This window comes from Pteronotus mesoamericanus, unplaced genomic scaffold, assembly GCF_021234165.1.
Source record: "Pteronotus mesoamericanus isolate MK-2021 breed Mesoamerican mustached bat unplaced genomic scaffold, CSHL_Meso_final scaffold_651, whole genome shotgun sequence".
In the NCBI taxonomy this organism is placed as follows: domain Eukaryota; kingdom Metazoa; phylum Chordata; class Mammalia; order Chiroptera; family Mormoopidae; genus Pteronotus; species Pteronotus mesoamericanus.
Window position 1 is genome coordinate 47,225,769 of NW_026555325.1, and position 72,089 is coordinate 47,297,857.

Here is a 72,089-nt window from a genome sequence, read left to right on the forward strand (position 1 = left end):
TCTTTCCAATTTTTTCATTATTGCAATCAATGCTGCTGTGAATATTCTTGTGCATATCTCCTTGGACACATGTAAGAAAGTATACCTATGAGTGCAATTTCAGGATCAAAGGGTATGCATGCTTTTAACTTGACTAAATATTGTCAAACTGCTTTTCAAAATGACTGCACGAATTTATACTCTTACCAGAAGTAAATGAGTCCCTATGTTCTTCATCCTAGCCAACACTTTGCATTGTCAGCCTTTAAAAGTTTTGCTGATCTGATGAATATGCATAGATGTACTCTACTTACAAAGAAGATAATAACCATGGCAATTAAAACCTCATGGCATTTCCTTAGTACTTTAACTACGAGGAAAAAACTCTGTGCTAATTCTGTGTCAGATTTTTGGACTTTCCCATTCCCTGCTTAAAGCTAACTAGTTTCCTCTTTCTCTTTCTGACTCTGTGAACACTGAAGGAAAAGCAACTTTGCAACAAAATGTCATTTTTTTCCCATAGGAATTACGGTTTGGAAGAACACCATGTTGGTTGCTTTATGTCACAAAAACATCCCTCTGCTTATAAAAGGGCACAAGAAAGAGAATATAGCTGCATCCATGCAAATCTGTTATCACTAAGCACATACCCTAATGATGGTGGGTCAGTAGCTGAACAACTATCACTCATGGGCTGGGAATGCACTCATTTTAAAAATTCTAGAAAGTCGTTCCTTGCTCCAGAATATCTACCACAGGGACATGTTCCATGCCTTAAATTAACTATGAGAAATTAATGTACTAGGGTCAAATTTTTCATATTTAAGAAATCTCCCAAGGAAACACATCTCAAAAAACACATTTAGTACTTATAAATTATTAGCACCTCATCCGTCATATCTTTTTCAAAAGTGCAAAGGGAATGGGACATGGGACATGCAAACGTTATCACATATAAGATGCAGGCCATCCTCAACTTCCCCTCCCTAATCCAGCACCTTCAGACAGTTTAAACCTTTTGTTCTTAATTTCTTGCTTAAACTTTTTGAGTAACTCCCCAAGAGCCCCAGGGGTGTTCTAGGGCCCTGGTCTAGGGGCTCTTTGTGGTTTCTGATCCCCTAAGGTTAATAGTTTTAAAAATGCAGATTCCTTAGTCCCAGACTAGGCTTTGTCAACCCAAATGTTGGAGTATGATTTAAAAACAACAAAACCAATCCACCCCCCCCCTTTTTTTTTTACAATTGAGAAGTATAACACATATTAAAGAAAGTAGTGAAAACATAAATATGCAGTACAATACTCCTTAGAAAATGAACATCCATATAACCGTAGCTGAGGACAAGAAAGAGTGCCTTGTCAGCACTTTAAAAGCCCTTTCCAATTGCTTCTCTTCCCGCACTGTAACTGTTTTCTGATGTCTAACATTACCAGCTCGATTCTTACATTCCCTGGAGATGGGAACCACAATGACAAGGTAAAAATCCATACTGCTTAGAGTGTAAGTGAGGAAACTGCATAACTTGGTCTTTGCAACCTAAACTTCTACCTCTACCCTCCTCACATTTCATTCTCAAGTCATTTGGAGCCAGTTATGTTTCAGTTTGCAATTATTGCCCTAATTCATTGCTCATCCTTCATGCTGTTTCACTGCCTCTGTACTTGCTGGGGAGTGCCCCTAGTTCTTGTCTTTCTATTAAAGTCATCCTTCAAGACCTACCCAATTATCACTTTCTTCTAAGTGTCATGACTTTCACCCTCTGCCCCCACCCAAGGCAGAACCATTACTCTTTCCATTGTGTAACTAAGAACATCTATCCTCTAATGTGGAACAAATGTTCTTTTACATGTCTATTCTCCTTTCTAAACCAGAAATCAGGGCAGAGGGTACTTTCTTCAAAATCCTCTTGAGTATATAGGCTTAGCCTGTGTCCTTCAGTAGGTGTTTACTTGTGGAACAAACAAATAATCTTCAAGTACGCACGTCTCTGGAGAAGTGGCACAATGCAACATTAACACCTCCAGGAAGATTTGGATCAGATCATGTTCTTCCTTGTCAGGAAACAAACTCAGACATTAGGAGAATGCTGAGTGCCTGAAAGGGAGGTGAAAGCAAGTAAAGGACGTGGGATGAGAAATAAAGGAGGTAGGGAACCAGAGTGTTGCTGCCCAGAGATCTGGGAGCCATGCAGAGAAAGGAACAATGGGACTGCTCCAGGCAGCACTGGGGGACCTGCCTCACTTAAGTTCCTCCCTTCTTTCTTAGATAGGAACCCTAGTTGTCAGACCACTGTGCTGTGCAGGAAGCCTAGACTGTTCCGTCTTCTTCCCATCTTTTCCTGCCTCTAAATAGCCCCGGGCTGCCCATCTACTTCTGAGTGCCCATTCTTGCTTGAGAAATGCCACCTTATAGGAACCTGCCTATTTCTTGACCTTAGCATACAAGGAAGGTGGAGCGTTCAGTTCTTCAAGACTCCTACCCATCCATAGTATGTGTGAGTAGGAGTGGAGGGCGACAACAGGACACACAGAAGGGCCTTGTGTAACGGCTCTGGTGCTCAGAGGATCTGGATCATGAGCATGTGGGCAGCCTGCCACGGGAACCTTCCCAGTAATGTAAATAGTCCTAACTCAAATGAACGTCGACTGTTAGGCAAACTGAGAGGCTGGAAGAACAGGAATGAGAAGAATGACTCAAAATGGATATAATCCAGAAAAGATACTGTAAAACAAAATTAAAATCTATCAAGAAATATTCTGAGAAAGAGGCTCTGCTGTTGGATTAGTCCTGGGGATGGTGATAGGGAGAGCTTTGAGGCTGGAGGTGATCAAGTCCAGCCTGGAGCCCACACTCTTGGGAGGTGCTTGTGTTTGTGAAGTGAACAAAGAGGAGAGCCCTGCAAGCTGCAGTCCTGGAGACAGCAGGCTCCTCTGTCTTCCACTAAAGAATCACAGCAGCCTGCAAAAGGGTCTCCAGCAGCACTGGCCCAGCACTGCATCTGGTAAGTCGTTTTCAGCAGCACAACAGGGGCAGTGAGAAAGTGACATCAGGGGCTGCCCTGCCACCAATTCTATCACTGTTTGGATGTGGAAGCTGAAGGAACTAATGCTGCTATGAATTACAAAGCCTTGGGACTGCCTAAGTCCCTAGAGTAGGGGTATCTTCAAAAAGAAGATACAAGTGGATGTATGCTTGACTGATTAATCAGAAAAATAAATGACTGTAACAGCCAATTACAGCAGTTCAAGCAAACTTTATCTTGTTATCTATCTGACTGGTGGTAGACTCTCAAGATACGTGGGTCATACAAGACTGGTTACATACAAAGGGCTCAATTTATTTGCTGGGTAAGTTCCTGATTTTTGTTGTCCTTTTCAAACACATAGATAAATACAGTACAATTTTGTTTAATTTTTTCATTGTAAACCTCTTTTGAAGCAAGATCTTTGTTAAAAAAGAACATTTAAAAATTTCCCGATTTTCAAAATAATGCATGTTTATTGTTGAATTTTCTAAAATTAAAAAGCATAAAGAAAATAAAATTATCTATAGTATCATCAGCCAGAGATAATCACTGTTATCATTTGGTAAATTTCCTGCCATATGTATTTAGGTAGAGAGATTATAGATTATAGATTGTTCTATTTTGACCAATAATATTATATCATGAGCATTTCCCAGTACTATTAAATATTAATGAAATATATTCCATTATAAGGATGGAATACAACTCAACAAAATCATTATTTTTAATGTTTTGATTTTTTTAATTTTATAAAGTTGTGTTAAATATCCTCTTAAATGTTTATAAACTTAGAATAATATTGCAGAAGTTAAATCTGCTGGATCAAATCATGTAAACACTTTGAAACTTGTAGTTCAATTTGCAGAACTGCCCTTCTAAAGGTTGTTTACCTTTTTTACCAGCACTTTGCGTAACAGGAAAATTTGGGAACTTTTATTCAAGAAACATATTTTATAGTTGGAAAGCACTCTCACTCTGTCAGTATTAGAGACTATTTTTATAGTAGGAGGTGAAGAAATATAGCAATACATTTAAAATGAAGAAATCAAGGTCATTAAAAATTTTGACTACCAGATAATATTGTCAATCCTGGGCCAGTTGATGAATTACTAATGTCTAACTCTGGGCAAGCAGAAAAATATAATTTAAACTGTAAACATGTTATTGGGCAATTAAATGTGAACAGAATCATGTTTGACTTACCTTTGTTTCAATAGTTTTAAATCTCTTATTGTACCATATGAGCATTGTCCTTTCAAAGGGTCTGCTCTTAGAAGGCAGTCAGTGGGACAATTAGCTCAACTCATTATCATACTCAATTTCTTTTTATCTTTATTTCCCCTTAATCCTTAGGATATGTTTATTGATTTTTTTAGAAAGAGGGGAAAGGGGAGAAAGAGAGAGAGAGAGACATTGATGTGAAAAAGAAACATCTATTGGTTGCCTCCTATACATGCCCTGGTGGGGGATCAAACCTGCAACCTAGGTATGTGCCCTGACCAGGGATTGAACCCACAGCCTTTTGGTGTATGAGATGATGTTCCAACCAACTGAGCCATCTACCCATGGTAATTTCTTTATATCTTAACTAGTATGGTGAGAGTACTTGCTAGTTAAGCATGGAAAGAAACGAGTTTTTTGAAACCATTCTGCTTTTCTTTCCTTTTTCTGATATATACCTGTATCTGATACATATACCACTTCTTCCAATCTAACTAAAAGATATATGTATACAGGTTCTCTTCAAGTGAAGAGCAGGTTGACTGCTGTTTCTCTGTCCATTCTTCTTGTAGACCTGTCCCAACCATTACATTCCATTGTTGCCATCTGTCCCAGGTTAAGAGCACACTTCTGTGGCTCAGAGGAATTTATGTGAAGATGATCTCTTCTCTGCCTCTTCTTTTTCTCTCGTCAGGAAAGTCATACACTTGGATACTTTTTCTTTGTGTTTTCACTTTTACCTGAATAGTTACGTCCATTGTCCTCACCTTCTCACAAGTGCAATTATTTCCATCCTTTGCTCTCTCCCCACTTTCTTCCAACTCTTGTCCATTTACTTCAAGAAAGGCTCTCTTCTTTCCATGCTTTCTTCCTATTTCCTCGCTCCTTTCATGAGCTAGAAGAAGCCCCACATCTGGGCTGACAGGTCACACATTTTTGTCAAGGAAACGAACAAAATCTCTATATACCCTCACGTGCAATGCTTAAAAGCTGGTGGGTTCTTTGCCTGCAGAGAGACCCAGAGAAGGAGAAACACTGAGATGAGAAGGGAGAGTGAGCACGGACTTGCTATCATTCTCAGCAAACTGGGTGTAGAAGAGCAAAAGCTAACTGTGGCATCATGAGGAACAAGAAAGCCAAGAATGAAGTGTGCAAATGGAAGATGGTTTGGATAAATTCCATAGACTGTGAGCAGAGTTTTGTTGGTTTTTTTTTACCTACTTCCCAACCTGCCTGTGTAGTAGGCTGAGAATTATAAATGGCCAGTGTCTTAGTACATTCAGGCTGCTGTAACAAAATACCATAGCCTGGGTGGCTTAACAAGAAATATTTCTTTCTCACAGTCTGGAACCTCAGAAGTCCAAGGTCAAGGCACCAGCAGGCGATTCAGTGCCTGGTGAGGAGCTGCTTCCTGGTTCATGGATGGCCATCTTCTCACTGTATCCTCCCATCTTTAAAGGGACAAGAGAGCTCGCTAGGGTCTCTTTTGTAGGGGCACTAATCCCATTCATGAGGGCTTCACCCTCATGATCTAATCACCTCCCAAAGACATATGGATTTCAACATACGAATTTTGGGGGGACGCAAATATCCAGTCTGTAAGAGCCAGGAATGAATGGACAATAGTCAGTGTTGCTGAGATCTGAAAGTGTTACAGAACACTTAATTATACAACTCCTGCACATTGGATGCCAGACAAAAGGGATGAGAGAGGGAGCAGCTGAGTTTTAACCACTGCTGCCAGAGAGAAGGTATAGAGAAGGAAGAAAAACAAGGCTCCAATCCTTAAAAAATGTCCGGAAATTCTCTTTAGAAAGTCTTTCAAAATTTCCATTTACATCCCTCCAGTCTTAAAGCAGAGCTTTAAAAAAATAAAACCAAAATTACTCTTCATTCAATTAAATATTTGGTTGTATTTACTGCCTAATATTTTACTTTCTGCTCTTTATATTAAAAATGTATAGTGTAGATTTACTTATCTGTAGAAGTCAGTAGGATTAGATGACTTCTAATATGCTACCTAGTCTCCCCAAAGTCTATAATACTATCTTTTCACTTGCATTTTATAGGCATTTGTAGCCCATTCTGGGAATCTAATAATCTCATTTCTTTTTCCAACTAGGATTGATATTACAAGTTCAAAGTAACCAACTTATAAATAAACAAACTATTGGAAACTAAACTAGTTGTAGTATGTTGAGTTTCTGCAAAGTATTTGAATTATATTTTGAATGTACGAAGAAGGTTGAGCTAGGTGAACTTCATAATCCTTTACATCCTAAAAATTCTATAGTATCTTATAACAAAATGCAGTGCATAAAGATTTGCTTATTTTTTAGAAGAGCAGGTAGTTTTAAAGACATGGCTCTTGAAATGATAAGTTATCAAATATATTGTTATTTATTTTACCTTTAAGAAAGTTGTTTATAATTTCCCTATATTTTAAAATATTCAAATCTCCATACAGTTAAAAATGTATTTAATCTATAATACACGTCTAAAGGTTTAAATTTCATATTGCAAAATGTGAGAAATTTAAATTATATTTCTGGTGATACGAATATTGCATGACTCAATTAATTGTAGGGCCACCACCACATAGAGCAGAAAATTCATTAAATATAGAATTGTTCCGAGGCAATGATAGAACAGAATAGAATTATATTGTCTTAGATCTTGTAGGTCATAAACCATGTTATTCTTTCTCTCCTCTAAGAACATTTTAAATCTATTGTGAGTTCTTTTGTTTGAATCACTGAAGCATTTTAAAGTAAGAAGTCTTTCTGAAAGTAATAAATTAATGTTCTTTCAGTGAAATTTTCACTCAAATGTCAGAACCGCTACCAACTTTCTACATTACTGTTTTTACTAATTTTTTAGTTCCACAATGTGGAAATTTTTTTTAATCTAAAGAATTCCTTATTTTTTGCAAATGTACTAATAATTGAAGTATTTTTAACAAATATTTAAAAAACACTGTTAAACATATATTTACTGAATTCAAGAGAACTCTGAGTTACTTATAGGATGGAATGAAATATGGAATGGACACCATAATTGTTCTTACAGATGGAATGCTTTCCCTTTGCAAATCACTTTTCCCTGTGTGTGTGTGTGTGTGTGTGTGTGTGTGTGTTGGAAGAACGGAAGCGGTGTTTAGGGAAGGGATGAGTGTCAAAGGGGAGGTGGTGTTTAGTGGTGGGATGGGTGACAAAAGTGTTAAGGAGATAAATGGGAATCTGAGTTGTCTCAGATATAAGTGAATGCCTCAGTTCTCTTTTTTGAGCGGCCATATTGAATAAAGTGTTGTCATACAGACATACAGAATTGGATGCCTAAAAGTTTAAAATTTTTTCCTTCATTTTCCTTTCTCCTACTACCTGCCTCAGCATGAAAGGGCAAGGGAGGCAAAGCAAAGTGGGCCAAAAATTCCATTCTTAATGTAGGAAAAATATACTACTTAAACGTGCCTAGAAAACAAGCAGAGATTGCAGTGTTTAACTGTAGAAATAACCAGTTGCAAGGCAGAAGAAAAAGTATCTGCCCTGACCTGTTTCCTGTTCAGCCTGATGTTCTGTATTGGAGGGAGCTACACAACTCAGGAAGAGGTCTTCCAACTCTGGAAACAATTCTACTGGGAGGTTCAGTTAGTCCAGGTAAAACTACTCATTTTATGACTTGTGAATCACTGATTGCATATTTTTGTGGAAGAAAATTATTTTTCTCTAGTTGTTCAGATCCAACATTGGCAAAACATCAGGATCCTAAAGAAATGGGAGAGAATAATTTTGCAGATTCCACAGTCTTAAAATTTACCGACCTATACTTTCTTAAGAAATTGTTTTTATTTAATAGCAACCTCAGGTAACTTTCTCTTTTGCAGACCAAGGTCCGCAGTTGCAAAATCCTGACAATTAGGCTAAGAAACACTTCAAGCAGTGATTTCTTCAGCTGAAGAATTCGAGGAAGCAAACATGCTTATTCATTTGCAGTATCAACAGAACTACCCCAGACAGAACCTTTCACTAACGTTGGAGAAAGGCTTAATTATACTGAATATATATATGCCATTGTGGCATCACTCATTCCTATAACATGTTTTCGCAGAAAGAAAAGAAAAAGGTTCAGTACTTTAATAAGGTCTTTTTCTTTCAGTGTTATCATCCCATCCATTGCGCCAACATGAAGATGTGGTATGAAGAATTTCCCATCTCAAAGAATGCCTTGTATCCCCATCAGGAAAGTAGGCATACTCTGGGAGACCAGCCAGGATGTGGGCATGGCCTCCTATAAAACTAGATTTTTATATGTAGGCTAAAACGGGATTCTACCTGTACTTGCACTAGTTTCATATTTACTAAATGCTCTCTACCTTTCAAGAACACGTTACTAAAATTCGTGGAATTCTTTCATTTTCTCGTTTTTGCAATGAAAGTAAAAATAAATTCTGTAACAAAACTTTTTTTTTCTTTGGCAACTGTTTAAGTACATTTTTGGAGGTGTTTTAATACTTTCTTTGGTCAGAAAAGTTCACACAAGCCAAACTAAAAAATTCTATAGCGTGACTTGGGAACTGTATTTTAACACATCCCAGAACTGTTCTAGCGCGGTCGGATTTCTACACCATGAAAACAGAAAAATATTAAGCAGTAAAATTAAGAGGCAGGTTTTCGAGAGGGTGGATAAGGTTGGAATTAAGTTACCGGCAAAGACACTAGTCAAAGCTGCACTTCGGGTTTGTCGATTCCCATTCCTCCCCTCCACCCACACCCCCCCCCCCGCCACCGGCTCGCAAAGCCAGGGTTGGGGTGGGGAGGGGGCAACATGGGCGAGGCAGATTCTCTTTGAACCGCGTTTTCCACTCAGCAGCGCGCACCTGCCGCCCCCACCCGAGCGGCCGCAGCCAACTTCCCGCGGGCCGTCTGGGCAAGGGGCACACCTGGCCCACCAGCCTCCAGACTGCGGGGGCGAGCATGGCGGTGAAGCCGGCGCCCAGATTAGTGGGCCGAGCACACTTCATTTTTTAAAAGTCTATCTCCCGGGGGAGATGGATTTGGCCGAGTGTGCTCTTTGAAATACTATATTGGGAACCTCACACATTAATTTTTTTTTTTTAATCGCAAACCTTCCCAGTTCCCTCGGCAGCTGGAAAGCAGGCCTGAGGCGGCGTCCCCTCCCTCCTGCCACCCCCGTTTCCCTCCTTCCCGCACCCTCCCTTCGCCCGGAGCCCGACTCGCGGGAGCCGCCCCCTCCCGGTCGCCCACTTGGTTCCTCCCAGCTGCCGTGTGAATGGGCCGCCCTCCGGATTCCGCGGAGGGGGAGGAGAGAAGAAGCCGTGCCCAGCCCCAGCGGTCGCCCGCCGCCCCCGCCCCGTGGCGGCCCACGCCAGCATCTGCGTCACTCGGCCGCGCGTGGGTGGGAGCCGAAGCGGCGAATGTAGCAAGAGCGGAATCTCCCCATGTGACAGCGTGCAGGGGGTGGAGGCGGCGGAGGCGGGCGGGGGAGGGGGCGGTGCAACGCGCCGGGGGAGGGGAGGAGAGGGAGTACGCGGCGGGGGAGGCGCCGCCGCCTCCGCCCGCGCGCCCGAGAACGGAGGAGCTGCGGCCGCTGCCACCGCGACCGAGCGAGCGCCGTCGGGGCGGGCGGGCGGGAAGAAGCGGCGGGTCGGAACTGGGGGGAGCAGGAGAGCGTGCCCACCACCTTCCCTTCCCCCCTCGATGGGCGCGGGGGCGTCCCGGCCGCCGCTGCAGTCTGTGGAGGGAGAGCCGGGGGCCGTCACTTCGGAGTTGGGGCTGAGCAGCCTTCGGGGGAGAACGCGCCAAGACCGCTGGCCGAGTACGTACCGACTAGCTGTCTGCCTAGTGCAGGACGCGCTTGTGCTCGTGCAGCCGCGGGCGAACTTGGGGCGGCAGAGGTGCCGCGCGGGCACTTGGGGGCGGACGTCCAGGGGAGTGGGCCCCGCGCGGCCGGTCTCGGAGAGGGCGGTATCGGGCTCGTGTGGGCGATTCCCGGAGAAATTCGGGGCGTAGGGACAGCGAGAAGAGGACGAGCAAGGCAGCGGGCCGTGAGGTCCCTCTCCGATAAAGCCGGGGGTGCCGAGTCCCTTCTAAGCCTGCTGGGGTCGTCGCGTGGAGCAATGGTGGGGTTGCGTGGTAGGTGTGTGCGCCTACCTTCCCGTGGGGCAGAATCTTTTTGTTGGTTTGTTTACTTTATGAAAGTGTTACACTTGCGGTCTTAATTTTCGTTCTGGGTATCCTCTCTTTCTCTTCGAATGGAATGTACAGTAGTTTTTAAAAGCGGAAGGACAGTTTTGCTTGGAAGTGGCTTGCAGAAACTTGGCATCGAGGTACAGGAAAGCGAGACACTCATTGTGCTCTCTGAGGCCGAGTGTGGAATTTGCAAGCGCACGTGGGACATACAAGCCTGGGATGCAGAGGTGTATGACCTTATTCGTGGAGAAACATTGCAAGTGCTCTGCAATGTTTATATGGTCTGCAACCCCAGCGTTCACAAGGCGTAAAGATATGAAAGGACACTTGCAGTAAGCCTAAATAAGGTCTCCGGGGAAAGGATAATTGAGTAGGAATATGCATTTGTAGGGTCCGCAGACCAAGTTTTGCAGTTGTTGATCTGGAGGAACCCTTCACTTGCATGTACTTACCTCTCGCTCCATGAGATAATTGGAAGCATACAAAATTTGGGGGTAGCTGTCAATTTAAAATTTCATCCGAAAGAGTTAACCTGTCGCTACCAGTTGGCTTGCTAGCGATGTGCCTGCAAACTTGCAAACTTGAGTGCAAAGATCAGAAGCTGAAAGGGAAATTCTCAGATCATGTTTAAAAATATTTTGGCAGTTTTAATAGGTAATATTAGATTGCATAGGAACAGAGGAACGGAATTTAAAATAGATTAGTCACGTAGGAAATGCTAGGCTGTTTTGTTGGAAAAGTGTGCATGCAGCGAATTACCTTCTTAGATTTTCACTTTTTGAAAATTTCTCCCTGTAAAACATAGCAAATTATGACATGTCACAGTTTATGTGTGGGTTTTAAGGAGAAATATTGGAAGAGAGGATCAGGGGATTTACTTGTTGGAGCCTGATGTCTTCCTGAAGATTTAAAAGCTCCTCCTAATCTAATCTCATCTGATCTAATCTAAATGCCAATAAAGTGCCTTTTAGGTTCAAGGGTTTTCTTTCCTTTCCATTTTTCGGTCTTATTTGATATTTAATGTTGTCCTTCCATTAAGTTTTAAAAAATATGTTGTCCTTATCGTTGTTGACATGCATATAAAGGTTTTCTTGAGAATTTATAGATGTCTGACAACATCAGCTTTCTTTATTCCTGTTTGGGTACTAGATACTGGAAAATTAGGTCTTGAAAGAAAATAATTTCAAGGAACCATTGGAAGGTTTCTTGTTTTAATTTTAATATTTTCAGCATCTTGCACAGAAGTTAATATGCCATCTTGGTAGTAGAAAAATTTTGCTTTCTCTGGCTCTGATTTTCTGTTGTATGTGAATATTAAAAAGAATAATAAACACAGTGAGGCATTGTAGCTTTTTATTTCATTCTGCCTTCTGATTAAAATGACAAAATCCCTAGGAATACTGTAACTGATACAAGGAAATGTGAGCGCATATGTCTAATAAATAATTTGTCATATTTAATAAATACTTTACATCTTGTATTTCAGAATTATTGATAAAGTTAAATAATATCAGTAAATTAATTAAAAAATTTCTTTTTTTGTGACTAGTAAATAACGTCCATTGCTCTATTGTAAAGTTAATAGATTTTCATTCTCCTTGTTTAGAGAATCATTTAAAGTGTTAGATGTTTTCTTTTAATCTTACTTTAAGATCATTTTGGTTTGTTATTAAGGACTTGAGGGTTTTGCACTGTGTAGTCTTTGAAAGAAGAAATTACATGTATTACAAAGTGAGGGAGACCTTTGAGGAATTTATTGCATAAACTTCAAATAATTAAAGCAAAAGATGGTTAGATGGAAATAGAAATATGTCAGGTTTTTGCGTCTGTTGACCTAGACTCTGTCCTAAGACTTAGGCCTCATCTGTTCCATTATAATAAGTCTTAATTGTTTTTGTGCTATTCATGTGCATTATTGGAAATGAAAACTCTGTAAAAATTACCTTTAATTGTGAAGCTTTATTCTGGGTACCACAGAACCATAATATATTTTGTTATTTTCCTGAAGCTTTGAACAGATTAAGATCTTGCTAATGTATAAGCAACTTGTGTACGTACATTTCATTGTGGAGTTTATTAAATATATTAAGGAATAAATAATACTCATGTATAATATAAGTTTTCTAGCCCCTTTGTTTGGATTTTATCTTACCTGTTTCTTTCATTCTTTTATGGAAGAATGAAGAACTGTACAATTATTATGTTAAATGCAAATTTCTTATCTGACATGTTCAGTAACTAGTACAGTAGAAGGTACTCTGTTAAACTTCATGATGGAACAAGTGGGAAATTAGAGAAGTTGATATTGGGGAAAAAATAGTAATCTTCATGTCAGAATTCTCACAGCTGAAACATAACCATTAGGCTTTCAAGTAGTTTGTCATTTCTCAATGCATTATATTTAGGGGGCTGCACATTAATTTACATAGTATGCTAACTTTATAATTTTTAAAGAGAAATTTCTGAAAAATAAAATTTATATACTGCATGTATACTACATGATCAGAGGGCACTTAATGTTTGATGAATGACTTGATGGTTGATTGAAGAATTTCCAACCATATTAAATGATGATGGTTTTACCTGTTGGTATGATAGTTAAGTTACTGTATGTAGTTATTGATTAATTACAAAATCTGATTTACTCTTTTCTAAATTTGATAAATTTAAACTTACACTTTCATTAAAATATTAAGGAATCTGTAAGAATTTTTTTTCCAGCGTCATTCAGAATTCAGAAAAGAATCGTCAATAGAGGAAAATATTTTAAGTTTCCCAAATTACCGTTAATTCATTAGAAGCTAATGTTTAATTCAGAGCTATGACAGTAATAAGATCCAAAAATATCTTTTTAAAAAGATTTTTATTTATTGATTTTAGAGAGAAAAGAAGGAAGAGAGAGAGAGAGCGCGCGCGATTCATTGATTTGTTATTCCACTTATTTATGTATTGCCGTTAGACTCTTGTATGTGTCCTGACAGAGACTGAATCTGCAACCTTGGCCTATCAAGACAGTGCTCTAACCAAATGAGCTACCTGGCCAGGGCTAGTGAGGTCCAAAAATATCTGGATTTAAGATATATCACTGAATACTTACTAATATATGCCCCCGGGTAACTCGTCTGGTACTTGAAACACAATCAGGAGTTTAATACCTAGGCCAACTGTATGTCTTAAGTACTACATTTAACTGAACTAAGTTTAATTATTTTAGCTTGAGCTTTAGGACTAGGACAGAAGTGAGAATTCATTTTCTAGGCTTAAGGCTCATCCCTCTCTAAGCCAAAATCTTTGTCTAAGCCTTTTCAGTGTCAACTTTCAAGAGTACCCATTATGCCCTTCCCCCAAGGCCTTCAAGCTACCCTTTTCCAAACCTGGTGGTACTTGCGAGGCTTTAAATATAGTCATTGCCCTTGGATTTCCTATTTCCTTCCTTGCCATTTCCCCTCCCTGTCTTTTGATTCCGTTAGTGTATACTGATCTCGTCTAGATGTGAAGAGGAAAACAGTCTGGTGAAACTAATTCACCTTAATATGTAAATGACTCATAAGCTAACTTCCCAAGTTTTTTCACATTTTTAATAAGTCTGTAAAGGTTGCTGTTAACTACATAATTTTAAAGTGAAAATTTCAGGCTGTGTTGGGAGGGAGGAATTTATAGTTTGCTGTGTAAGTAAGCCAGATCTTACTGGGATTTTTGCCCCAGGTTTCTCCCTACTGGAAGAGCATCTCTTTGGAATGCCATTGATTTCATAAGTGTGTATACACATGTTATGTATGTATGTATGTGTGTATAGATACATGAAATACATATATATTTCCTACAACATGGGAAGCAAGATTTAAGAGTAATGATTAAGAGACCATTTAACTATAACGATCATTTATAATATTGATATTTGTTATCTCAGGATAGCTTATGCTGCATTTTAACTTCTTAAAATACTGGTTGGGGCTGGACTAACACATGGTGTATACTATAACACTCTCATGTGTCGTTCTTATATTTGGGAGAGCATACTTTGATCTCGGAAAATTACCTGTGTTATGGGAACTCACCATATAGCCTTGTAAGAAAGAAGAAGTAATGGGGATGAGAGAATGAAGAGGATTGTAGGTAAAAGAAGCAGAATGTGCTGTTATTAAATTGGTAAGGCACTGGCACACCAATAGAAGGCCTCCCTTTTGGAATGTGAAAGGAGGCTACTGATCAGATTCTGACTCAAACGTTGAATTTCATATAACAGCAACCTTTATAGGAATGTTATTGAACACTACGCTAGGAATAGTGAGGGATAAAAGATGAATGAGACCTAGCACCTACCTTCAGGGAGCTTATAACCTAACAATAACTCCTGCTTAGTCCTTGAACCCCAGGAACACACTAAATATGGCTGTGGGAAAGAAAACTTCCCTGACATTCTCCAGGCTGGGAATGTGGGGGTTTAGGGTTGGACTCTCAGTGGTCCTTAGGGAAGAGAAGTATACCTTCAACCCTGCCTCAGCCTGTTCCAAGCTTCAGCCCGCAGTGTGGCCCCACAACTCTCAAAACTCTGGAGTATAACTATTGACTTACCACTGGCCTCTCTCTTTAATCTCTCTGCAACTTGATATCAATCTTTGAAATGCTTTTCACCAATCTTCCCTTTGCAATTTGCAAAACTTTAATTACAAAGTTTTAAATTAGATCTCTTTTCTACTGTCTTTCTGTATTGTCCCTTGATGATATCATTCATTCCCAAGCTTCAGTTACCACCTCTATGAGACTAACTTCCAAATTGCTAAAGGTAGGTGGAATCAGTAGTTCATGAGCCAGGGGCCATGAGTCAATCAAAGTGTTTTGAAATCCAGATGCACACCAAGCACTGGCTACAAAGTAAGATGTTTCTCACACATGTCCATTTAGCAAATGAAAAATAAATAAGTACTTTATGACTTAATAAAACATAAACTAATTTAAAAGTATAACCAAATAACCACAATGAAAAGTAAATAAATAAATACTTTATGACTTAATAAAACAAACTAATTTAAAAATATAACCAAATTCATAGTAGTAATTGTCATATGTATTCTCAGTCAACAAATAGTAAAAGCAAAACTGTCAATGACTATTTGCAATTTTTTATTTGAAGTGATCTTTATGCATGAAAAGTTTGAGAACCGTTGGCCCAAATCATTTTTCTGATAATCTGGCATGTCAGCTTCCACCTGGGGATTATCAAAATCTCAGAATTGATAAATCAAAAGTATGTTTATCTCATTTCCCTCCCTTCTTCCAGATTTCCAAATACTCTTCCCAACTTTATTTCTTTTAGTTGCACCATTACTCTTCCAGTTTCTTGAATTAATAAAAGTAGGGATTTCATCTTTGTGTTTTGTTCTTCCTTCCCCAAATTCACATGTTGTTAAGTCACATTACCACCCTTCTTTCTCTGCCTCAAAAGCACCTAATTCTGGTTTTCACTGCTGCTTACCCCAACTTTGAAAACAACTTCCTCTCCTTCAATACATCCCTCACTGCAATGCCAACTTAATTTCCTAAAGTACAGGCGTGGCTCTTTACTTACCTGTGCAGATTTCCCCGCTGCATAGCTAGGCATCCCAGGCCCTCACCCACCTTTCCAGCTTTCTCCCTGGTCCCTGTCATGCCCCTGTGCTCCTATCAAACGTAAACTGGCGTTCCTCAAACGTGCCTGCTGCTTCCCTGACCCCGTTCCAAACATCCTTCTTCCCTCACACCTGCATGACCTTTTCCAGAAAGCCTCTCCAACGCCTCTGGCCGTAGGTGTACTCTGCCTTCTCTGAACCCCACAACATGTTCTCTCTCTCCCTCTCATTTTATTTTTCACTTACTCAAATATGCCAGTTACTGAGCCAGACCTGGGAATGCAGAGGAAAGATGGTCCTTCATGGAGAATCATTTAAAAGGGAGGAGACAGACAAGGAAGCAATCCCTTAAACACTGTGATAAATGCTATGCTAAGTATGACACGAGTCACAGAATAGCCAAACAGATTTACTGTACTATTATTATAGCTATCTGTGTATAGTGTGTTACGATTCTTTTCTATTTACTTCAGATGGAGAGATGCAGCTAGAAGCTTTCTCTTGATTTATTTGACCTTCATGCTGAAGCATGATTATAGTTTGTAAAAACAGAAAATCTCATCGTATAAAAATTTTCTTTTAAATTAAGTCCAATTAATATATGAAGTGGTGGGTGTTTAAATGATCACAGCATGTTTTTGTAGGAAATTGAAACAGTAAGAGTGGGCCTTCAGAAAGTCTCCTGGGACTCTAATAGTTCACCTATTTATATATCTTGACTTCGGAAACATGCACTTGGTCCTGTAAGTCCTTACAGAGATATTATAATTACTTCTTTCTCACCAGTACATGAGTGTTTACTCTTAGAAACTAGGGGGTTTCCTTTATTTCTGGGTAAAGATGAGAAAGGATAAACAGTTGAAAATGAATGTTTTCAAAAATCATTGCCTTATCTCAGAAGAATAAAACCAAAGTTTGGGCTTTTAGTTCTCTTTTTAAGTTTTTTTTTAAATTTGTCTAACATATATTTTTTCTTATTGTTCATAAAAAGATTCAAAAATTGTATTCATCTAGATTTTCTCATATAGTCTTTCCTCTATTTCATAATTCGGGGAAGTACATATGATGAGATAATTCACGATAGCATAAACCTTGCATAGTTACAGTCCTCTAATAAAAAAAAAATTTGTACATGTGGGCATGCGTATAGGTGTGTATGTGTTGTTGTTATTTTTTTGTATGCCTTTGAGTTCATAGCCTGTGGAGCTATTGCATTAGGTGTGTGATGGAGAAGTACGTTTCTTCCACCTTAGACGCTTTCTAGAAGCCTTTCTCTTTGGTGTAGGGGGGAAAAACAATTTAATTTGTGTCTGCAACTCTTGGGAGCTGTATTTTTGTGGGTTAATTTCCAGCTGGGTGACAGACTCTCTCACTGGAGAGTCTCCTCTCCAGTGGGAGGACAGGCAGATCATCCTAAGAATGTTTTTGTCCAGAGGACTGAGGTGACATGAACAAGAAGGTGGACTTGAAGAACCTGAATGATCACAGAACATATAGGCGTTTGCAGTGCCCAAAGGGTATACTAAATAGGGATCTTCTAATGTAGTTTGGCAAATATGCCAAATCATAGGAACCTTGTGAGATGCAGCTCAGAAACTTGGAAAGTTGTATTTTTTCAAAAGCACCCCAAGTGATTTCCTGGGTGTTTGTAGGATCTACTGGGTACCAATCCATTTTATTTTATGTCTCTTGGAAAGTCATAAGCTCACCTGGCAATACACTTGTAAAATAAAAAGCCTGAAGATTTGAGGGGTTCATTAGTTGATCAAAGCAGATTGTGGATAACACACAGGTTCCAGGAGATGAGGCTTCCCAGGAGTCAGTCCTTAGGGTGGTGATGAGATGCAATCTCCTTGGATGGGATGACTGAGAGGAAAATTTTGTGTAACCTTCTGATTGATGGCAAAAGGCCAAAGTCCCTGATTTGGTCTCCTCTTGGCCTAAAGGGGTGTTCCTAATACTCCTCTGCTTGCCTTATCTCCCAGTTAGTGATTGCTCCATACTATTTTGAATTGGGAGTGGAGCTTCCATTTTCCTCAGATGTATGTGTTCTTTCGGCCTTCCTTAATTTTTTCCATACAGGGCTATAGGGTCCTTTTAATCCTAAGAGGGTGCATTATTGCACATTTGTTTCTGTTAAATGAAAGTACTTGGCCAACTCCTTTGTATGTGGGAGGTCTCCAGGCAACTGAGTAACTTTTAAACGCTGCTGAGAGGTCAAGATAATACTTTGCTGGGTCTTGTTCTTTCTCTTTAAAGGCATGTTTCTCTGTCTTGCTTGGGCTCTAAAATTTGTTTCTTCTGTGGCTCCGTCTTAGGCTCTCCGTTGCCTGTTGGAGGGTTCACTCTCCCTCCTTATTTCATCCCATCTCCAACCCTGATGCACACTGGACTCCAGTCCTGTGCCATAAAGTACAATGTGCTTGAAAGGGAATCCCGTCGTCCTGATTTTTCTATGTCCCCAAATGCTTTCCACAGTTCTGGACTCTCACACAGGTCACCCAGTAGGCATCTGTTACTCTTTTCTTTCTGGGACCCTAGAAAATATAACCATTTATACTCCTTCATCACTTACACCTGAATGATCACCAAGTCTTGTCATTTATTTGTTTGAATTTTTCCTGCGTCTTTTTCTCTTGTTTCCTAATATACCACCTTCTATCTTCTCACCTCCAATTCATACCGAAAGCTATCTTCCTCTGCTTGCCAGACTAATGTTGCTATTTTTTCTTTATAAAATAGGAGTAGCTATACCTATATTGCCTGGCTGTGGTGAGGATTAGACATAATGTAAAGTGTTTATCATATTGTCTGGCACAAGATAAGCGTTCAGTGAATGGTGGAATAACATACTTCTTCTCTCCTTCTGAATTTGATTATCCCTCGCTTCATCTCTGTGTCCACACGATAGAAGCAGCAAAATGAATAGTCAAAAGTATGGGATATAAAGCCCTATGAGCCTTGGTCCCTAGACTTCTGCTTAACTAGTTGTGAGATCTCAGGAAATTACTTACTTTCTTGGTGCCATTATATTTTTCTCTTTAAAGTGGAAACAATTATACTGATCATTGGGACTGTTAGGAGAGAAAAATGGGATAACTTACATACAGAGAGCAGGCTTCCTTAACAGTTGCTATGTAAATGCCTCTTGTTTCTGTTCTTCCCATACTACATTCCTTTTTTTAAAAAAAAAGATTTTATTTATTATTTTTAGAGAGAGGGGAAGGGAAGGAAAAGAGAGGGAGGGAAACATCAATGTGAGAGAGAAACATCTATTGGTCGCTCCCTGCATATGCCCCCACCGGGGACCGAACTGCAACCCAGGCATGTGCCCTGACCGGGAATCAACCAGTACCCCTCGCTTTGCAGAATGAGGCTTAACCAACAAAGCCACGCTGGTTGGAGCCCATACTGCATTCTTAAATTCTGTAGTGTCTAACAAATACTAGGTTTAAGGCGTTTGGAGCCAGTGTGATAAGTATCTCCTCTCTTCTTTTTGCAGGTTAAACACACCCACAGTAATGGCCGCGGCCTTACCCAGGACCCTGGGGGAGCTGCAGCTGTATAGAATACTACAAAAAGCCAATCTGCTTTCTTATTTTGATGCCTTTATCCAACAAGGTGGTGATGACGTTCAGCAACTCTGTGAAGCTGGAGAAGAGGAATTCTTGGAAATCATGGCCCTTGTGGGCATGGCTAGCAAGCCCCTTCATGTTAGAAGGCTACAGAAGGCTTTGAGAGACTGGGTTACAAACCCTGGCCTTTTCAACCAGCCACTGACTTCCCTGCCTGTTAGCAGCATACCCATCTATAAGTTACCAGAAGGATCACCAACATGGCTGGGAATATCCTGTAACAGTTATGAAAGGAATAGCAATGCCCGGGAACCTCATGTGAAAGTCCCCAAGTGTGCTGCCATCACCTGTGTGCAGAGCTTGGGACAGGGGAAATCAGATATGGGGAGCTTAGCGCTACAGGGTGTTGGTGAGTCCAGACTCTGGCAAGGCCACCATGCCACCGAGAGTGAGCACAGCCTCTCCCCAGCAGACCTCGGCTCCCCAGCTTCCCCAAAAGAAAGCAGCGAGGCACTGGATGCTGCAGCTGCGCTCTCCGTAGCAGAGTGTGTGGAGCGAATGGCCTCCACGCTGCCAAAAAGTGACTTGAATGAAGTGAAAGAGCTGCTAAAAACCAACAAGAAGTTGGCCAAAATGATCGGTCATATCTTTGAGATGAATGATGATGATCCACACAAAGAGGAGGAAATTCGAAAATATAGTGCAATATATGGCAGGTTTGACTCAAAGAGAAAGGATGGGAAGCATCTTACGCTTCATGAGGTAAAGACTATGTTTTTCTTTGTCTGTACATGGCATGTTGTGTTCCTAAGAGAAAAGTTTGGTAAGAGTTTGCAGCAGAGGAGAAATACTCCCTGAAAGCAGTATTAAAAACTTTTAGGTCTTAGCAAAATATAACTCTTCTATGAAAATTGAGCATATTTATTGTGTTAGGGTATTTTTATGTTGAACTTTGGAACTAGTGTAGGATATCTTAGAAAAATTTAAACAGTGAAGGCATAAAGTCTTTGCCTTTACAAGGCAGTTTGGGTTTTAATTAAGACATCAAAAAGGATTTTAAGTGTTCATCATTTAAAAAACATTTTTGTAAGAAATTTTTTAGGAAAAATAAATTGTAGAAATAACCAGAATATAATTTTCAGCTAGCATAGAGGGCCAAATTATATTAGGTGAATGTCGGAAGAATTATAACTTTGTTTTCATTTATTTGGATTTATATTGTGTTGGTTTGACATTTGGCACTTAAATATCTTACTATTTAATCTTCATAACACTCTATCCAGAACTATTCTGCTTAAGTGTAAGAATGCATATATATATGTGTATAGTATTTGCATTTACTCCCTTTCTATTGTCCATCTGGCCAACGCAACATTTTTTAAGATTTAACTCAAGCATAAGCTTAACTCTTTTCTGATATGTTTTTCCTCAATTAGAATGACTTTTCCATTTTTATCCCTACATATACTATGTTGCAGGAACTTTTAATTTTAGCACTTTTATTGTACTTTTTTGTATACTGGTCTGTCTCTCTTAGTATATTTGGGTCTCTTCAAGGCAGAGAGAATTATCTTGCTCATTTTTATATCCTCAGAGCCTACTACACCCAACAAGTGCTTGGAAAATAAATGCATTTTCAAAGCTTAAAAGGATATTTCATTGCTAAATTTTTAATAGCCATTTATTGTTTAGAAGAAAGAAATAAGCCTGATTTGAAAACAATGTTCCGTTGAATGCAGAATTTCGTGTTAGAAACATGAGATCTTTCCCTCAGACTTGTACTTTAACACCAGAAAAAAAAATATACTTATTGTAAAATATTTTGTATTATATTTATTTATTGTAAAATAACTGTATTTAGTTATTGCAAAAGGAGGTAAAGTAATTGAATCTGTAAACTTTCAGGTACTTTACATATACAAACATGGGATCATATTTTGCATACCGTTTTCCAAATTCCTTTATCTTTAAAAATTTACAGTACATACATAGTACGATATACTATTAGATATATTTTTGAAGTATATTTTATTGATTATGCTATTACAGTTGTCCCATTTTTTTCTCCCCTTTATCACCCTCTGCCCTGTAACCCCCTCCCTCTAGCATTTCCCCCCTTAGTTCATGTCCATGGGTTGTACGTTTAAGTTCTTTGGCTTCTCCATTTCCTATACTATTCTTAACCTCCTCCTGTCTATTTTGTGCCTACCAGTTATGTTTCTTATGCCCTGTACTTTTTTCCCCTATTCACCTCCTCCTCCTCCCCTCTGATAACCTTTCACGTGGTCTCCATTTCTGTGATTCTGTTCCTGTTCTAGTTGTTTGCTTAGTTTGTTTTTGTTTTGTATTTTTTTAGGTTGAGTTGTTGATAGTTGTGAGTTTGGTGTCATTTTATTGTTCATAGTGTTGATCTTTTTCTGATATAAGTCCCTTTAACATTTCATGTAATAAGGGCTTGGTAATGAATGAACTCCTTTAACTTTACCTTGTCTGGGAAGCACTGTATATGCCCTTCCATTCTAAATGATAGCTTTGCTGGATAGAGCAATCTAGGTTGTAGGTCCTTGCTTTTCATGACTTAGAATACTTCTGTCCAGCCCCTTCTTGCCTATAAGGTTTCTTTTGAGCAAGCAACTGATAGTGTTATGTGAACTCCTTTGTAGGTGACTGTCTTCTTTTCTCTTGCTGCTTTTAAGATTCTCTCCTTATCTTTAATCTTGGGTAATGTAATTATGATGTGCCTTGGTGTGTGCTTCCTTGGGTCCAACATCTTTGGGACTCTCTGAGCTTCTTGGACTTGGCATATCTAGTTCCTTCACCGGATTGGGGAAGTTCTCCCTTATTTTTTCAAATAAGTTTTCAATTTCTTGCTCTTCCTCTTCTTCTTCTGGCACCCCTGTGATTTGGATGTTGGCATGTTTAAAGTTGTCCTCATTTTTTTAAATTCTTATTTCTTCATTCTGTTCCAGTTGAATGTTTATTTTTTCCTTTTGTTCCAAATTGTTTGATTTGAGTCCTGGTTTCCTTCCCTTTGCTACTGGTTCCCTGTATATTTTTCTCTATTGCACTTTGTATGGCCTTCACCTCTTCCTTTATTTTGCGGCCATACTCAGTCATTTCTGTGAGTATCCTGATTACCAGTGTTTTGAACTCTGCATCAGATAGGTTGTTTACCTTCTCATCACTTAGTTCTTTTTCTGGAGTTTTGATCTGTTCCTTAATTTGGGCCTTATTTCTTCGCCTCGAGGTACCTCTTACATTGTAAGGGGTGGAGCCGTAGGTGTTCATGGCGGGGGTGGTGGGGCACCCACATCACTGTGTTGTGGCACTATAATGTGAGGGAGAGGTCAGAGAGGAAACAATGCTGCTTGCTCGACTGTCGCCCCACTTTCAGTCACTTCCTTCACTTCCCACAAGCAGATTGTGCCCTTTCAGGTGCTTAATCCCCAGGTGGGTGGGCTTCTGTATGTTCTAGGATCCTGTAGGCCCAATGGACTCCCCTGTGAGACTGGGAGTTCTCCTGCTGCTGCAATCCCCACAGGGTTTTACTGCCAGAGGTTTTGAGGCTTTAGTTTCCGGTGCTGAAACCTTGGGTTGCACAGTCTGTCTCACTCCTCAGTTGTTCCTCCTATTTTATCCATACACAAATGTGGAATATCCCGGTCAGCCAGCCACCACCTTACCATACATCCTGTCTGCCCCAGCTGCCCATCTCTGCCCCTCCTACCAGTCTAGGTGAATGTTTTTTCTTTAACTCTTTGGTTGTCGGACTTCCATACAGTTCTATTTTCTGGCAGTTCTGGTTGTTTTTGTTTTTAAATTGGTTGTTATCCTTCTTTAGGTTGTGTGAGAAAGTGAAGCATATCTACCTATGCCTCTATCTTGGCCGGAAAACCTATTAGATATTTTTTAAGTCAATACACATAGAGCTACCTTATTTATGGGTTACATTGTATTCTATTATTTATCTTAACCATTCACTTTTAGGTATTATATAGGTTGTTTACATTGTTTTACATTAAATATGGTGGTACTTGAACATTATACACATGCACCTTTACGGACATCTGCATGTTTTTCCATAGAATAGATTTCAACATGTGAAATTATATAATCAAAGGATATGTATATTTAATATTTTAGTACATACTGCTAAATTGCCTTCTAAAAGCTGCAATAATTTACATTTCCACTATCATTATATGCAAGTGTCCATTTCTCCACATTCTGCTGTTTTGCTAATACTGTGTTTCTCGTTCTTTTAAAGTGTTTTTTATTTTGTCAATTACAGTTTACATTCAAAATTATTTTGTATTAGTTTCAGGTGTACAGCATAGTGGTTAGACAGTCTATACTTTACATAGTGTTTCCTCGATATTTCCAGTGCCCATCTGGCACCATATACAGTTATTACAATATTATTGACTATCATTCTTTTTAATCTTTGCCAGTCTAATAGAAGAAAAAATTTTATTGCTCAAATTTACTTTGCTTAGTAAGAATAAATATATTTTAATATCTTTAACAGATTCAATTTTATGTTTATGTTCTTTGTTCTAATGTTGATTTTTTTTGTCTTAACTTTTAAAAAATATATTGGGCCCTGGCTGGTGTGGCTCAGTGGATTGAGCACTGACTTGCAAACTAAAGGGTCACTGGTTCAATTCCCAGTCAGGGCACATGCCTGGGTTGCAGTTCAGGTCCCCCCAGGGGGCACGTGAAATGCAACCACACATTGATGTTTCTCTCCGTCTCTTTCTCCCTCCCTTCCTCTCTCTCTAAAAATAAATAAATAAATCTTTTTAAAAAGACAAAAAGCAAATTAAAAAATTGGTAAGAACTTTTTATATTCTAAGTATATTAACCTTTTCTGTTATGTTGTAGATATTTTCCCAGATTCTCATTTGTCCTTTCAGGCTGCCATGTGGAAATTTAATTATATGTCTTGCATGGGTTGGTCAGTATAATTCTTTAATCTTTCACGAGTATAGAGTTATTTTAATTAACTTAGGTAAATAATGTAGTTTAATGTCTGCAAAGGCAAGTGCCCCTTCAGTAGCCTTGTATTGCAGCCTCTGTTTTTTTAGGTCATCTTACTCATTTCTCCTTCCAAATGAAATTTTTTAATGCACTTCTCAAATTTCCCAAAAATTTCTGCTGGTATTTTCACTAGAAATACCTTAAAAATATAGGTTAATTTGGAAAAAAATTGACATATTTACAATAATGAGAACTCTCACACAATAATACAGAGTGTATGTAGTTAGTTACTTAGATATTTTATATTCCTTGGTGATTTTTAAAGTTTTTTATTTACATAGGTTTTGCACTTTTCTTGTTAGGTCATATACTGTGTATTATATATTTGTACATTAACTGTCTATATAATGTATATGTAAATTTATTTTTAATATAGATATACAGCTATGATTTTTATAAATTGTTATAAATGAATTTTGCCCACTTAAAAAATTTCTCTCACTGGATGACTTTTGTATATTAGTCATGTTTGCAGCAAGTTTATCTGATTTTTTAAAATAAATGGGTTTAGGTATAAGTGTATACTGGAGCTTAAAATCATAGAATTAGTTAGCAAAATTACTTAAATGCATTGAATCTGTGGTTTGATCTATTTTGGGCATATCCTTCTGTAATTGTTACGTATTATTGTTGCCATACAACATCTGACTTATGAGAACTTGGGAGTGGAGCTAGGAAATACACTTAATGTTATAATTCAGATATACTTGGACCCTTTCACTACCTATGAACCCATAAAAGAATCTACTGAAGGCCTATTATGGTTGTCAGCAATAGAAAACAAAGGGCATAACATGTTGGCAATTTTATTTCATGCTTTAATCTAGTTTTCATATAATTTTTAATTGCCTTTTTTTGTTTATGCTATTACAGTTGACCCTGCTTTTTCTCCCTTTGCCCACCTCCACCCAGCCCCTTCCCTAAGCAGTCCTCATATTGTTGTACATGTCCATGGGTCATGCATATATAAAACATAGCAGAGGAAACACAAAGTTTAGTTAAAAGACCTGTATTTCTATCAAAGCAAAAGTATGTTAAAGAAACTACTTTAATAAACCTAGCTGATGTCACAGTATTTAAAAAAATAATAACCTACTTAAATCCATAACGAATTATTACACACTTGGCTTTTGCTTAATAAGGGCTCTTTGCATCTTCAGATAAATAGGTACAGATGTTATTTAAGTAATGAAACCATTGTGATTTTCCCAAAATAAGGGAATACTTAAAATGAATGCTAGTAGGCTGAGATGTGGGGGTGGGGGCTTAGGAAAATGTGGCTTGTGTTTTTGAAACTTATACCACTTGTTATTTGTAATTCAAGTATGTGACTCTGGTCCAATAAAATAGTTCAGGGCAGAAGTTTATAAATCAGGATTTTTTTTCAAAGTACTAACCATTCAAAAGCGTGGCAGAAGTTATGAAATCCTGAGGGAATTAAAAGTACTATTAATGTACCTCTTATGTATTATGATAATTTCACATTTTTTCACTTGACTATTTAAAACGAGAGATATTTTTGAGTTTTTCTAAATTCCTAATACTAACAAATGTTATTAGTTTGTCCTTAATTTCCAAATAAATATATGACATTAATTAACTGTTGGTAGTATTTCTGAAAGTTTTTTACATATAAACCCCGTGGACAATCTTTCAAGACATAGACCTGTATATAGGTCACTAGTGAATGAAAATGAGGAGCTTATTTACATCTGAAAAGATTATTTTCAGCTCTCACAATATGGAATGAATTATTGTTATAAATACTTTTCTGATAAGCTGAAGAATCAGTGCTGGTTTTAAGAACTGGCTAGAGATGATCTGGGTGATAGGAGTCAGACCATGAAGATAATGTGAGGGGCAGAGGCTAAGAGACACACTGTTTGTTGGTGGGGGGTGGGTGCTAAGGCACAAACCCAGAAGCAGTACTAAAAAGAAGTCCAAGCAGGCAGTGTTCCATCTTTCCAAAGGTGTATTAGCAGATTTGTGGTAAACAAAACAATCAGATCTTACATGAATGAATGGATGAAGAGTGATAAACTGCAAGTTGAAAATAGCAAGGCAGTAGAGAATGTAGGAGCTTGTAATACTCAGAAACATAAGTAGGTAGAAAACTTGGCATTATAGAATATTTATCAGCAAATAGCAACTTCCAGCCAAAGCAGCTCTGGAACTCAAAGATAGGATGCGGAAGAGGGGCATGTATATAGAGTCAATGGGTAAGTTGTAGACCTAGTAGAACTTCTGCAGGTATTGGAGTGCTAAGCACATTACTGAGATAAGGATGATGATGTCAAGTTAAGGTCAGTTTCCACTGTAGTGTTGAGAAGTCAAGGCTGAGTGTTTCAGAGTTCAATCTTAGTTTTGAGAGAGGAAGAAAGCTGAATCTGGGAACCATTTAGTCCTGAACACATTTATTAGTAAGTTATGATGCTTTATTCTCAGCTTAGAATGGATAGATTTCAGCATCTAATACTTTAAAACAAATGTTGACCATTTCCTTTTGATCATTTAAAAAAATGGGTTATAGGACTTTTAGAGTAGTCTTTTTTATTTTATTTTTTAAAAAGATATTATTTCTTTATTTTTAAATAGGGGGGAAGGGAGGGCAAAAGAGAGGGAGAGAAACATCAATGTGTGGTTGCCTCTTGCATGCCCCCAACTGGGGACCTGGCCCAGAACCCAGACATGTACCTTGACTGGGGTCGGCATTCAGTCCACTGAGCCACACCAGGCAGGGTAGTAATCTGTTTCTTTTTGCGTCACTTTTAGTAAGTCACATTTTTCTAAGAATATTTTCATCTAAGTTTTCAAACTCACTGGCATCAAGTTGTTTATAGTTTTTAAGATCTAATATTATTTTTATAGTTAAATCCCCTTTTCCCCTGATCAGTCTTGCCAGAGGTTTGTTAATTTCATTAACCTTTCCAGGGAACTGCAAACTAGATCCTGTGAGCCAAATCTGGTCCACCTCCTGATCTTGTAGATAAACATTTATTAGAACACAGCCATACCCATTTGTTTTTGTTTTGTCTGTGACTGCTTTTGAGCTATGATGTCGGAGTTCAGTAGTTGTAACATAGACTGTTTTGACCTGTAAAAGGTAAAATATTTTCTGTCTGACCTTTTGCAGAGAAAAGCTTTCCAGCTCCTCATCTTTTTGAAGAAGCAACTTTTGGTTTAGTTGATATTCTTGGTTGTGCTGTGTGTGTGTGTGTGTGTGTGTGTGTGTGTTCTATTAGTTTATTTTATTGTCCTTTTCTCATTTAAACTGGGTGCTTAGTTGATGAATGTCTACTTTTTCTTCTCTAATGTAGGCAATTAAGGTTCTAGATTCTTACTATGTATTGAATTAGCATTAATCAAAGTCTTGATATGAGGTTATCTTATTATTTTTCAATTCTTACTGTTTCTCATTTTTAATTTATTTGCTGACTCATGAGTTATTTAGAAGTTTTTTTTCATTGTTCAAAATATGAGTTTTTTTTCCTTATTTATTTTTCCTAATGATTTCTAATTGAATTACATCATAGTCAGGGAACATAGCTTGCATACTGCTAACCCTTTAAAATTTGTTGAGATTTTAGTTATGGCCCAGTATGTAGTGAGTGTTTTTTATGTGTTCCTGCTATTGTGGTGGAAGAGAGTTCTGTGTCTGTAATTTTAACAAGCTTATTAACTCTGTTATTCAAAGTTTCTAGTCTTTTTTTTTTTTTTGACTTGCTCTATCAGTAACTGAGAGTTGTCTGTTAAAATCACCTACTGTAATTATGAAATTGTTTATTACTTTTTATATTATACAGTTACCTTATTAACCTTTAATAATGCATTTTGCTTTAAAAATGTATTTTATTTGATATTAATAAAAATGCAAGTGCTTTCTTTTTGTTAGCAATTGATAGAACTTTTTTCTAGCCTTTTACTTTTAAGTCTTTTCTAATTCATGTTTTAGCTATATCTCTTATAAATACCGATAGTGGGATTTTTTAAAAATCCAGTCTTGCATTTACGTTTATTATAGTGGCTAATATTTTGAATTTATTTCCATTAATTTGTTTTGTATTTCTTTCCCTTTTCAACTCTTTATATCTCAAATTGACCATCTGGAATAAGTTTACTTTAGCCTGAGGTGCATCATGTAGGATTTTCATAATGAAGTTCTACTAATGGCAAACTCTGTCATTCCCCACTTCACTAGAAACTGTTTTGCTTGGATTCTTTTCTTTTTTACCCTTGTTCTTATTTCAGGCTTCTGTAATGAAAAATTCCCTATGTACACAAAGTAGAAAGAATAATACAATAAATTCCCATGTTGCTGTCACCAACGTTAAAAATGATCAACTTGTTTTGTATACACCCCATAATATCTTAAATTAATAGATATAGAAGCTTGATTAGATTCAGTTCAGTTTTTTTAGGGAAGAATAGATCATACATAAATGATGCTTATGTCCCACAGATTTTGGATTGTTGTGTTCTCATTTTTATTTGTTTCAGGGTGTCTTTTGATTTTCTCCTTGATCTTGTTGTTAACCCACTCATTTTTTAGTAACATGTTATTTAGCCTCCATGTCTTCGTGTGCTTTTCCATTTTTTTTATTGCTATTGATTTCTAGTTTCATACAATTACAGTCAGAGAAGATGCTTGATATGATTTCAGTCTTCTTAAATTTATTAGGACTTGTTTTGTGTCCTAAGATGTGGTCTATTCTAGAAAACATTCCATGTGCACTTGCAAAGAATGTATATTCTGCTGCTTGGGCGTGAAATGCTTTGAGGATGTCTATTAAATCCATTTGCTCTAGTGTGTCATGTAAAGCCACAGTCTCTTTGTCGACTTGCTGTTTGGAAGATCTATCCATTAATGTCAATGGGGTGTTAAAATCCCCCACTGTGACTGTATTACTGTCCGTCTCTCCTTTATGCCCATCAGGATTTGCTTTACTTATTTAGGTGCTCCTAAGTTGGATGCCTAAATGTTTACAAAGGTTATATCCTCTTGTTGGATTGCTTTCTTTATTGTTACGTAGTGTCTTTTGTCTCTTATTGTAGCCTTTTTTTAAAAAGTCGGTTTTGTCAGCTGTAACTATTGCTACCCAGCTTTTTTTCTCTTTCCATTTGCATGAAATATCTTTTTCCATTCCTTTTCTTTTGGTCTGTATTTTTCATTCTGAGGTGGGTCTCTTGTAGACAGCATATACATGGATCTTGTTTCATATGCATTCAGGTAACCTCTGTTTTTTGATTGGAACATTTAAGCCATTTACATTTAAAGTGATTAATAGGTATGTCTTTATTGCCAGTTTATTCTTTTAACTGTGTTCCTTTGTCATCGTCATCATTGTCATCGTCTTTCTTCTCCTTTCCTTTTCCTTCTTGCCCCTGTAATATTTCTTGCAATATTGGTTTGGTGGTAACAAACCCCTTTAGTTTTTCTTGTCTGGGAAGCTTTTTATTTCTCCTTTGATTTTAAATGAGCCTTGTTGAGTAAAGTAGTCGTGGTTGTAGGTCCTTGATTTTCAGCACTTTGAATATTTCATTCCAATCCCTTCTGGCCTGAAATACTTCTGTTGAGAAATCAGCTGACAGTCTTATGGGAGCTCTCTTGTAGGTAACAGCCTGTCTTTCTCTTGTTGCTTTTAAGATTGTCTCTTTGTTGACATGGATAACAGTGTGATGATTGTAGGGGGGAGGGGAGTAGATGGAAGTAAAAGAGGGTATAGGCAGGATAAATGGTGATGGAAAGAATACAATAAAAAATAAAAAATTGGTAAGTTTGAAAAATAAAGAAAGTGATTCTCTCTTTGTCTTTAACCTTTGCCATTTTAACTATGATGTGTCTTCATGTGGGCCACTTTGGGTCCATCTTGTTTGGGACTCTCTGTGCTTCCTGGACTTATGTGTCTTTTTCCTTCACCAAGTTAGGGAAATTTCTGGTCATTGTTTTTTCAGATAGGTTCTTGATCCTTTGCTTTCTTTCTTCTCCTGGTACCCTTGTAATGAGGGCGTTGTTACACTTCATGTTATCTCAAAGGTCCCTTAAACTGTCCTCATTTTTTTTTAAAGTCTACTTTCTTTTTGCTGCTCTGATTGGGTATTTTCTTCTCCCTGTCTTCCAAATCACTGACTTAATTCTCTGCTTTATCCAACCTACTGTTTATTCCTGCCAGTGTATTCTTCATTTCAGATAGTGTACTCTTCATTTCTGGCTGTTCTTTTTTTATGGTTTCAGTGTTTTTTTTGTCATGCTGTTGAGCATCCTTATAACCACTACTTTGAACTCTATATCTGATAAATTGCTTTTCTCCTTTTTATTTAGTTCTTTTTCTGGAGAATTCTGCTGTTTTTTCATTTGGGTCTTGTTTCTTTGTCTCCCCATTTTGGCTGCTTTTTTGTGTTTGTTTTTATGTATTAGATAGATGTGCTATGACTCATAGTCTTCATGGGGTAGCCTTATGTAGGAGGTGTTCTGTGGGGTCCAGTGGTGCAGTCTTCTTGATCACCTGAGCCTGGCACTCCAGGAATATCTCTTGTGTGGGTTATGTGGGCCTTCCTGTTGTAACTGAGCCTTGATTGCTGTTGGCCCAGTTTGTGCATGGGATTGACCCTTAGGCTATTGCTTTCCCCCAGGCTAATGTCACATGGAGGGGAGTGCTCCACCTAAGGAAGATGGCGTCTGCAGTATGGGAGAGGGATTCAGTCCAGGGATCCTGGCCGCTGCTCCTTCAGCTCCCTCCCCAGAGCCTCAAACTCCAGTTTCTCCTCATGTGCCTCTATTCTGCTCTGCCCTCCGTCTGCTGGAGCCCAGAGTCTGGCTGCAAACAAAATTTTGTGTGGTGGTCCTTTAAGAAGGTGCTGGGGTCTCTAGTGGACTCTCATCTCTGTCTGGTGGACAGAAACACTGCTGCTTTTCACAGACTGATGTTATGTGGGCACGACTTTCTGGCTCTGGTGCTCTGGGCTGGAGAGCCAAGCTAGGCATTTAGACCCCACGTTTCTCAGGGGGAACTTTGCACAGCTGAGATATCCCTCTGGAACCTTGGCTGCCGCCTGTGGAAGTGGATCCAGCCCTTTTTGTGTCTCTGCCCTTCCTACCAATGTCAACATGGTTTCTCCTGGAAGTCCCTGATTATAAGACTTCTCTTCAGCCAGTATTCAACTGTTATTCAGGATGCTTCTTTTATAATTTAGTCATAATTCTAGTTTGGTCCTGGGAGGTGTTGAGTTGTAACCTTCACCTGCATCGCCATCATCTGGATCTCTTGCCCTGATTCTTAATTGGTAATTACTCTGGGTCAGTTATTTTTCCTTAGCAATTGAAGATACAGTTTCTTTGTCTTCAGGCTTTCATTGTTGTGTTCAGAAGTCAGTGGTTATCTAACTATTGTCTGCTTTTGAAATCCTCTGTTTGCCTTTGCCCCAGTTTCTTCTCTCCTCTAATTTCTCAGTTTATCTTGGTGTTTGTTTGTTTTTTACTGTATTACTCTTTAGTCATGTTTTCAACTTTTATTTCTTTAAGTGAAGTCTTTGAAGTCTGATTCCATTATCTGTTGTTTCTGCTAGTTTTTACTTTTGATGCTTTGTTTCTTTGGATGTTTTATGATTTCTTGTCTATGATCTTATTTTTCTTGGAACTGTGGGACTGTTCTGAGGCCTAGGAAGAAAAGGGATTCTCCTAGAGGTTATTTGCATTTGCTTTTACCAGGCACCTGTACCACATACACACTACAACTCTGGGACCCCGTGAAAATAAAACCTCAGCCTACTTACTGTGAATTAGGACTGAAAATACAAGGGCTGACTGTGGGTTATGAAACCTTTAGAGAGTATCTTCTGTCCTCTCCCACTCGGTAACAAGGTTCAAGACAGGTAATTTCTCTTGGATTGCTCATGGAAGTATATTTCTAAGTCAGCCTTTATATTGGACATATAATACTTTGGGATTTCAGCTTTATAGAGGAGAGATCTTAGACACCTCACCTTTTGTGGATCATGGGTGTTTCCTCTCACTACTTTCTCTCCACACTCATTTTTCCTCTGCCACTCTTCCTCCACTCTCTTCAGCCTCAGTAGGCTGTGAAGGTTGAAGCTTAAGTTCATCTGGTTTAGCAATTGCCCTTAATGTACTCCTTTGAGATACTCTCTTCATTCATTTTGACCTCAGTAGGCCTTACTGTTTTACTGACTCATTGATGTATTAAAAATGTTTTTCTCCTCTACTTCATCCAAAAATACTGGTGGTTATCTGTGAGAGGGGCCAGTCAGGTAGCTATACCTCCCTGTACTGGAAATGAAAGTCTCGATTACCTTTTGAGCCTCCCTGTCACTCAGCATTCTCATAGTATTTTTATGCCAACAACAGTGAACCCAAAGTCACAGTCATTTGATTGTTATGTTATAATTTGAACTACCAGTACAGAGACTTTTTACATCTAGATATGATGATAGAAAGCTAACTTTAAGAAATTTTTTACATGAAGCTGTAAATGGAATTTTGGTATTTTTAGCCATGAAAAGAGGAAGTGGAGGAAGTAAGTAAACCAGTTAGGGAGAATATCTTATTTTATACTTTTAACAAAATTAGAAACTTAGAATTAAAAAAATAAAAACCCAGTATGGTGATACAGTCAGCAACTATTGTTTTTGAGTATTTTAGTTTCATTTTTAAAATATAACAGTTTTTAAAAAGTATTATCATTTTTTAAAAAAGATAATGGCTATTGATTTTAATCACTAGTGACTGGGAGCATGTAATCTAGAAAACATTGACAAAAAATACATTTTTGATGGGAAAGTTCGATGATCAGCCTCTTACTCTAACTGCGGGTGAGCTATACTTATTTCTACAGCCTCAGTTTTTCTACCAGAAAGCTCCTTGAGGCCTGGAGAGTTCAGTCTACCTTTTGGTCTGTTGGAGCCTGAATTCAGTGATAATGTGTTGTGTTTTTTTTTCTTGGTAGGATTATTCCTTGGAAGGAATACTAGAACATTGTTTTCAATTTACATTGAAAAGTTATTTTCTGTGATTGTGCATAAGCTGGTACTGAAATGTTATCAATTAGTATTTAAATCAGCCTCACTGTGGACATTTAACTACCCTGGTTTTCTTAGAAATCTTTATTGAGCATCCAGGCAGTGCCAGATGCTGAGGTAAACAAGCCAAGTCTCCACTTTAATACATGGTAAAAGTAAAGAATACGGCATGTACAAGTGAAAAAAAGATTACAAATCTTTATTCACATTTGTGTTTATATGTACACAGAGAAATATTGGAATCATATACATATACATAAAATATATATTAAGTCATTCTTGATGGAAAGAATGCATGCTGTATTCATTGTCTTCATTTGCTTCTCTGTATTTTTTTTTTTAATTTAAGAAAAATTATTGCTAATCAAGTGGGATGCCCCATTCAGGATAAACAGTAAATGCCTGATTTTGTACAAAAGAAAAACAAGAAGTATTACTAACAACAACTTTATGTCAGATGTGTCTCCTGGTTTCCTGGTTTACCTCTTGTTAGAGTTTCTTGAGGTATTGATATCCCTGTTGAGCCCTGAGAAAACTGGGACATCAGCTATCCTTTTTTTTTTTTTTTTTTTGCCATCAGTCATGCTTTGAATGAGCATGTTTCTTGCTTTTTTTTTTATCCTCACCCCAAGAATATGTTTTTATTGATTTTAGAGATAGAGGAAGAGAGAAACATCAATTTGTAGCTTCTTGTACGTTCCCCTATTGAACTTGCAACCTAGATATGTGTCCTGCCCGGGAATTGAACCCGTGACCTCTTGGTATTTGGGATGATGCTCCAACCAACTGAGCCACCCAGCCAGAGTGAGAATTCTTGCTTTTTAAAAAAAAAGTGTAATATAACTCTTGGCAGTTCCCTACATCTATTTAAATTGACAAATCATGTGAAAAGAATTTTTCTAGTTTATTAAACAATTACAGGTTTTGAGTTTTAGATAACATTTGTTATTTTAGATTTTAGTACAGGGTATTTGGTCAACTATCAACTGTATATTGGCAATATTTAACTCTTAAGAGAAAAAGTAGAATTAGATGACTCTTAAGAGATTTGGTAACTCTAAGACCTTGCTTTTCCATTATAGTCCTAAATTGTGATAACTGTTCTTACTAAGTGTTTTGGTAACTATTTAACTAAAATCATTTAACTTTTATTCCTTTAGGAATTTTCATGTCATTTCACATTAAAAAAAAAAAAATCTGCCAGACCACGTATACTCACTTATAGTTAGAGAAATAATATCATCATATCATGTAGTCAAATCCCTTGATATTTTTTAATAAGAAAAATGAGATGCAGAACATTTTTTACTTCTTATTTTGTTTTGCTTATTTTCCATTAACTCATACCAAAACAAAAATAAATAAAACATATATTGCCCTGGCTGGTGTGGCTCACTTGGTCGGAGTTCTCATAAACTGTAAGGTCACAGTTTGATTCTAAGTCAGGGCACATGCCCAAGTTGCAGGTTCAGTCCCCAGTTAAGGCCCATACGAGAGGTCCCTGGTCAATGTTCCTCACATAGATGCTTCTCTCCCTTTCCCTCCCTCCTCTCTCTCTAAAATCAGTAAGCATGTTCTTGGGTGAAGATAAAAATAAATAAATAAAGTGTATAAATAAGTAAAATTAAGATGACTATTTTGATTAGTTTGAGTTCTGAGAGATGGTAGATGACTTGATTTTGTTTTGATATTATCCATTAGGACTAATTAGGAGTAAAGACCATCCTGATTTTTATCAATTATGATTTCATTATAGAATGATAGGACTTTTTAATATTCTTAAATGAAGTATTTTATATACTGATGAAATAAAAATGTTTATAATTTTTAAAACTTTTATTTTGCTATGTAGCTCACTGTTAATGAAGCAGCTGCTCAGCTCTGTGTGAAGGATAATGGCCTCCTGACAAGAAGAGATGAACTTTTTGCCTTGGCTAGGCAGATTTCTCGAGAAGTCACTTATAAATACACTTACAGAACCACCAAGTAAGTTTAAATAATTGGCAGCATTTTTGCATTACTTGATAGAAGTAGTGTTTGAAATACCATGCACTGGTAGTATTGTAAGCATTTCTGAAAAAAGTGTGATTATAATTTTCTAAAATTAAACAGTAAAGTGACTTTTCAAAACATTATTACTAATGTGTTTTTTGTTGTTTAATTCTCTTTTTCTTTTAAAAAAATAATTCTTTAGCTCTATAGTATTGTTCTTGTAGGGTTTTAGACAATCTCTCTTGCACATACTTTGTTTTTGAGTATGATAACAGGATTAGTCAGCATTTACAGACTTATTTGTACACCACTTACTACATGAAATTGAACTCTGAAGAAGCAAATTAGTTCCTTTTGTAGGTGTTTGCAATTTAATGAGATTAACTAGATAAAAATACTCTATTGACCAGTATTTAAGTGAAAATTGGAAGATAATTTTATTACTAACTAGCAAGTGGAATATGGAACATATGTTTGAAATTTAAGAAAAACTTCATGTTGTCCTGGCTGATGTGGTTCAGTGAATTGAGGGCCAGCCGGCAAACCAAAGGGTCACCAGTTCGATTCCCAGTCAGGGCACAGGCCAGGGTTGCGGGCCAGGTCTCCAGGAGCGGGCATGCGAGGGGCAACCACACACTGATATTTCTCTCCCTTTCTTTCTACCTCCCTTCTTTTCTCTCTAAAAATAAATAAAATCTTTAAAAAAAAAAGAAAATAATAAAATAAAAAGTTCATGTTAAAAAACAATGATAGTTATAAAATTTAATGTAAACATACCATATTACTCTTAATCTTCTTCTCACTTGTACCCCAAGCATTGTCTGTAGTTTTGGACAATTCAGATTCCATTCACTTGTTTCCACAGGACCCTAATTTTCAGTGCACCATCATTTGTGCATGGCACTGCCTCTCTCAGTAGATGCAGATGACCACATGCATTAGAATAACTGAGCATCTGTTGAAAAGCCACATGCTGAGCACCTTTCCAGCCTTAATAAATCACAATCTTTGGGGATGGAGCCTTGGAATTCAAACTTTCACAAACATCCCACATGATTCTTGTGTAAATTCAAGTTTGAAAATAACCCTTATAGGCATTTGCTGTCATCACCATTATTTTTATTAACTCAGAGCTGCTTTGTTTTTTTTCCCCACTCAAGAGCTCACATACTTACAAACTGACAAGTGAAAATACGCAGACTAAATAAACAGGGTAAAGAGTATACAGCAATATTATAGGATTATTTACAAGATTTTTGGAGGGGAGGGAGTTGGTTAATCAAAAGTTGATTTAATGATTTTTCATTTTCTTATACAAAATTTTCCTTATGAGTGCTTTATGTAGATAATTTCCTGTAATCAAAGTAATATGCGTACATCTTTTAAGAAGTCATGTAGTACACGAGGCTTATGAAACTGAGCAGTTCCCTTTCTCCACCCCTTTCTCTCTTCCCCCTTTTTAATACAGCACCCCAGAGACAACTACTTTCAATAGTTTTCAGCTGCTGGTTGTAGTATTTACCTTTATATATACATATTTAAATTAGATATATTTTAAAATACATAACACTTTTACATAATTTAGAAGAGAAAACTATGTAAATAGGTAATACAAAAACTTGCACTCGCATTCCTGTCTCATTTTATATAGTACCTTTCAAGAAATATATAGTTTCTCATTTTTCATTTTTCTTAAAAAAATAGGTAGGATGTGTCCACATTATTTGTTTTTATTTTAACATGTTTTGGAGCTCTCGCTAACAAGTGTTAGTATATATACATCTTGCTCATTATTTTTTACAGTTGCATGGTATTACACTGATGTATCATGATTCATTTAGCTAGTTCCCTATTGATGGATTCTTGAGTTGCTTCTAGTCTTTTTCATTATAAATAATACCACAATAAATAACATTATACGTATCTTATTTTGTTGATTCTTTGAGGTATACTTTTTTCACATTTTATCATCTTTTATATGAAGATGTAACTTAAAATTGATGGCTTGTCATAGTTTAATTGGCAGTATTAGTTCATGTATGTGTAGATACCTCTGTGTGATAGATTCCCAGCAGAGGGATCTCTGGGTTAAGGGGAAGTGCATCTGTGCTTTCACTAGATAGATAAAATGCATTTTAATCTCATGTAGCTATGGGTATTTGTCTTAACTGTTGTCATTTTTATCCTAAATCTATAAAGGAATATTATGGAATACAATTGTCCTCAATTTTTTCCCTTTTTCATTATGTGATAATCATTAATACTTATTACTTTCTGTGTGGGGAGTTCTAGGTAGTGGTCTTTTAAAATGTGTAATTGTGTCTTTATATTTTTAGTGTTAATTTAGACATGATGAAAAGTCTAGTTTTTATTATTTCAGTGTTCCTTATGCATGTCTTACTTTTGGTGCCAGGGTTTCAGGGTTATGTTTTTGTGGAAGTTTATAGATTGAGATGCCTTTAGAATAAAATTTCTTACTTTCTCAAGTTTTTCTCTCTCTCTCTGCCATTCCCCTCAGGTCAAAATGTGGAGAAAGAGATGAATTGTCTCCAAAGAGAATTAAAGTGGAGGTATGATTATATATTTTCTTATGCTAATAGTTTTTGCCTCAGTAGTTCAAATTAAAAAAAGGGATGGCCCCATAAACTAGTGAAAAATGTAAATTGTAGAATCTTAAAAACAATATAGAATTTTTTTTTTTTGCCTTGAAGTATCTATAGTAATTCGAACTAGGATACTAAGAAAGTTCATAAAAGAAAACAACAATGCTAAAATTGATGTCTAGTCAGTTTACCAAAGATTGATTTGTAAATAGGTGTTTTCTTACAGATTTAAAACTCTGCTGGTTAAACTGTTTCTTTTATAATATTATTTATATCATTAATCAAATATTTTTAGAGGAGCTAAAATTTAATTTCTTTACAATAACTATCTGAGGGAAATTACAGTTTAGTAAGTGCAAATTGTGGAGACTTCCCTGTAATTAAAGCCTATTTTAGAGGATCACGGTTGAGGCTGTCCTTCTGATTTTAGACCTGCCAGTGATGAGGTGAGAGTTGATCAAGAAAAACGTGCTTTACTTAGTGCTCTCAGAACTATAGGATGGTTTCAGAACTGCTCTTCCTTAATTTGGATTGAATACAGTAGTCCCCCCACCCAAGCTATGGTTTCGCTTCCCACAGTTTCAGTTACCTGTGGTCTCAGTTACCCACAGTCAACTGCAGTCTGAAAATATTAAATGGAAAATTCCAGAAATAAACAATTCGTAAGTTTTAGGTTCTGTACCATTTTGAGTAGCATATGAAATCTTGCTCTGTCCCGCCTAAGACATGAAACATCCCTTTGTCCAGTGTATCCATGCTGTGAATACTATGCCAGGTAGTCACTTAGTAACTGTATAGATTATCAGATTGACTGTTCCTATACGACAGTGCTCGTGTTCAAATAACTGTTATTTTACCTAATAATGGTCCCCAAGTGCAAGAATAATGATGCTGGCAATTCCGATATGCCAAAGAGAAGCTATGAAGTGCTTCCTTCTGGTGAAAAGGTGAAAGTTCTTGACTTACTAAGGAAGGAAAAAAAATATGCTGATGTTGCTAAGATCTACAGTAAGAACAGATTTTTTTTATCTGTGAAATTGTGTGGTAGGAAAAAGAAATTTGTGTTAATTTTGCTGTTGTACCTTAAGGTGCAAAAGTTATGGCTACAGTGTGTGAAAAGTGCTTAGATAAGATGAAAAAGGCATTAAATTCATGGGTGGAAGACATGAACAGAAAATGTGTTTCAGTTGCTGGCAATGCGTTGTGCCAGAAAACATTGAGCCATATGAAGACCTCAGTAAGGGGTCTCTCAACATGAGGGACACGAGGCCATTTATTGCAAGTAAGGGATGGTTACACAGACTCAGGAATAGGGTTAGTCTGAAAAAGAAAAATTACTGGGGAGAGAGAGACCACATTCACATAACTTTTATTACAGTACACTGTTACAATTGTCCTTTTTAAATTATTGGTTAATATTGTTAATCTCTTACTGTGCCTAATTTATAAATTAAACTTTATCGTAGGTATGTATGTATAGGAAAAAGCATTGTACATAGAGGGTTCAGTACAGTCTGTGTTTTGGGGCATCCCCAGGGGGTTTGGCATGTGTTCCCTGTGAATGCAGGGGCACTGCCAGCTATGTTGTTTTGGAGGTCAGTCGGCAGCAGGGTAGATATTTTGAAGTCAGGTGGCATCTCTCTTTTTCTCTTGGGTAGGAGATAGGGGTCAGTACTCTTAGTTATCTGTTATTTAATTCCAAGTTAGAGAAAATAAGCTATTTTTGACTACCCTAAATATCCATCATATTATTATTACTAAGCATCTGTTTGTATGGAACAGTCTTTCATTTATACCAGAGCCACAGTTATTTTTTAAAAACATAAATCCCTTTCTTAAAATCTACACTTTCTCCTGAGGCATCTAAAACCGTACATGATCCAGCTCTGGCTTGCATCTCTAACCTCATCTGCTACCACATTTCCCCATTCTTTTTTTTTTTTTTTTTTTCCAATTTTCACCTGAGGACATTTTTTATTTTTTATTGACTGTAGAGAGGGAGGAAGGGACACCGAAAGAGAGTGCTACATCGATTGGTCGCCTCCTATATGCATCCCTGGCCAGGGATTGAACCCACAACCTAAGTATGTGCCCTGACCGAGAATCAAACCCCCAACCTTTTGATGTAAGGAGGACGATGCTCCAACCAACTGAGCCACCTGGCCAGAGAGTATTGCACTATTATTACTGTGTCCCAGCTACGTGGACCAATTCTGTGTATCTGGAACATGCCAAACCCATTTGTGCCTCAGCACTCACTCTTAGCCCTACCTAGATCTTGAGATCTTCACATGGTTTCAGCTCATGGCTGAGAGTTTCCTCTGACTTCACTGGCTCCCTTTCTAAAAGGAACATCCTTACTCCAAAATCAGTTTAGTCTTGTTCTCATGGTTTGTTTAGTTTGTTTTCCTAACTTAACCAGTATCTGGAAGTGTTACGTATTTGTTTTCAATTATTATCAGTCTGCCTTATTAAATGTGAATAGAGCTTTTATCTGTTTATCCACTATGTTATATTGAATTTATAATAATGACTTATACTTAATAGGCACTTAATAAAATCTGTTCCATGATGTAAAGAGTGACTGTGGATAAGCTTATTTGACTTCTAAAATCTTTAGCCTAAACAATGGTTCTAAGAGAAGAATTCTGTCCAAAAAGGGGCACATTTTTAAAAAATTGTGCTTATATTTATAATCTGCCTCACTGTTAACTCTGGAGTAATGTTTAAGATCGGTTGCCTCAGATACCACTCAAAAAGTTTATTGAAATTATCTAAAGGGACATTGAAAATTGATCTTAACTAATGAAATATTGCCCTATTGCATCCCAAGATAACAAGTAAGAGAGGCTCCCTGTGGATTTAGCTGTTAGTGTCTCTGCCCCTGAAAGAAAAGGCAGGTAAACACAGTAATTGCTAAGAAGGCATGTGCCGTTGGAGGGTTTAGAGGAAAGAAGGTGGCAGAACCTGCCCAGTGGCCAGGAGAGGTAGTCAGCTGCTACGCTAGAAATTAGGTCCACATCTCTTTGGCCCCTGACGTGACCACGGTACAGGCTGCTCTCACATTGAAACCCCACTTTCCCTTTTGTCTGGCTTCAGAGATCACTTCTGAACATTGAAGTTTAAGATCACAAATCTCATGGACTGTTTGACCTCTAGTTTTTCTTGTTAGGCTGTATTGATAAGTCATTCTGGCTCTCTGAATGGCCCTGATCTGAAATTTAAGGAAAATGTTTTCTATATCCAGTTACAGTATTTTGAGTTTCTTTTTAGTACCTTGGAGTATTGGGTTATACCATTACATGAGGCCCTTCAGTTCTTTTAAGTATATTCCACTAGAGATAATGGAATTAGAGATCTATATGGTTAGTTTGCTTTACTGGAGTTCACAAAGCCCTTTGAACAGTTCTGAATTTAGAATTAAGATCATCAGTGTTTCCTTTCTGTGAATAACAATTCTAACCCTTTCTAAATAAAACAAGTGACTAATCAATCCCAAGCTTTTTTCAATGCTGTTATAGACACAAAACTCTTGATTTTGTTTCCCAGAACTAAATAGGGACTTCAGCTTTGAATTTAGGACAGTAGTTTACTTTTTTGTTGGTTTTTAATTTTGTTTTATTTTTACTTAGTTTTTTAAAAGCACTTATGTATTGCGGGTCATCAATATCTCTTTATTGTGTGTGTGTGAGTGTGTTATGTATGTGTGTATACTTTCACCTTATATAGTGTAAATCTTTACAAAATATACAATACTGGCATAAATCATTGTCTAAATTATTTTGTGTACTCTAAGTCAAATCTGAGATACTACAGCTATTCATTTGGTTTTAAAAATTGAAACTGAGGTAGTCCGTATTAGCAGTATAGGGTTACTGCTATTTCCTTAAGACTTTTCGCCACATATTAGTGTACATTGTTTATGTCTGCCTTTTGTGTGGCTACTGGGGAGAGGGAGAATTTCTGGCATGAGAAGAGATTGGGGGAAGTTCTATTGAGGAGATATCATTTGAGCTGGGTTTAAAAAGAAGGGTAGGATTTCAGAAGGTCTGAATGTGGGTTGGAGGGTGGAGGGGCATTATAAAGATAGCCTAGCATGGGCGAAGACAGAGAGGTAAGAAAATACTGTGTGTTTAAAGAACATTGAGACCGGTTTGTCCAGAATATGAGTGACACAATGGACTTCATAACTAAAACTAGTAAGATTTTAGAATTCTTTGAACTTACTCGTTTCTCTTATTTCATTTGAATATTTCTTTTGTGGTTCTTAGCTTATTAATTATAAAAAGAAAGTAAAAAGAAGATACAAGCTTAGCTTGCTATAAAGTGTAACAGAGTACTAATTGCTAGACCCAAATTAATGAGACAACTTTTTTCTCTTCCTTTTCATTTTTCCAAAATCCTTGACACTGACAAATTCATACAAGCCAAGTTGCTGATTTTTTTTTCATTCTAAAAAGGTAATTTTTACAGTGAACAAAAAGAAATGTAATGCCTAGTAGAAAAAATAGAAATGACATCATAGTAGACATGTGAGGGAAAGAAAAAAATTTTCTTCCATGCCATTATCAGTACATTATGATATACTAATAAAGCTAATGCTTTGTTCAAGCTCAGTAAGATGTTTTCTTGCTGCTAAACGCTTTATTTTCCTGATCTCTTTCTGAAGGGTTGATGGAATGAAGTTTTAAGATCCTGGTCTGATTTTTCTTATTGTGTGGTAGGTTGCTCCCCTTAAGGATAGTGAGCTATTTATTTGGGGGCGGAGGTGGTGGTGGTGGTTGTTTAATTGGTGTACGTTACATGTTGTGTTAAAGTACTAAGAATAATCTGCTGTCCTGAAATACTGCTTCCTACAGGGCATATTAGACATTTAAAAGAGTATTTTGAACTTTAGTTCTGTAATTCCTAGAATGTAAAAGAGAGACACAGAGGAAAAAGCTTGCTAGCTTAGGGAAGCCTTAGTAACCCATCACTTGGAATGAGGCCTCTAAAAAAAGCTCTTTTTCAACCCTCTGTGTTAGTGTAAGCAAGTTTTGGAAATACTTCTGCCCAGGCTAGATGAATAGCTTGTCTACCTGGGATGCCTACTCTATGTGTGAGTCCACTTTCAGCTAAAATGAATGTGCACTATGTTTATTGTTTTTTGACAGAGACCTCAGTTCTAGCTTTGGGGCCATTGTGAAAATAACTGCTTTTTATTTAATCTTTTATATGTCTATCGCTCCAGGGGAAATTCATTATCACATACCTTCTTGTCTACACTATATGGAGGCCTTATGATTTCCACTTTACAACCAAGGAAAGATCCAGAAAAGCTCAATAACTTGTCCAAGTTGCCACATTGCTATCTAGTAGCAGAGCCAGGAGCTTCAAATCTAAGTCTGACTCCTAAACTTCAAAGCAATACCATCTTCCTGGGTGCTGATGGACATTCACAAAGCACCTTAAGTGTGAAAAACAGTATTGGGATTATACTTTTCTTCCTACTAGTATGGTATGAAGGGCAAAATGTGCCGGGGATTGGTAATCTTTGAAGAAGGGGGAAAGAGTGGCAGTTACCATTTTCTTACCCAAGGAAATTTATCCAATGAACAATAAGACTTGGGTCGAAAACTTAATCAATATAAATTACACTATAAACAATATAAACTTAACAATATAAATTATAAAAACTTAACATAAATATAAGGCATTATCATTTGACATACTAGTTATTTTGAATGAGGAAAAACTGTATTGGGAAGATAAACAGTAAATAAAAAAATATTAGTTTGATTTATTTATCTTGTCCCTATGGCAGAAAGTATTTAAGACAGTCTGACAGCTAGTTAAAGAAGATGAAAAATCGAGAGCCAAAGGTCCTGGCACTCTCGCCTTCCCCTCATTTTTTTGAAACATTATTTAAAAGTAGATTCAGTTGATGACCTTTTTCATTAAGAACTTAATGTGTTCTGTGAACGAACTCTGGTATTACTTTTAATGTTACAATTAATAGTATCTTAGAAGGAGAGGAAGAATATGTAAAAGAACAAGTCTCAGGACTGGTGATGGTAGCAGACTAGACGGGCTGTTAACTGTTTATATCTCATCTGTAAGTTTTCTTTTTTCACTGAAATTTGTGGAGACGAGGCAAGGAGATGGGAGGTGACAGCATCCTTGATCCTGTGTGGGCTGGGAGTGCAGAGCAATCAGAGATAAGTGGATGAAAGAAATGAAGTTTGTTAATAGAGACCAGAAAGTCAGAATTGGGGCTTGAAGAAGAAAGACTTGGAGGAAACATCTGTTAGCAGTTCTAGTGGGGTGTGGGGGTGGGAGCCTGAGGAAAGTGGGGGAGGAGGGTCAGAATATCCACCTACACTGTTACTAAGATTGTTGAAAAGAAAGCTGGTCTAATTTCATGTAGCTTCTTCCCCTCTGGATCAGAAAAACAGAAGCATTACAATCTGCTATTCATATAGAAAGTGTGAGTAGGAAAAAGGAAAATGCACGTGTGAGGCTGAGAACATCTGCTGGAACAAATCATTTTTAAGACAGCTAAGCAGTAACTTTAAAACAGTTTGCTAGTATTTGGTGGGAAGGTTGAGGAGGAATAGGAGTAAAGACCAATGGGATGAAAGTAATTAGGTCACAAATAGCATCCTACCCTGCATCTTTTATTTTCTCAGTTCTCAGCCTCAGAGTCTTGCCTGTAAGGGAACACTGTGATTAATGGCAGCAGCCAAGAATATGACATGAAGATAAATTGTTCATTGCATAGTACAGCTGGTTCCTGGGGGAAAAAAACTTGAGAGACATAACAAAAGTCCTGCACCAAACATAATGTGAAAGAGACTGTTGCTTGGGAATAGTCTCACTTTTCTCACTTTTATTTCCAAGTCATACATTTTGGGTTCCTAAAACCTACTTTATACGTCATGAAGTGATAGCTATTCAATCCTGTAGTTTTCCCATCCACAGTGAACTATTAGGGACCGTGGGAGAAAATCAGAATGACTGATGTGTTCAGTTGCAGGGACCACTGGTTACATAGATACTGTTATTTATTGCTTATTTTGTGCCTTTACTTCTATTTATTAATGAGGGAGCAGTGTCTGTTTTCCGAAACCTTTCCCATGTAGCGTTTGAAATTCTCCCTTCCAGTTTTTCTTTGTTTTCATGGTTGAATAATCCTGCCAGTGGTGCCACCATGTGTTTTTGTACAGCAATGTATACTCTTCCAAGATATGCCATTTGCGTTTCTTTAGTTAATCCCCACAAATCTCCTTTGGGCAGGTAACACAGATGGTTTAATCTCCATTTAAAAATTCGGAACGTTGGAAATAATGAGGTTAACTTTCCCGCCTGAGATCATACACCTAGTTCCTAATACAAGACTAGATCACTCCTCTCTCATTCTGAGATGCCAGAGGTTCTGGCCTGGCTGTCCTCCCCTCAGGGCCTGTTGATGAGATGTGCCTCTCCAGGCCGCGCCTCGCAACTCAAGCACCTGCCTCCTGAGCTTATCTACAGTGAGGTCTCAACAGCAGACCTATCAGACTCAATAAGTCTGTGGCCGAATTCTTCAACTTCATGTTACCTCCTCAGGCCTCCTTCCTGGTCCTGAGTTTCTTATTCTAATGAACGTTACCACCAAACTCCTGGTTGCTAAAGCCCCATCTCAGGAACTCGTGTATTTCTTTGTCTTGTCTGTCACTGTCCAGGGCTAGACCACTATTTTTGGTCTCCAACTGTAGCCCTCTGACCTGTTCCCTACCACCGTCCTTGAACCACCCCTAATCCACTGTCTCCATCGCATCTGATCAGGTTGGATTTTGTAAAATGCAAATCTAATTAGTCTCTTTCTTGAAACCTTCCCTATCTTCACTTTGATTTTAAGATAAAAACTAAAATTCTTAACATGGCTTACAGGACCTCGCAAACTTTGGCCTTGTGTATCCGGCTTCTTCTCTCACTGCTCTCTCTTTCTCAGTGTATTCCCTATGTTACCTATATATATTTTCTAGCTTCTCTAGTGTATCCTGTGCTTTGGCCTTCAGGGCTCTCTATAAGCTGCTGTCTTACCCTAGAGTCTCTCTCTTCATTCAAGTCTTAGCCTAGGTGTCACCCTCTGGCCTTCCCGAAACAATGCCCTCTGCTCTGTTCAGGGTCTCTTGGTCTGTTTCCCTCTCTAGACTGTATTTGTCAGCAGGGCAGGGGTTCCCGTATTCCCAGCCTTAAGTACGGAGTGTAGAACCTGTTATGCAAACAAGGTATTTTTGCTGAATGAATGAACAGATGTTTCCACTTTTCCATTGTTCTTTTCATTAAAACAGTTCCTCAACAATATAGTCAATATTTTCTCTTGCTGGTTTTAGTGTTAAATGCTTATTTCCTACTCATCCTCTAAGATGTCCATTTGTTGTAAATGTCCCTAAAATTTATCTATTCATACTTCCCCGGTATCAGAGAGATATAGTAAGTAACAGAGCATGCTATCTATTTTATTCTGGTTAAATCTGATGGTTTTGGGGAGAGAGCTTAATAAATATCAGTAGCAAACTTTTAGGGGATAATTTCTATGGGCCAAAGCATTGTGCTAAGTGTTTTTTCATGAATTTTTTGTTTTCTTAAAACGGTCTATAGTTAGCTGAGCACTGTTGTTATTCCCATTTTATAAATGGGGAAACAGACACAGAAAGAGGAAATAATCTGTCCAGTATCATAGCAAATAAATGGTAGAATTGGATATTAAACTCAGTGCAAATCATAGAATTAAAACAGTTGAGCTTATGAAAAGCACAGCTGCAAGAGCAATGCTTGTATTTACTGTTGTGAACTTCATAAAGGGTGGTAACTAGGAATTTATGGTTTGAGCACGGAATTGGAAGCCCAGGTCTGTAGCTGAAAATGAGGGAAAACTGGTGTTATTAGAGGTGGGGATTAAGGGAAATAATACATGTAATACACAGAACATAGTCAGGGACTAGTACATGGCCGGCGCCTGAAAAAACGAGAGCTGCTTTTGTTGTTGCTTTTGAAGTCTACTAGCTGACCTCATTGAACTTCAGAACTTAAAGGAGAGTTTGCTAAAGAGAAAGCTGGATTTTTAGGTCAAAATAAGTTCTTAGGAGAAAAATTGAATAAGAAAAAATGACTTAGATTTAGACTGTAAACACTTGCTTGTATAAGGTTCATTCTAGCTCAGTTAACAATGATTTTCTATACATTCCTCTAAGCCAAGTGTCCTTGATCACATGGAGCAGCCTAGAAAGGTGACTATTTTCAATACTTTAAAAATACTGATTGTATATTAACCCACGATAAAGCTACATATGACTGTCTCAATATGTCAAATTTATTTGCTCTTTTCTCCATTTCATTGCTTTGAATTTAAAAATAGCAAATTATTACGCAGGAAATAAGTTTTGGTAGATGAAATATTTGAAAACATGAGCTTTGTAGTGGGGAAATAATTTTTTGAAAAGACCTTGATGGGGAAAATGTTTTGAACCAGTATCTCATATTTCAAAGAAGAGAAAAATGACTTGGTTGTTATTACATCTTTTTCTGTTATTATTGTAAGAACTTTGGTTTTTAATGCTTTATTCTTTGGTATAAATATATAGCTTGTCAAAGAAGGGGAGAAATGTATTGGAAGTTAATGGCAATTTCTGTGAGGAATCCTTTGGTAGTTTTCAGTAAAGTTATTAAAACCATGCTACCATGATATAGTCATAAATTTCATGTGGAACAGCAAACAATCAAAAATTTTTTTAACTTGAGAAAAGTAGTAGATGGATTGGCACTAATATGTATAAAGTATTGTATAAAATAGATATAATTTAAGTTGAAGTGATGTCCAGGAGTAGAGTGTCCTGAATAGCCTCTGTTTAATGTAAGAATTTAGTATGTATAGGTACACTTACGTGGCAGTTACTACGTGCTAAAGGCAATATTTCATTTACTTTATCTCTTTTGGTCCTCACAGCAACCCTAATAGGTAGGTTTTCTTAGCCTTATTTTTCATGATGAAACTAAAACTTAGAAAGGTTAAATTACTCGTTGTTTCACACAGCTACTGAATGGGGGAATTGGAACGTGAATACAGGTCATTCTAATTCCAAAGGCCTGTTGTCTCTCATATGCAGTCATAAAGGAAAAAAATCACAAGTCAACACAGAAGAATTTTTCAAAAATTCAGGTTGAGATTACTGGGTAACACCTTAAAGAAAACTTACTTTGGATCTTTACCACATTATGTATAACAAGATAAATTCCAGATGGGTTAGAGAGTTAAATTTATAAAACAAAACAAACAACAAAATAAAAGCTTAGAAAAACTAGAGGGTAAATTTGAATACTTATCAAATCTCTAAATCAGAACACCTTCCTAAACTTCATAGCAAGATTAATTCTTTATAGAAGAAATCACAAAATAAAATTAGAAAAATTTTTGAATATCAAAACAAAAATATAAATTGACAAAAATTAAACAATACCCAGTGCTGGCCAGAAGAACTGTTATATGTTGTTTATGGTTTGACAAACCAGTTAAAGGCCCTTGTAGAAAGTATGTAAAGACAAAAATGTTTATCTCTGGGCAGTAATTCTACTTCTGGGAATCACTTGTATTGGATAATCTAAACTATGTGAAATGCTCTTTCCATGAAAAATATTTTTGTGGTGTTTCCAAACCAAAAATAAAAGAATCTAAATGTCCAATATGAGGGTAGTGATTAAATAGTAAAATCACTAGATGAAATGTTATATGAAATGCTATATAACCATTATTATCAATGATCAGAAATTCTGCCTTTCAGTGTAAAACTGTGGATCTACAAATCTTTATTTTTTTTCTTCTATGTTTTCACTGAGGTTACAAATGTAGAATCGGGTAGTTGTACCATAAAAGGCAAATGAAATATTGTATATTAAAATCTTAATCATGATTACTCTGGTAGTAGGATTAAGATAGTTTGCTTTATTTTCTGAGTTATTGATTATATGGTTATTTACAAAGTCTAAGTAAAAAGGACTTATTCTTTGATCTACAGGATGGGTTTCCAGATTTCCAGGACTCCGTGCAAACCCTTTTCCAGCAGGCTAAAGCTAAGAGTGAAGAACTCGCTGCTCTTAGTTCACAGGTAATGTAAACCACCAGTTAATATTCCATAATAATATCTGTTGAAAAATAAATGGCTGCTTAAACTAGCTTCAGTTTTAAGCATCCAAGGAATGAATTTATATCTGGTTGTTCTTCAAGTATCATATGATTCACAGCTGTATCAACAAGATAGCAATAACAGCTTGGTTTGATTTGATTTATAAGCAGCATCTTTTTGAGCAGAACCTGATACAGTAATACTTATTTATTCTTTGTAGTTTTGTAGAAAGTAAGATAGCTTCCCTAAGAAAATTCAAAAGTCATTTGATACCAGGAAAACAGCCATGTTGACCGTATCCGTGTGAAATACAGCTCTGAGATAAAAGAGAACTAGTTTTCAATAAATATTAATAGTCAACTTAGTAGCTTTTATTAAATTATTTCAATTAATATGTAATAAAATTGTTAAATTAATATGTAGCTTTAGGTACTTTTGCTACTAAGTTATTTCATTGTGTACACTGAAATCAACATTTTAAAAAGTCATTTCTGCAAACATCACCTTTCAGAAAGCACCATAAGTTTTATTCATGTTAATCTTTTCTCTAGTGGCTGCTTTTGGTCAAATTTAGTAGGTCCAAGTTTTGTTTTTTCATGTTAACAGGATGAAAAATACATTTCCCACTCAGAAGTCTTTATTTTATCAATTAATTAGTAACAAGTTCAAATGAACTGAAGTTACTGTTTCTTTTGATTTGGTTTATGAGCATTCAGAAAAATAGTATAAGCGTTTATCCTATTCTATAATATATTTTACTTCTTTTTACTATTGTGAATCAGGATTGTTTGTAAATGATTTTATATAGCGACTTTCTTGTACTACTCTTTTATATAGCATGGTAGTGATTTATATCTGCATTTTGACTATTACTCTTTGGCAGAATACCACCCATACACTGCTTTGAATATCACATGTCTTTTTATGATAGGTTGAAAATATTCCCATTTTGTTCCATGATAAAGGTGAAAATCCTAGTGGGCACTGATGTTTTCCTGCATAATTTGTGTTGTTTAATATTAGTGTGAGGTGTGTTTGTCCTCTCCTACACAGCCATTTTATACCTTTTCTCTCCCAGTGTACTGTCACCATAGCAGAGTCTATGGAGTGCCAAATCTTAAAATAAAAATGCCAAGCTTTCACCCTGTGTGTTAGAAGCAGTTTATAGCAGGTGTTGCTGTTGCACTAAGGTTCCTTTTTCAAAGAAACCTTTCATTCCTGACTGGTAAGGCTCAGTGGGTTGGACTTTCTCCTGCAAACCAAACGGTTGTCAGTTCGATTTCTGGTCAGGGCATGTGCCTGAGTTATGGGCCGGCCAGGTCCTCGACTGGCGACATGTGAGAGGCAAATGATCCATCTTTCTCTCACACATCAATGTTTCTCTCCCTCTCTTTTCTTCTTCCCTTCCCCTCTCTCTAAAAATAAACAAATAAAATTTTTTAAAAAATCTTTCAAAGGACTCAGTACTTTGGAAAACATAGCTGAGGTTATTTTGAGCTGAAATGGAATTCTCTCTATGGGATTGAGCAAAAAGATTTTTTTTTCTTTTGCACAAAATCTAACATTTTATGTGATATAGACATCTATGCATATTTATGAAATGCGTATACCACATGAAGTGTGAACTAATTTTAATGAATCCTAAATATATTTGCTGGAGTCTGAAATTGGCATCTTTAAACCATTAAAAAATCTAGAATGTTTTAGTTACTGACTTTATTTTTGCTTTACTTACTAGCAGCCTGATAAGGTGATGGCAAAGCAGATGGAGTTCCTTTGCGCCCACGCTGGCTATGAGAGACTGCAGCATGCGGAAAGAAGGCTGTCTACAGGGCTTTGCAGGCAGAGCTCCGGAGAGCACAGCCCTAATGGCTTGACTTCGGATAGCTCTGACGGACAAGGTGCATCTCTTAGAAAGGCCTACACCTTTGGAGCCCGCTATTGTGTGTCCTTCAGAGAGAAACAAAAATGGCTGATTTTAAAATCTTGATATTTTTAGGAGATTATCTTACAGGTTCTCTATCAAAATTAATTTTCAATTTGTCCTTTTTTCAAAAAAGGAAGGAATTTACCCTACAAATTTAATTTTTAAAGTCTTTTTTTAACCTTATCATCCTTAAATAATAGCTAGCACATACAGTTGCTATGTGTTTTGTAAAGGGTGGGTGGGGGCGGGAGATGTAAATAGTGCAGTTGTTCCTGGGGATCCATGGGGGCAAGGGGACTGGTTTCAGGCCCCCCTGTAGATGCCAAAATCAGGATGCTTAAGACCCTTATATAAAACAACATAGTATTTGCATATAACCTCACACATCTTCCCATATACTTTAAATAATCTCTACATTACTTGTAATACCTAATATAATGTAAATTCTGTATAAATAGGTGTTACACTCTATTGTTTAGGGAATAATGACAAAATAATAGTGTTCAGTACAGATGCAGCCATCATAGGCCTAACTACATACTACGTGACAGCAACAACATAACATTTTTTTTTTCCAGATATTTTTGATTTGCAGTTGGTCCACAGATGCGGAACCCGTGGATAAAAGGGGCTGATTGTACAGATCATTTTTCTCAAAGAAATGGATTCCATGGGAGACCTTTTTTAAAAAATGTTTTAAAAGATCAAAACTTCCTGTTTTTTTAGACTTAAAAAACAGATTTGTCTCTGAAATTTATAACATTTGGTTCCTAAGAGAATATAATGACTGCTCCCCAAAGTATTATGACAAGAGTACAGAGGTTTGAAGAGACAGTATAAGAATGGAGAGACTTGAAGAAATTTTGTCTGCTTTGTCCTACAGTCCCTGTGGAAATATTTTGTGTGGTGTGCCCTTTGGAAATTGTTCTCCTGAACTCTTAGGTTTAGAAAACTATGATTTATGAGTATTTTTACCATTTTAAATATTATTTTTTTCTTATTCACACATGAAGTCATTGTCATTGACTCACTCAACAGATTTTTTTTTAGTACGTCCTGTGCGCTGGGCACACCTCTAGGCACTGAAGGTGCAGCAGTGAACACAATAAAATCCCTGCTCCCTTGGAGTTTATACTCTAGTGGTGAGAGATAATGCAGTATATAAGTATGGAGATATATCTTCTAGTTTCAAATAGTGACAAATGTTTGAAGAAAAACTAATTTTGTAGGACCTTTTTTTATGTATTATTGTTATACTTTTCTAGAGAGTATTTACTATTGTCAAAAAATAAGATCTCTTTTTAAGTAAGAATACCACATTAAGCATTTGCCAGCTGTAGAGTAAAATACTATACAGGTCAGCAGATTATAGTGGAGGAAAACAGTCTCCCTTTTTAAAACATTGCAGAAACTTTTTAGTTGAGGTTTTGTTTGACTTCTTCAGTTATCCTTGACAGTTAAGACTTAACAGTTAAGAAGCAAAAGCATTAATGAAAGATTTTGATGACTAATTTGTAACACCAGAATAATTCATTGTGGGGTGGCAATTTGCTAAGTGTGATGGATTTAGGTTTATGACAGAATATGCTTTGGTGTTTGAAGCATTTTCACCATACCTGTGATAATTACATTTTTTCATGGATTTGCAATAGAGCTTGTTATTACTGTTTTTAACAATGGGTAATTGGCTTGAAGCCGTCTCTGTTCCTCTAGTATCTGTTATTATATGGTTAATGATAAACCTTGGCAAAATGGTTGCAGTAAAAAAATGCCTTACAGAAGGGATATATTATATGCCAAAGTTGGAGTGCTTACTTGAAATCTCAGTGTTTGCTTAGTTCATGTATAACTCTTAAAAATGTCCTGGCAAAGTTGTAAACCTCGGGACTGACATGAATTGCCATTTTCCTCCTATATTGTTTCATAAAATATTCCTCCAACTATTACTTAAATTCTACATCCTCACTACTTTCTTAAGGGGTAGTGAGAAAATAATTTCTAAGAAAAACTATGGTGTGTTTTTAATATTACTCATACTGCTTTTTCTCCCCTTTTCATTAGGAGAAAGACCTTTGAATCTCCGAATGCCTAATATACAGAACAGACAACCCCATCATTTGGCGGTGGATGGGGAGCTGAGCAGACTTTACCCCAGCGAGCCCAAGTCCCACTCATCAGGTGAGAATGTGCGATAGGATGAGAGAAAGAAAAACTTGATTAGAACATCTTTAAATTCTATTCTTCCTCCTACTGTTCCCTCTGAGCCCCCCAAAAAAGGTCATTACTGACAATGTTACTAGTCAGTTTTTCTCCCCGTGAAAGAAATAGTAGATTGGCATCAGAATGGTCGGTCATTTTGAGAAGGTGGTATTCCAAAGGGTTGACAGGGAAACCCCAGGAAGGCTGAGATTATTTTGACTGGCTCTTGCATGAATGGTGATTCTTATACAAAATTTTAAACCAAATAATAAATGGCTGGTTTGAGTTATGTAACTGTCTTTTTTTCTGGTCTTTCATTATACGAAATTGATGGATTACGCATTTGCTCTTATGCTGAGAAACCCTTGTGTTTCGGAATCTAAATATTCCCTGTAGTTGCATTTTAGAGGTGATATTCGTAGTTCAGAAGTAAACCAAATTCTATAAAAGGAGAAGCTGTTCCTTATTATAGTTAGATGTTTACATATTTTTACCCAAGTAAAGTGAGTTAGGTTAGACAAAGATAAATTGTTACGAGACCAACGCCATTTGAAAGAATCTGGTATCATTCAGTCTTTACGTTAAGGTAACATTAGGAGTAATTTAAAACCAGTTGCTTTGTCTGTTAAACAGAAATAATTTCACCCTCATAGAGTAGTTATGAGGGCTAGACAAGATGGTGTATATGAATTGCCTGGCTGTTAGGAATTTAGTAAGTGGTAGCTACTATTTTTATTACTCTTCTTTGCTGAGTTTTAAATCCACTGCTGTACAGGGAGAGTAAATTTATAAATTGAACTGCCTAATTTCAGATAAGCTATTAGTATTGGTTACCTTTTAGAATCCTTTTCAAAGTGCATGTGTGTGTATGTGCATACATGTGTGTATGTATGTGTGAATATGTATACCCCAGTATTAGCACTTCACATAAATACTACACTTTATTGTGATTCTGTAGTGTTTGTATGAGATTGAAATAACTATACATGCATAAATCCAGGGAATGATTCCTTATGAAAGTAGAGTTTCCACTCTTTTATTCTTCTTTCTCTCACCTTAATGTTTCATGGCCAGAGAAACTTTTAAAAATAGTTCCATGTTTAAACATGGGAGATGTTTTTCTGTCTCTTTTTCTTCATTGCTCATAAATATTTTGACTAACAACCTCATTGTATATGAGTGACTGGTTTTATTTTATATATGTTATTTATCATATTGGACCAAGCATTAAATAAAAATGTTTTATATGCTAAGTGCTTTACATGCATTTCATGACGTAACTCTTCATACCACCCCTCAGAGATACTGTCCGCAGTTGATAGATGAAGACACTAATGCTTAAGTGAGGTAATTGCCCAGAGATAGATGACAGCTAGTCATTGGCAGAGATGGAATTTAAATACAAATCCAAGTTCTTAACCACAACTCTATAAAGTTTTTATGTTTAATTGCAGAATTACGAATAATCGATAGTGTTTACTGTGGAGTTTGGGGGTTTGTTTTATAAGTTTATTTGAGTAAATAAGTGTGATCCACTTATTTAAAGTATCAATACACTTTGTGTTTCTGTTTTTATGCAGAGAGCCTTGGGATTTTGAAAGACTACCCTCACTCAGCTTTTACTTTAGAAAAGAAAGTCATTAAAACAGAGCCTGAAGATTCAAGATAGCTGTGATTTTCGCACGGTTCTCTGGAAATGGCATCAGTTTTAAGGATAATGCTCCATCATAGAAATAAGCCTTAATAACCAATGTTGCCTCATTCAGCTCAAACAGATTTCATAGCCAAAGCATAAGGACTAATACAGTAGTCTGTGGAAACCAGGAAGATAAAACAATAGCCACAAAAGAAAAAATTTTAAAATGTTGTAACAGAAATATTGATCCATTCACATTCCTGTGTAAGTCATTTAATGTGGAAAGGCTTACAAATTAATATTGTAAGCATTTATTATTTAAGAATGTACAATGTATTTGTGTAATTTATAGAAGTAAAATCTAGATGTTGAGACCTGTTTGGTCCAGTAGATGTGGATACGGTTTAATTTACTTGAAATTTCATTGTCTACTTTAAGTGTATTTAGCATAAATATTATTATATGTCAGAGTTTAGAATCTTTGCAGTCATAAAAAAGAAAGTTTAAGTAATGTAGTTATTGGCAAGGTTGCAGTGACTTTGGAAAAATGGAATTTAGCAAACAGTTTAAACCAAGGAAAATACGGATTTAATATTTGATGAAATTGATTTTGTTTAATAGGAAATGTGTCCTTTGTAGTAGTAAAATGTCATTTTTACTGGCTTAGTCAGGTACATTTACACAACTAGTAAATATTGGAGTAAAGTTAAAAAGATGAGAAATACAGTAGAAAATCTCTTACCTAGTTGACCCGGATTGCAGTATATGATAACTACTTAAGATAAACAAAAATAGGGAGCTGTTACTTGGACAGAGAACTTGAAACAAGTGGACTGATGTGTAAAAGCCTTGATTTAAACATTGCTATTTCGGAATGTGTTAAATAGATGAAGATACAGTAAGTTAACCCTAAATGTGATAAAAGATAGCGACTGTTCACAAAGACTGTAATATATAATAAAGTAAATACCGTTTTATATCCAGAAATTCTTCTCTATGTACTGGAGTCAGAGAAACTAGGTTGCTTTCTCTAGGGAATGTCTTCCCACCCAAACCTTCACAAGTGTGGACAATTACTATATCCACATTTGCAGGCATATTTCCATGGTGGTTTAGTTGACATTTATTCTTTATTTATTTTATAATTTCATTTTTGTACACCTTTCAGATTTCTGAATGCAGGTTTTTTTAAAAATTCATTTTCACTTGAAAATATATTTTAATTCCCCCTATTTAATGGGCTATGTGCATATATGTGGGGGTATGCTTAAATGTTAATAGTATACTTGCACACTTAGGAGAATTTCACATTAGAATCCATAGTACAAAAATAAAATACTATTACCAACTTATATTTTTTCTGTTGGATTAAGAGGAGAACATATTTGACAGCTTTATCTACTTCTTCCAGGCTCATCTAAACCCGACATTGCTGAGAAGAGCATATTGACTTGGAATATGTGGTTTTTTTGTTCTCAGTTCTGCTCTAGGTCATAACCGTTTAAAAACTATTAAGTCATAATCTGTTATCTAAAATTCATCAGCCAAATGTTAGATGAAATGTCTGTACTATAGTCTCTAATCACTGTCACATATATAATTGCTTTTCCATTTTTGTTTGTAGAATAGCTTTACAGTAGAAACACCAGTAAACAACTTCTATACTATTAAAAGGCTTTTTTCCCTTCCCAAATGTTTTAATTGTACCCATAGTGTTTTGTCCCAGGAGAAGCTTTTTATGGACCTTGCAACTTTGTTGCTAGCTTGAGTTTGATTATTGTGGTTGTATTGTTCAATGTGTGTAGAAATAGTATGAATATGATTTAAATAGATTGTTCAGTTTTTAATATTAGCCATAGAACTGGTTAGTATCTCAGTAGTTTCATGAAACGTTTCCTGTATTCTAATCTATTTTGAGAAATTTTGTGGGTTTTTTAAAATTGTGTTCAAGTTTGGAGATTTTAATAAGCAACAATTTTTAAAGATGCTGTAATCGTCCAACTAATATTTATCCATCTTTTATGGCCCCACAAACTGCATCTTTAAATCCATAAATGTTTCTTAAGCATTGTACTTACCTGGTCTTTCAAGCTTAGTGATAAGAGGGAAGCACAAGAAAAATTTCGGTAGAATGCAGTTTTTATTTTGTAAACACTAATGTATTAAATTTGCTATACATTGAAGCAAATAATATATATTTTTATTTGAATTGTATATATGAATTGGATGGTAAAACAGGTTGATTTTTTTTCATTGTGTTAGAGGTATTTTCACTGAACAAGGTCAATTGGTTACCTCAGTATTACAGCCAATATAGTACAAGGGACCATTTCTCCCTCAGTCTGTGTTGTATTTTTATTATGTGAAGTCTGCATTTCTGTGACTTTTAAAGCTGTTGGTGAGGTAGGACGAGTGCACTTGCTTCCTGTGGCAATAAAGATTTTCTGTGCCTCACACATTTATGTTTATAGCACTTTCTGCTTAGCATTTTCCACAGTAGGTGATGTTAGCTACTTTGCCTCCCTCTTTTGAGTACTTGGCCTGGGCGTGGGATTTACAGGCCAGAGGCTGATGTCTTAAGTCAAAACTAAATATTATTGTCAGTTGCCTTCATACCTAGACAGTTATTTGGCATACAGTTACTCAGTTGACTCTGGTCTGTCAGAGTTTAGTTTATTCTAACAAGTTAACAAAGACATTTTAAAAACTAACCAACCAAGTATTTAATAAATAAAAGAAACATTAGGATTTAACATTTATAGTGTATTTATGTTTAAAGTGTTAATGTGATTTAGCATTAGTATATTAAGCTAATTATATGAAATTGAGCTAACCTGTCACAGAAAATTAGCATAAGCTTTGCGACAAAGTGTTTTTTCCCCTCACCCAAGGACATTCTTAGTGAGCTTCAGAGACAAGGGATGGTAGGGAGAGAAACATTGACTGGTTGCCTCTTGTACATGCCAAAACTGGGCGGGACCGGCAGCCTAGGCGTGTGCCCTGATTGGGGATTGGACTTGTGATCTTTCAACTTACAGGACAGTGCTCCAACCAACTGAGTCACGCTGGCCAGGGCCACAGTGAAGTTTTAACTGATGAGCTTAGAAGATTCATCAAGAGCTTCAGTGTGTAAGCATTGTGCCAGGTGACGTGAGGGTGGGGGCCACAGAAGAAATGTAAGACATGATCCTTGCGCTTCGGGAACCCAGTACCTAGTTGAATTGAAACTAGTATCACTCAGATAAAAATACAAGTTTTACAGGCTTGAGATGAATAAGGAGCTGACGTTTAAGTGCATTCAATGTGACAGGTGAAAGAATACCCATTGTGTGAGTGAGACTCAGAAGAGATCGACCAGGACTGAAAAAGTTAATAGAAAGCAGTAGGATGTGATATAAAGCCATTAGTGGTAGTGCACTTCACTTTGAGGCAGCTTTTTAAAGAAAATAATTACCATTTTATTTTGAAGCTGAATGCTAGTTAGACCTTATTACCAGGACAGTAATTCTTTGGACAGTCCACGAAATCTATCAAAAGACAGAAGAAAATGGGCTTTTTCCTATTCTTAATTAGTAAAACTACTTGGGTAAAAGCTTTAGAATTCAGAGATTATGAGGCTTCTAGCAGCTAGTGTATCTTTACAATTACAGTTGATGGTATTTAAGACAAAACCTAAGTAAACATGCACGGAATTTCCTAACATGGTTTCCTATTGACCCAATACCTATTTTGTCTATGACTGGTTAATACTTCACTGAGTCTTCAAAAGAAAATGAACCAATGAACAAATGAAACTAAGAAGTCTCTTATGGGAAGTGAATTCAGTTAGTAACTAGCTGAAGTTAGGACTGAGCAAATGTTCTGCGTTTGTTACAGTTTGAAGTATATGACCAAATATGGTAGCTGCTATTTAAATAAAAACCACCTTATGGTCCAGCTCTGTGCATGGGTGGTGTTTCAGGGAATCCAAGTTTATTTGTTACTATCTGTGGGTGTCCTCATCAATTAAATTCTCAAGTGGGCCTACAAAGTTAATAAAAGAATGGTCTAGTGTCTAGAAACCTTGCTGTTAACTATAGGACCCTGCAAGATGATTCTTATTTTACATAGAAGTGATCAAAAGCTAAATGGGAAGGCTAGGGGTTTTAAATTTATTTTTTGAGTATGCAACAACAGTTTCATCCTTAGAACCTCTTTTCTAGCCTCTCTTTCCACTGACCTGTGAAAATTAAAAAAAAACAAAACCCTCAAAGGTGTTTTTATTTTTTTGTTCAGAAAAAGATAGACATTTATTTTTTAAGTTCAACTTACAAATCTTTATAAATTTAGCAAATTTCATCAACTTTTTATGGGAACTATGATTCATAGTTCCCATTTACAAAATTGGTTAATTAAGCTCCTTATTCTTTAATATTCTTTTGTGGTTTTTTTAAAAAAGATTTTATTATTTTCAGACAGACAGGAAGGGAGGGAGAAAGAGAGGAAGAGAAACATCAATATGCGGTTGCCTCTCCAATGCCCCTTACTGGGTACCTGGCCTGCAATCCAGGCGTGTGCCCTGACTGGGAATCAAACAGGCGACCCTTTGGTTTGTTCGCAGGCTGGTGCTCAGTCCACTAAACCACACCAGCCAGGGCTCTTGTGTTTTAAGGGCCAAAAAACTTTTAATTATTAAAACATCCTGATGAATTCTGGGTCTCCTGGTTGTGTCTATTTGGTCACAATTTCCAAGGTTATTTGATCGCTAAATAATCCACTTACAAGGTATCACTTTAATAATGTGAAACGTCTAGTCTTTACCAGTTCATCTTCAATTAAAGGAAATTTTATGACATTTTTGTAGCAATTGGATAAAATCTCAAACAAGGAACATTGGAAATGAATCAGAAAGTCCAAATTTTAGTCTTATGTCAACATCCATATGAAATGTTTAGTTATGATCCTTTGTTTTATTGCCTGATTCCAAACACTTTAGTGAGAAAGAGCATGTGTTTAATTTTTTTATTATACAATTGCCGTCTATACGTTTTTCAATGGTAGGTCTCAATTGGCTTCACAATCTCAGGGAAATGGATGTTAAGTGAATGCTGCCATCAAACAATGTTACAAAATGCAGATTAGGTACATTTAACACTGCCTTAAGGTGGTAGTGCCATGCAAATGTTAAAATCAACCCAAGTATTTCTCTCAACAAATTTTGTGAATTTCCTGGTAATCCAAACGACTTGGTAATCAACCCAGGCTAGTTTTGCTGTGGGTGAGCAGCAGTGACGGTAGAGATGGTGCTTCATATTTACACATTCTGAAACCTTATGAGTCATCTGTGTGTTAAAAGTTTGCACCTCATAAATTTATGTTGAAGTACCATGTTCAACACCCACACACAATCCTAAACTAGTAAGGCCATCCCTTTATAACTGTCACAGACACCCTCTGCTGACAGGTCACTGGGGCTTAAGTATGTAGGAAGATATTTAAGTACTGCGTATGTAGGTGGAGTCTTACCAGTAACTGGCTCAGCAGAAGCATTTTCTAATTTTCTGAGACTACCTATCAGCCCCAACTGTGAACTGTTAAACCAAACATCTGTGGTCTAGCCCCATACCCTGCTATTTATTATCCTTCCCAGAAGACAAAGTGATTTGTTTGGTACCACATTCTCATACTATCGGTCCTCCAGATCTTAACATTTCAGTTATGTTTCCAAAAAAGACAGTTGACCCTTGAAAACACAGGTTTAACTATGTGGGTCCACTTATACACAGACGGTTTTTTCAATAAATGCTGTAAATGCATTTTATGATTTTATTAACATTGAGCTTAATTATAAAAGCAGTATACTGCATGTATCACAAAATATGTGTTTATCAACTGTTTATGTTATCAGTTAAGGCTTCCAGTTAACAGTTGGCTATTCATAGTTAAGTTTTTGGACAGTCAAAAGTTATCTGTGGATTTTTAATGATGGGGGTCAGCTCCCCTAAATCCCATGTTGTTCAAGGGCTGTACATTCTTTCCATCATTAGGTCCCTGGCAGCACAATGTAAGGATGTTTTCCATCAACAGTTGAAATGGACTAGATTATCCTTTTCCTTTCTGATTTCAGCCAGCTGTTCTAGCATCAGGAAGACTATGTCCATATAGTGAATGAATTACTTTTGCATTAATTGGCTAACTCTGAAATTAGACTGCATCTTTCTGATTTTTATTGATGAGAAGGCAAAACAGCTCATATAATGAATAGATATCACAGATATCGTCAGGTACTTAACTCTGGGTACTAAAAGGCAATTTATACTTTTAAAAATTAGCATTTCAAAGTGAAATAATTTTGAGTTTACTTAATTTATTCAAAGAAGAAAAATGTGTTTAAAAATGAGAAAAGGGATCTCATTTCCCAACACTACACACAATTGTTTACAGGAGAAATAAGTCACTTCAATTTTTCCCTTATTAAAAAGATAACTAATTTTTTGTAAAGCACATAATCTCAAACTGAAGCTTATACTCTTTTTTTAAACAAGATTTACTTATTTATTTTTAGAGAGAGGGAGAGAAACATCAATGTGAGATTGGTTGCCTCTTGAACACACCCCAACCAGGGACCCAGCCTGTAGCCCAGGCATGGGCCCTGACAGGGAATAGAACTGGTGACCTTTCGCTTCCTGGGAAGATGCCCGACCAACTGAGCCACACCACTCAGGGTGAACTGAAGCTTATACTCTTAATCTAGTAGTTAAAGTGGTGCTATATGTCAAATTTACCATTTCCTAGCACCAGACCAACTACTATACATTTAATTCTTTCTGCAACTGCAGAAGGTAATTATTACCCCCCATTTTGCAAGTGAGAAAACAGAGGTCCTGACTTAGGTAAATAGTTACCATGTGGCTTATAAGTATAATAGCAACGGGCCAGTCCACTGTTTGATGCCTAAGTCCCCTTGCATCCTATCCTGTCAAATTGCCTTCAACCAAGTGGCCTGCAATGTGTAAACATTTTACACTCTAATACAGTAACTCTTTAAAATGCAGATAAAGCTTAACTATACTCACATACAGAAACAACTAGACTATATATGAGTAGTGATCAGCTGGCTAGTTGTTAGTGGTGTATAGATTCCAGCAGAAGCTTCCTAAAAGAAGTAATATCAAGCCATTCTAAACACAGGTATTCACACAGAGGAGTGAAAGAATGTTGTACTGCTTTGGGACTAGCACATATGAAAGGCCCAAGTAAGGAAACAGAAAAATCACATTAGGTACCATTGGGAAATTTAATGGACTAGACCAGAGAATTAAAATAAAAAAATTAATTGAAGATGAAACATCCAAAAAATAGAATGGCCACTAAATAAAATCTTTTGAAACTCATACAGAGTTCTCATTTAATTTAGGAAGCAATTAAAAGCTTTTGAGGAGGGAAGTGAAACAGTCCAAAAATGTTTAGGACATAAGGACAAATTAACACAAATTATCAACAAACAAGGGCTGACAAGAATATGAAGAAAGGGGAACCCTTTTGCTCTGTTGGTACGAATTCAGATTGGTGCAGCCACTATGGAAAGAAATATGGAGATACCTCAAAAAATTAAAAATGGGTCTGCCTTTTGACCCAGTGATGCCGCTTCTGAGAATAAATCCTAGGAACCCCAAATGCTAATTTGAAAGAACGTAAGCACCCCTATGTCATGGCAGCATTATTTACAGCCACCAAGATATGGAAGCAGCCCAAGTGTCCATTTTTTATCCACTCATGAGTGGATGAGTGGATAAAACAACTATGGGACTTTACACAATGCAATACTAAGCCATAGAAACAGAAAATTTTACCCTTTGTGACAGTATGGATGGACCTGGAGAACATTATGCTAAATGAAATAAGCCAGTCAGAGAAAGACAAACACCATGTGATTTCACTCATATGTGGATCTAAGGAACAAACTGAACAAGCGAAATAGAGACAGACTCATAGAAAGAAAACAGGATGACAGCTAGTGGGGGGTGGTAGTTAAGGGGTGGAGAGATTGAGCAAAAAGAAAAAAGGACTCATGGACATGGACAACAGTGTGGTGATTTGCAGGGGTAAGGGGATATAAGGGGACTAAATGGAAAAAATACAACAAAAATGTTTAAATATGCAAATAAAAAATAATACAAATTGGATCCTTAGTATAAGATATTCCAAGGAGCTCCCAACAGGCTTGATTCTGGCTCTGGCATGTAAAAGTAACAGATGCTATTGCAGTGTCCAGCCTTCAGGTGCTCAAATTGAACTTCAGCTGTGAGAATAACCACCAAAGGGAACAAGAAGGAAGGCTATCCCATCATTCAATAATTCATTCATTAAGCAAACATTTGTTAAGCCACCTGCTTAAAAATATCCAAGCACAATATTGGGAATTGGAGATACAAAAACATCATCCCTGTCCTTGACGGACACTCACTCTCTTAACAGAAGACAGTGATTGTTGATGACGAAATGGCAGGATTTGATAACAGGTTACAGTAAATGTCTGGCTTGTGAAAAAGAAACATATTGGCTAATTAGGTAAAAATTATCCATGCTGTGATACCTGAGAAAAGAAGGGAGTACCAGTATCCCTTTCCAAAAGAGAACTTAAGAAAGAGTTTGGTATTCAATAATATTTTGCTTTAGACAAGTTAGTTTGCAGGTGATAATTGTTTCTGCTTTGGTTTCTGTTCTTAATGAGAAAGGAAAATTCGTACTGCACATCTGAAAAACGTAGGTCGCCTCTGGCCCCTTTATGCAGGCCAGTGTGAGGGCTCCAATGAGACAACCACGGGAAGGCTAAGGAAGAAGCAGCATGAGCTCTGATAGCTTCAAAAAAATGCAAAATCAAATGTAATTATTGCAGTTTCTCTGTTAAATTGGGGGTCTTTTTTTTGAGATAAAGAAATCATGTGTTGTTTTGTTAAAACATTTTTTTTAAAAATCAAGGGTTTTCTAATACAAAAAATATATATATATATATATGTATATATATAATCATTAACATTTTTAAGGCTCATCTAAGGACCAGGTGACCATAAGAACAAATTAAGGTAGATTCCTGAACTTGAACTGTATATAATGTAGAACAGATGTAATTACGCTGAACAAATGCAAAGAATAAGCGAAAGAGCCGCCAACTGTGCCCATTGCCCTTGCAGGCCTTCTTGGAGTCTGCCTCCCACAGTGAGGGAGGACCAGGAGCTCTGTTTGACTTGCTGAGTCTGAGAGGCCTTCGGTTTATCTCAGTGGAGTTATGTAGGATTTCCTTGCAAACAAAAGCTTGGAGCTCATAGATTTGGGAGTTACTGGTGTTTCATACATCATAGTTGAAGCCATGGGAGTGAATGAGAATGGTTAAAGATAGAAGACAGTGAAAGGCAGCCTCCTGGGGAATATTAACTTATGTAGAGCATGCGGAGTGACAAGAACCACCAAATATACTAAGAAAGGGCAGTTAGAGAGGTGGGAGAGAGAAAGAGAAAGAGATCCTGGAAGCCACTAAGTAGAGGTCATCAGTAATGTCAGATTGGAGAAGAGTCCAGTAGGATGGGAATAGGCTGCTGGATTAGATACTAAGGAGGTCATTGTTAACCTTTAAGAGAATGCTACCAAACACATTAATTGGGAAGAATAATTAATACGCTTTTAAAATGCAACTTGCTAGAGTAAAACACAACATGCTGATTAAATAGAAAGTATGAAAATTAGTAATGGATCTAATATAAGCCATCTCTTATTTAAATCAAAAGGTTGCCTATTTCTTGATAAATACCACATCCCTTCTTCATCATAGAAAGTTAGACAGCTTTACTTACTACCCTGTATAATACAGGGTCCAGCAGAAGTAATGCCTGCTTGAGTGTGGTTGGTAGGGTGATAATATGAGTGTAATAATTTATAGTTTTAATTTGAAAATTTCACCCAAAAATGTCATATGGTGTTCTTGAGTGTGATATTGTTATGTTATAGAATTACATGTTTATGATTTTGTAATAAAATTTAAAAAGGGGCATTATTTGTGCCGGACCCTGTACTAATGATTCTTGACCCATGATGCCAGGCCACCATCAAAAGCATAGGCTGTTCTTTGTTTCAAAACTCTACATTTATTTGATCACTGCTAATTTGCCATTTTTATGGCTTAAAAATAGCAAAAATCAAGAACAAAGAGAATGTTTAATATAAAACAATAACAATTCACCAATGAATATATTTTCTAAAAGATTTGAAATATGTTTTAACCTCAAAAATGTACTTGTTTTCTTCATGCTATGATAAGGGCAGTTTTGAGGTATGATTAGAACACTCTAGTAGCCGTAGTTGACCCTAAAACTACTGTTTCCTAATCTCACAGAAACGGTGACTTCTGGTGGCTTTAATTCCATGAGAGTAAACTTGATACATCTGTTCTTTGCCTCTGCCGCCAAAGGGAGTGAATGTAGAGCCTAAAAGGAAAATGTACCCCAGCCGTATGGGAAGACAGGACTTGCCCAAATCAAAGAATGTAGCAATTGGGATAAAGAGCTATAAAAATTAAAATTTTAGTCACCTACAATTCTTGAGCTAAAGTACAAGGTAATTAACTTTTATTTAAAAAAAAAATCTTTGAGTTAAGGAAATTAGGCTAATTAGCCTCGTTGTATATAATTTGCCATTTTTAATTTAAAAGTGGCTTTTAAAATGCACTTCATTCCATCAAAATCTCTCACAAGACCTCCATTTTATGTTTGTCCGTCTGCAGATGGGGGGTACCAGAATTCTAATGAAGTAAATGTTACCATATGGTCTGTGATACACACATACAGGCGGAAGAATCTAAGGAATCTTTTCTACTGAAGGAGTGTAGAATGTTGAGATTACCTGCTTAAGTCCCAAAATGAACCCAGGCCCAGCTGTTAAGTGACTTGTTAATGGCCTCACAGCCAATAAGTGACAGAGCCATAGTGAGACCCCAGGTCCCTTTTTCCCTAGTCCAGTGCACCACTCGACCTCACCACTAGGGGAGATTTTTTATTACATCCCCAAATCGACAATTAGCAGTTAAAGAAAATTCAGGCAATAAGACTTTGAGTCCTCGCTTATCTACCATTTATCCGACTGCCACCAAGAAGTCACTTGGTATCTCCAGGTCTATAGCTGCCTGTCCCTTATCCAGAGAAGTACACTTTGTAGTTCAAAGCTATGTGCTATAGATCAAAGGACCAGGGGTCAAAAAGCCCCTGTTTTATAACTGCTTTTACCTTCAAGTGACGAGACTTCTAAGCAAGTCAGTGCTTTTTGACCTTAAGTTTTCTCACTTGTAAAATGCGAATCGTGAGATGATCTCCAAATCCCAGGGTTATGGTGAACTTACAGCATATAAAGGACATAAAGTTGCTCTAAAATAGTCAGAGACATTTGTGAGATACAGATACTACCTTACAAAATTCCATGAGTATCCCCAAGAATTATGAGGCTACTCTTACAATGTTTAAGTTATGGCTAATAGTTGCTGAGAAAGAAATTCTTAGAGTCTGCAATTTTTCCATTAAAGAACATGCTTTACTTATTCATTACAACCCACTTAAAAAATAAAGGGGCTTTTATTCGAGCACTCAGAAGGTGCTGTCATGCAGCAAAAGGACATTGGATAAGGTTCAGGACAACTGAATTCCAGTCCTTGGCTCTGCCATTGTCTTTCTGTGCGACTTACCGGGTCACATCTTTGCTGTGCATTAACGTCCTCATGTGTACAAGCGGCTGGGCTTTCACTGGTGATTAACTGTTTGTGTCATTTGCCCTTTTGATAATCTGATGAAGTGTATTGACCCTCGCCTCATAATCCACTCAACTTCTGCATAAACTTCAGTGGACTCACAGCCTCGCCTAACATAAAATGAACTCCAGGTTAAGAAGCCCTAACCTGGTGGATCTCTTCTAGCTTTAATCATCTAGGCAAACTACAACCAAGCTGTATATATCTATTTTGAACAAAGATGGCACTCCATTTTCAGTTAGCTTTTTTAGTCAGTGTTCAACCCGAATTCTACAGATGGTAGGAACTTTCTGACACAGTGTCACCCCACAGATAGTTAAAATTTATGAGGAAAAGGGTCTGATGACCTCAATATTATTTAATATGAGAACTCCTGAATATGTCATCCTTATCTTAAGCATAGGTAATTCTTAGCCCTCACATCTAGGCCTGCAACTAAAACGGAACTTTATAACACAAATTCTTAAACCTCTGTTCATGTTAAAAAGCAAATTCAAGAAACTGAAACACCTTTCTCTGCTTGAAAAGATACATGGAAAGGGAAGAAATAAACTTGGATTATATTCTTTTTCTCTGATATTACCTATTGTGAGAATCAGGTGAATGGGGGACAAGCTACATACTCTATCAATTGTATAGTGACTGACCTCTACAGTGAGCTCTTGGTTGACTGGAACAGAACCCATTCAAATCAGTTTAAGCGCACGAGGAAGTTTTTTGGAAGACTACAAGAATACCCCATGGAACCCAGGGCAGGAATTCGCATAGCCACAGTTAGAACTGAAGCCCAAGCGGCCGGGAATTCCGAAGTACAGACTCCTCTTTTCAGTTCTGAGAGGCCGAATGCATCCTCATTTCCCCTTCCCTGTGCATGTCTGCCCTACTTACAACCAGCAGTGTGTGCTTCAGGATGCCCATGGCTGCCCGGCTTAGCCTGACAATGATTTTCTGCCCAGATCCCACCAAGACTGCTGGGAGTCTCCAAAAGCCCAATTCCAGATTCCCCACAGGGATAATTTGATTGCTCCAGTCAAGGGCAGGAATTTGTTCTGATGAGCTGTGAGAAGTTGGGCCATATTACTACCTACTTAGTAGGAGCCATATGAGCAAAAATTCCCAAGAAGGGTACTTGCAGAGTTTCCCTAAAAAGAGAGTGTTGGGGGTAGAGTTGAAAATAACAGGGAAAGAAAATGACTTTCACCCCTACTAGGTGACAAACCTCAGAACAAGGGCAGAGAATCAACATCAGGGGCATCTGGTGACCGACTGAGGATGCAGCACTGATAACCTGCTCCCGTGGGCCAGCCTCACCCTGCCACTCCTCAGCGCTCTCAGAAAGCCTTTATCAGGAGACGCAACTGGTAGCCCAGCGACTACCAGTTAGCAAGGGGAGCTAGTCTATTATCTCGTTCATGTCTCTTTCCAGATGGATGCCAACACTAAAGATTTTCTGTTGAAACCGCATTCTGAAACCTTCAATAAGAAAGTGTTAACTATGGAGTTGCAATAAATAACACAGACTTTTGTAATAAATGTTATCGGACCATTTGATCACCTAGTAATGTTAATCTTGATAACGTTTTTTAAAAGACACTTGGGAAAATCTAGTTTAGCTTTGAAACTATAAAACTGTATTAATTAGCGCTGTTTTGGTTGCTAAATATATAAGCTCACTTGAGCTAGCTTAAGAAAACCTTAAAATTTTACTTTAAAAATACAGTGATATATAAGAGGAAAAAAGGGCAGCTCTAGTTTGCCAGAAAATGGGAAACTAAAAAGTATCAGAAACACAGATAGTCCTCTCAGTACTGTCTTCTCTGCTTCTCTTTGTGAGAGTCCTCTTCATTATTATCCCCACCAACTGGCCTTTACCTGCTGCTTCACTCACAGGGTGGGGCATGACCGCCAACCATGGGGAGTTTACCCAAGTAGTGAGGTGTTTTCTTGAAATAATGTGCGTGCGTGCGTGCGTGTGTGCGTGCGTGCGTCTGTGTGTGTGTGTTGTGCTTCCTTCTGCTCCCCTAGAGCCATCCACATCAACTAAAAGAGAATTAGGAAGGTATCAGCTGGTATTTAAAGATAAAGAAACGGTCGATACTTGTGAGGTTTTTTTTGGATTTACAAAATGGCTCTTTTGTAAGAGCCTATCAGAAATGATAGGTGTGGGAGCCACAGCTTTTTTTGTTGGTTCAGTAGGATGACTTTTTTTTTTTAGAGATGTTTAAGGTTCAGAACAAAATGGAGGGGAAGGTATAGGGATTCCCTGTCTGTTCACTGCCCCACCACATGCATAGAAACCAAAGCTTTTGATTTGAATGAGGTAGGTTTTGTTGAGATAAAAAAAGGATTGTGAAAATTGAACAGAAAGACCTTGAAGGAAGTGAGGCATAGAATTTATGTCCTAACAGTAATACTTTGAAAAGAGGCTAGAAAAAGACCTTGACCATAACTATCACGTCCCCAGGGAGAAGGAAGGTGAAGTCAGTGGAGCCTGGCTGAGGGCACCAGGACGATGGGGGAGCCAGGTGGACGGAGTCAGTGTTGGCCTAGGGAGACTGTGAGCCCCTTAGTCACTAGGGCTGGGAGCCACATGGGGGAGCCCAATCAGGCCTATAGACTGAGTCACTATGAGAATGAGCTCATTCTTGTCCTGTTTTTTTGGGGGGGGAGGCAAGGAGCCACAATTAGCTTAACTTTGTTTCTTGGATATTTATAGATGTCTTTTCACTGATAGCAACTGGTATGTCACATCATCTTGGCCCATCCAACAGATGGGGGCCTCCCAGACTCAGGAATTTGAGGATCCATATCTGACCTGCCCAGTAAGGATAATAGGTTGTTTCCAACAGAGCAGGGCATTTGTAAACCTCTCATCATAGAGAGCGGGCCCTGACCCCAGAGGAGGGGAGTGGGAGTGGGGAAAGGACGCTATTGCCCGGTACTTGGATACTACTGGACAGCAGGGAATCCAACCTTGCCGCGGGGTCCAGCGACATCGAGTTCTGCTATCTCCAATTCCAATTCCAAATTCCCAGGGAAGGGACTCTGATTGGCTTAGCCTGGGTCAGGTGTCCATTCCAATTTAACCATGTGGAAAAGGGGGGTGTAGTTCATCTACTTTAGGTGGGGGGAATGTTGTGACCTGGGCAGACACTCCAAAGTGCTTTCATCCAAAAGTCTTTACACAGTTATAATTCATGCTCTCAGATCATGACTCATCTTAGCTTTCAGTCTTATACATTTAATCTTTTATAAACTCTTACGTAACCTTGGACACAATATTTCTGTGTCCTAGTTTTTTCACTTAAACTATAAAGATACTAGTAAAACTATCTCTAAGATTTCTTATATTTCTTTATTAAGATTCTATGATTCTTTTTATATTACCATAGCTATAGATGGCTACAGACTGATCATTCAGATGGCTGGTATTGAAAGATCAAATTCTGTGCTAAAGTAACCAATACTTTCTATACATACAAACATACCACACACCTCCTCACGCCCCACCCATACTGCCCACCCTCAGCACCCCCCCCCCAATATGTTTATATGCCAGAGGTTGCTTGTTTCCATCCTTCAGGATTATAGTCCCTGTTTTGAAATTCTGAGGACATTTTGTAGGATGGACAGGCCTAGATGGAGGGAAGAGAAGGATGGGCAGGGAAGAAGAAATTCCCTTGGACTGGTTTGGAGTTCTATGTGCAGTGAGGGGTTGGAGGTTGAAGCTGAGCGAGTTAGTCACGGAGACTTGTGAGACTTCGCTTACAGGCACGGAGCTTTAGGAGCCCAAACGACAAGTGTGGTTGTGAGCATGGCTGTGCCACCTCACGGACTACCAATTACAAGAGCAGACCCTTCGTCTTGGACAAGGACTCTGGAGAGCCAACAGACTGGTCGCCACAGTGAGCCTTTTCCAAGCAGCCTTGTGAGGAGCGGATGTGATGATGCAAGAGCTGAAGCAAAAGAAGTAGAAGAAAGAAATCCCAGGGTGATGCCAGGTAGCACTAGTGTGGTTTAGGGGCACATTTGAGTCACTTTGCCTGAGATCCCATGTCCTACTTAAATAGGGTCTAAAGGACCTTAGTGTTGTCTCCAATGTTATGGGGTGAATTGTGACCCCCTACAAATTCATATGTTGAAATTTTCACCTCCCAGTTTTTCAGAATGAAACAGTATTTAAAGATAGGGTCTTTAAAGAGGTAATTAAATTAAAATGCGGTCTTATGGGTGGGCCCTAATTCAATATTACTTTTGTTCTTATAAGAAAAGGAACATTAGACACAGGCAGATACAGAAGGAGACGATGTAAGGACACAGGGAGATGATGCCTATCTACAAGCCAAGGAGAGGGGCCCGGGACAGATCCTGTCCTCACAGCCTCAGAAGGAACTAACCCTTAGATCTTGGACTTCTATCCTTAAATTTGCTGTTTAAGTCACTGGGTCTGCGATACTTTGTCACACCAGCCCTGGAAAACCAGCATGCCAGAGTATTGTTTTCCAAAGGAAATTTCTTGATCTCTGCAATTTATGTATTTCCTAATCTCACAGACTAAAACACTCAAGGAATTATGACTGTGGGTTCTTAGGAACAAGAAGACATTGGTGTTATTCACATATACTTAAGCGCGTAGCTAGAGGACAGAAGAGAAAACTACACATTCAGCCCAGCTAGTGACAATGGACTCACAGTAGTGAAATGGCCACATTCTCAAGTGATTTTATAACAACGTTCTCTGAAACGGACCAACTAACTGTTTAATCATTGAATCCTGCAGGATTTCCCACAGAAGGAATTATTTTAAACTCAAAACTGGTTTAAAAGATAACTAGCTTATTAACTATTGTGGGACACCATTCTATAGGAATTTATGTTGGCACACTGGAACAAACCGGGAACGTTGTGCTTGTGCGTTAACTCCTTGTATGATAGGCAGCGTGGAAGTTGTCTTGCCCCTTTGGTGTTCTTGAGTAGAAATACCAAATAACAATCTCTGGTGAATACTTCTGAATGGCCCCAACATGTTTCTCTTCCCTTGGATTTGAAACTTGAGACATCTTTGAAAATTATTGTTCTCTCTTCCTCATATTCAGTCAGATGCCAAGTCCTGTTGACTCTTCATTTGT

General features: G+C 37.3%; 1 protein-coding gene across 2 annotated transcripts; it reads left to right on the forward strand.

The window, feature by feature from the left end:
- The first annotated feature begins 9,799 nt into the window (after positions 1 to 9,799).
- NAB1 (NGFI-A binding protein 1) lies at positions 9,800 to 57,381 on the forward strand. 2 transcript variants are annotated; one of them, XM_054562766.1, is made up of 8 exons: positions 9,800 to 10,058; positions 19,544 to 20,378; positions 35,542 to 35,675; positions 38,200 to 38,251; positions 49,321 to 49,410; positions 51,167 to 51,329; positions 53,417 to 53,533; positions 55,135 to 57,381. In XM_054562766.1, exons 2-8 carry the CDS (start codon positions 19,563 to 19,565, stop codon positions 55,221 to 55,223), a joined length of 1,461 nt encoding a protein of 486 aa, XP_054418741.1. In that variant the 5' UTR covers positions 9,800 to 10,058; positions 19,544 to 19,562; the 3' UTR covers positions 55,224 to 57,381. The 2 variants fall into 2 exon arrangements, with proteins under 2 accessions (XP_054418741.1, XP_054418742.1); XM_054562767.1 differs by having other exon boundaries at positions 51,170 to 51,329.
- Positions 57,382 to 72,089: the final 14,708 nt, after the last annotated feature.

Bases quoted from the DNA above. Each gene is read 5' to 3' on its own strand.
- NAB1 (XM_054562766.1), top strand. From the start codon at position 19,563: ATGGCCGCGGCCTTACCCAGGACCCTGGGGGAGCTGCAGCTGTATAGA. The intron at 49,411-51,166 runs GTAATGTAAACC...TTTACTTACTAG, and splicing joins TCGCTGCTCTTAGTTCACAG to CAGCCTGATAAGGTGATGGC. The intron at 53,534-55,134 runs GTGAGAATGTGC...GTTTTTATGCAG, and splicing joins GCCCAAGTCCCACTCATCAG to AGAGCCTTGGGATTTTGAAA.